The 72089-nt window shown below is 38.6% G+C and overlaps 5 protein-coding genes and 1 non-coding gene across 6 annotated transcripts in view; 1 reads left to right on the forward strand and 5 right to left on the reverse strand.

Moving 5' to 3' along the window:
* Positions 1 to 15515: 15515 nt before the first annotated feature.
* On the reverse strand, positions 15516 to 15622 carry LOC141694637 (small nucleolar RNA R71). The gene has a single exon (XR_012563925.1). It is a non-coding gene; the product is annotated as a small nucleolar RNA R71 (small nucleolar RNA).
* A 9622-nt stretch (positions 15623 to 25244) lies between these two features.
* LOC141690429 (uncharacterized) lies at positions 25245 to 25895 on the reverse strand. The gene is made up of 2 exons (XM_074495233.1): positions 25721 to 25895; positions 25245 to 25618 (listed from the first exon to the last, which is right to left on the reverse strand). The coding sequence occupies exons 1-2, from the start codon at positions 25893 to 25895 to the stop codon at positions 25245 to 25247; spliced, it is 549 nt and encodes a 182-aa protein (XP_074351334.1).
* A 9-nt stretch (positions 25896 to 25904) lies between these two features.
* LOC141690430 (uncharacterized) lies at positions 25905 to 45229 on the reverse strand. Its single transcript, XM_074495234.1, has 10 exons — positions 45090 to 45229; positions 29249 to 29364; positions 29059 to 29151; positions 28463 to 28839; positions 28175 to 28355; positions 27841 to 28060; positions 27269 to 27445; positions 26977 to 27109; positions 26258 to 26827; positions 25905 to 25934 (listed from the first exon to the last, which is right to left on the reverse strand). Exons 1-10 carry the CDS (start codon positions 45227 to 45229, stop codon positions 25905 to 25907), a joined length of 2037 nt encoding a protein of 678 aa, XP_074351335.1.
* A 4484-nt stretch (positions 45230 to 49713) lies between these two features.
* LOC141690431 (uncharacterized) lies at positions 49714 to 51452 on the forward strand. Its single transcript, XM_074495236.1, has 4 exons — positions 49714 to 49976; positions 50076 to 50364; positions 50559 to 50723; positions 50811 to 51452. Exons 1-4 carry the CDS (start codon positions 49714 to 49716, stop codon positions 51450 to 51452), a joined length of 1359 nt encoding a protein of 452 aa, XP_074351337.1.
* A 13154-nt stretch (positions 51453 to 64606) lies between these two features.
* Positions 64607 to 67198, reverse strand: LOC141693636 (uncharacterized). The gene is made up of 3 exons (XM_074498791.1): positions 67070 to 67198; positions 65400 to 65929; positions 64607 to 65270 (listed from the first exon to the last, which is right to left on the reverse strand). The coding sequence occupies exons 2-3, from the start codon at positions 65877 to 65879 to the stop codon at positions 64746 to 64748; spliced, it is 1005 nt and encodes a 334-aa protein (XP_074354892.1). The 5' UTR covers positions 65880 to 65929; positions 67070 to 67198; the 3' UTR covers positions 64607 to 64745.
* Positions 67199 to 68587: 1389 nt separating this feature from the next.
* The window catches only part of LOC141689893 (delta-1-pyrroline-5-carboxylate dehydrogenase 12A1, mitochondrial), a 6634-nt gene continuing 3132 nt past the window's right edge, over positions 68588 to 72089 (reverse strand). The window contains exons 10-16 of the mRNA XM_074494399.1: positions 71238 to 71369; positions 71059 to 71148; positions 70834 to 70923; positions 70370 to 70579; positions 70135 to 70245; positions 69072 to 69151; positions 68588 to 68980 (exon numbers count right to left, since the gene is read on the reverse strand). Of these exons, the coding sequence (XP_074350500.1) occupies positions 68842 to 68980; positions 69072 to 69151; positions 70135 to 70245; positions 70370 to 70579; positions 70834 to 70923; positions 71059 to 71148; positions 71238 to 71369 (852 nt within the window). The 3' untranslated portion in view covers positions 68588 to 68841. The remainder of the gene's footprint in view (positions 68981 to 69071; positions 69152 to 70134; positions 70246 to 70369; positions 70580 to 70833; positions 70924 to 71058; positions 71149 to 71237; positions 71370 to 72089) is intronic.

Genomic DNA, 72089 nt, shown 5'->3' on the forward strand with positions numbered 1-72089 from the left:
GCTTGAATTACAACATGAACAAGAGGCAGTATAGTCTCGCGGAACTGCTGACAGAACTTCAGGCAGCTGAAGGATTATTTCGGCAGAGTGTTCAAGTGAATGTGGCTGGGAAAGGTTCTTCCTCTAAGCCGAAAGGTATTAAGAAGAAGAAAAAGGCTCAGACACAGAAAGCTGTGAAGGCAGTGGGAGTTCAGGGTGGTGTGAAAAAGCCTAAGGGAAAGTGCTTCAGATGCAAACAGTCAGGTCACTGGAAACAGGATTGTCCTCTTCCTAAGAAGACAAATAATACTGGTATGTCTCTTTCTCTAGTTACAGAAACATTTATAGCGGCTATATCTACGAGCACTTAGTGTGTAGATACAGGAGCCACTGATCATGTTTATAATTCTATGCAGGGGTTCCAACTATCCAGAATGCTTAGAGATGGTGAGATATACGTGTTCATGGGAGATGCTACGAAAGTAGCAGTAGTTGCAGTAGGAGTTATTCATTTATCTTTTGGTTCTGATAGGATTTTGGTCTTGAACAATTGTCTTTATGTACCTTCTTTTAGAAGGAATTTAATTTCGGTTTCAAAACTTGCTTTGGATGGTTATAATGTTTGTTTGGATCGTAATGTTTCTATTATGATGAATAAATGAATTATATGTTCTGGTACATTGCAAGACAATTTGTATATAATTAATCCTAGTCAACCTGCACTGCAACTGCAATTTAGGGAATTGAACAACACATCTTCTAACTCTACTAAAAGAAAGGAACCTTCTAGTTTGAACCAAACATATCTTTGGCACTTGAGATTAGGTCATATTAACTTGAGGAGGATTCAAAGACTGGTAGTAGACAGGCCTTTAAGCTCATTGGCAGTGGAGCCATTTTCAGTTTGTGAATCCTGCTTGGAAGGTAAAATGACTAATAGGCCTTTCAAGGCAAAAGGGAATAGAGCCAAACAAGTATTATAATTGGTTCACTCTGATTTATGTGGACCCATGAATATCCAAGCAAGAGGTGGTTATGAATATTTCGTCACTTTCATTGATGATTATTCTAGATATGGGTACGTTTATTTGTTGCGCCGTAAGTCTAAGTGCTTTGATAAGTTCAAAGAGTACAAAGCTAAAATGGAGAAGCGACTTAATAAAAGTATCAAGTCACTACGATCAGATCGTGGTGGCGAATACTTGCTTGGAGAATTTAGGGAATATTTATCATAAAATGGGATAGAATCCCAGTTAACTGCACCAGGCACACCCCAGCAGAACGGTGTAGCAGAGAGAAGGAACCGGACCATTTTAGAGACTGTTAGATCGATGATGAGTTATTCGGATTTACCCAAGTCGTTTTGGGGACATGCCTTAGAGACAGCAGCTTATCTTCTGAACTTAGTACCTTCTAAGTCGGTTCCTAAAACCCCCTTAGAATTGTGGATTGGGGATAAACCGAATCTAAGACATATTCGAATATGGGGTTGTCCAGCACATGTGCTGAACAAGAACGCGACTAAGTTAGAATCTCGTACAGAAGTAAAGTTGTTTGTAGGCTACCCCATGGGAATGAAAGGATATTGATTTTATAGTCCGAAGAATCGGGATGTCATTGTTAGCACCAATGCAAGATTCTTGGAGGAGGACTATATAATGAATCACAAACCCATGAGTAGTGTCATTTTAGAGGAACTAGTGGGAGGGACAAATAATACCCATGAAGCTGTAGTACAAGTAGAACAACCACAACATAATGTACAACCTGTCATTAATACCGCACCACTGCCTCGTCGTAGTGGGAGGGTTGTTCAACAGCCGGAAAGATTCATGTTTTTGGGAGAGTCTTTAGACTTGGTCCCTGGTGAACATGATGATGATCCCCGTACATACGAAGAGGCAGTATAAGACAAAGATGCAGATCTTTGGCAAAAGGCGATGGAATCTGAGATAGAATCAATGTATTCTAATCAGGTCCGGGAGCTCGTGGAACCACCCAAAGGTATAAAACCTATTGGATGTAAGTGGATCTACAAGAAAAAGAGGGGATTAGATAAAAAGATGAAAGCCTGGAAAGCAAGACTTGTTACGAAAGGGTATACTCAGAAAGAAGGTATCGATTATGAGGAAACCTTTTCACCGGTAGTCATGCTTAAGTCAATCTGTATTCTTTTATCTATAGCAGCTCATCTCGATTATGAGATTTGGCAAATGGATGTCAAGACAGCTTTTCTTAATGGAAGTCTTGAAGAAACCATCTATATGCAGCAACCAAAAGGATTCATTAAGGAAGGCCAAGAGCATCTGGTATGTAAGCTTAAGAGTTCTATTTATGGACTTAAACAAGCTTCTAGAGACTAGAATATTCGTTTTGATCAGGCAGTCCAGTCATATGGATTTGATCAAAGTCCAAGCGAATCGTGCGTGTATAAGAAAAGTGAAGGTAATGCAGTGGTTTTTCTAGTACTATATGTAGATGATATTTTACTCATTGGAAACAATGTTGAGATGTTGTCATCAGTAAAGGCATGGTTGTTCAAACAATTTGACATGAAGGACTTAGGTGAAGCGGCATACATCCTTGGGATCAAAGTTATAAGGGATCGCAAGAAAAGGATGTTGGCTTTATTTCAAGAGCCCTACATTGATGAAGTATTAGCTCGTTTTAACATGCAGAACTCCAAGAAAGGTTTTTTACCTTTTAAGCATGGAGTTGCTCTATCTAAGAAGCAGTGTCCTTCGACACCTAAGGATATAGAGAGCATGAAAGCAGTTCCTTATGCTTCAGCATGTGGAAGCTTAATGTATGCTATATTATGTACGAGGCCTGACATCTGCTTTGCTGTAGGCATGGTTAGTAGATATCAGTCGAACCCAGGTCAGGAACATTGGAGTGCAGTAAAAACTATACTCAAGTACGTGAGAAGGACTAAGGAGTATATGTTAATTTACAAGGCCTCAGATCTATTTCCTTTGGGATATACTGATTCAGATTTCCAATCAGATAGGGATAAGAGGAAATCAACCTCGGGATATGTTTTTACTTTGGGAGGTGGAGCCGTTATATGGAGGAGTGTAAAGCAGAAATGCATTACAGACTCCACCATGAAGGCCGAGTACGTGGCGGCCTCTGAGGCTGCCAAGGAGGCTGTATGGTTCAGGATCTTCCTTTTGGACTTAGATGTGGTACCTAATTTGCCTAGGAGCTTGACGGTGTATTGTGATAACACTGGTGCTGTGGCAAATTCAAAGGAACCGCGAGACCACAAAGCAGCTAAATATATTGAACGTAAGTATCATCTCATACGAGGAATCGTAAAGCGAGGGGATATAGTTGTGGCTCACATATCATCAGAAGACAACCGAGCAGATCCTTTCACAAAGAGCTTGCCAACCAAGGTTTTTGACAAGCATGTGGAAGCGATAGAAGTCAGATGGATGGACACATAGATATTTATGTAATAGTGGATTAAATAAACACTGATGTACACATAGAATATTTTGAGTATAAGTGGGAGATTGTTAGTGTATACTGAAAATATTTATTTGAAGTATGTACATTTATTTCTGGCCAGTTTATTTGAGAATCATTTGAATGTTTACATGTTGTCTAATATTATATATTGTGAATAATCTAGTATCAAATGGGATACAGAATATTAGATTGTTAAATACGGTTATATAATATAATAAGGTTCACAGCAAAGGTGGTGTTGGACAATCCACTGGTATGGCTGTAGTATTATTTAGATTAGTTTATATTGACTAATAAATAATGCTAGTATACTTTGTGTATATTGAACAGGATCAAATTTAGAATTGTTCCCTTAATACTGATTAAGAAGGAGAACTAAGATTCTATGTTATTATTAATGCTTAGGTTCTTAATCCGGAAATAGTAATTGACACGTGTATATTATTTACATGCTTTGATTTATATATGAAATAATTCTTTTGAATTATATCATTATATTTTGGGTGATGGAATTATATACATGGTGGATATTATTTATTGAAGGAATCCATGTCCTGATAATATTCGGGTTAATTATGTCCCCTTGAAAGCTCAAAAAGATTTAATTATGTGAAACCCTGCAGGTGGAATTTATTCTGGCATAATTAAATAAAGGTTGAGTGGATGATCAAGGATAAAAGATATTAATTAAATAAATTATCAGTAATTTATTTAATTAATGGACATATGATATTTTAAATATGGGGAATTTAATAAGCAAATAATATTGGAACCGAATTAATTAAATTACGGTATTAGGAAAGGTAGTGCAAATATTAATTCTTTAGTGGATTGAATTAATATTTAATTACATTGGGCTAGGCTCAAGATGTAATTAGAAGGCCCAACCTAATTATCCATGGTCCCTATTGTAGCCTATATATATTCTTATTCTCTTCTTGTTTGGCAATTGTGTGAAAACATATTGTAGCCACCAAGGAGCAAGAAAACAGGATAACTTGAGAAGACGGAGGCCACACTTCGCTCAAGGGAATTTGGGAATACAATAGAAGAGCGTGGAATCAACCATTAACAAGGTAATCCTCTTTTCGTAATCTTTATCGTAAAACGTAGTAACACCTTAAGTCCGTGGTTCCCAACAATTGGTATCAGAGCCTGGTAATGGGTTCTACGTTTTATGATATAATGTCCATGTCGTAATTATATATGCGTGTATATAGTGTTTTTCTTGTATTGTTTTTGATCCAGGTTGTTAATCCACTATTATGGCCATGTATATTTTAATTATGTGTTTGGATCCCGCGTGGTTTAATCGTGGTTAATTTTTGTTTTGGTTTCCACGTGGTTTAATCGTGGTTGTAATTTACACGAGGGTTGATCGTGTTAGAATAGATTTTACAAAATTAGTTTTGTATTAGATCTATTTTTTTGTAATTGTTCCGGGTATTTTGTAATAGTTATGTGCGATCGGAAATATTTTCCGGTAGTTTTTTGTTCCGCTGTGCGATTACAAGGGGCTGCTGTTGATGTTTGGATCGAACAAAATCAAAACAAAACTCACAGAAAAGCAACAGGCGGCGGCGCGGTGAAAAACAGCAGAAACAAGGGAAGGGGGGACTCCCCTTCTACTGGGCGCGCGCGCTGCGGCCGTGGCGGCAGCTGGGGCTGCTGGAGCCGCTGCGGCAGCTGGGGCTGCTGGGGCTGCTGGGGCTGTTAGGGGCGTCGGGGCGCGCTTGGGGCAGATTTTTTTTGAGAGCGGAATTTTTTTTTCAAGGGCCATAATAGTGGAAAATTTATTTTAATTTTTTCCATTAAATTTTAATTATTGCTTTAATTTATTAATTATGTGTGTCATTAATTATGTGTGTAATTCTTTTAAAATTACATGTTTAACTAAATTAGGACGACATGGACATAAATTTTATTTATTTCTTTAATTAAATGTTATATGTTGCTAAAATTATGTGTGTATTTTGAATGCATGATTAGACATAATTATAACAACATAGGGCCCCATTTAATTTTAAAATTCCTCAATTTTAATAAAAAAATTCTAAGTGGGAGAGGGAATTAATATGAAATTAAATCCCATGGTCTCCATTATTGGTTGTAGGTAATTTAACATAAAGACGAATATAAATTATATATACGTCACCCATCGTGGCATGTAATTTATGGTTTCTAGAATGTTATAGAAATTACTAGAACAAACTTCATAAATTAATAAATTTTGAAAGGAATAAATACGGATTTTCTTTATTTCTGATTTGGGGCGATTTTGTCAAAAACGGGTTCATCGAACTTGTAAGGCTGTGGGTTTTAAGCGAGACCGATGTGACTCCTCCACTACCTGGAAATCAAACCATTGATGAATATTGAATTGAAGTATTCTATTCAAGGCAAAATTACGAATATTGGAAGGTATACACGCCACCCATCGTGGCGTACCAAGTTCCATAGATTTCGAATAATTTAAGATTTGATGATGGTATACACTTAGCTATGAAAAATAATATAGTCCACCCCAACGTGGCATATTGTTTAGTAATAGGACCGAAGTAACATTTAAACAAAATTAGGTGGTATACATGTCACACATCGTGGCGTACTAGAAGCTTATGGTGTTTAGATGTTAGTGCATTAAATTTTAATAATTTAGATCTTAATAATTAATGCACCCTTATTTATGTGATGTGTTTATGCATGATTCTCAGGATAAAATGGGCTTTAATCCACTATTCACCATACTTAAGGATAACAAACTTACCGGACCTAACTATATTGAATGGAAACGAAATTTGGACATTGTGTTGACTGCTGAGGAGTACAAGTTTTGCACTTATGAACCCAAGCCTGAACAGCCTGCTGCTGATGCTCCTGAAGATGAGAAAGAGTATTATAAACGGTGGATTAAGGCTTATGAGATGTCGCGATGTTATATTGTGGCAGCAATGTCGGGTGTTTTGCAGCATCAGCATCAGTCTATGGCCACTGCTTCGGATATGCTCTTTAATCTCAAGGAACTTTTTGGAGATCAGAATAGGGCTGCTAGGCAAGTAGCCATGAAGGCTTTAATGAACACTCAGATGGCTGAAGGCACACTTGTAAGGGATCATGTTCTCAAGATAATGTCGCATCTGAATGAGATAGAGATCCTTGGTGCTGAACTTGACGGGGAAACCCAGATTGACATTATCCTTATGAGCTTGTCCAAGAGTTTTGAGCAGTTCCGCTTAAATTACAACATGAACAAGTGGCAGTATAGTCTCGCGGAACTGCTGACAGAACTTCAGGCAGCTGAAGGATTATTTCGGCAGAGTGTTCAAGTGAATGTGGCTGGGAAATGTTCTTCCTCTAAGCCGAAAGGTATTAAGAAGAAGAAAAAGGCTCAGACACAGAAAGCTGTGAAGGCAGTGGGAGTTCAGGGTGGTGTGAAAAAGGCTAAGGGAAAGTGCTTCAGATGCAAAGAGTCAGGTCACTAGAAACAGGATTGTCCTCTTCCTAAGAAGACAAACAATACTGGTATGTCTCTTTCTCTAGTTACAGAAACATTTATAGCGGCTATATCTACGAGCACTTAGTGTGTAGATACAGGAGCCACTGATCATGTTTGTAATTCTATGCAGGGGTTCCAACTATCCAGAATGCTTAGAGATGGTGAGATATACGTGTTCATGGGAGATGCTACGAAAGTAGCAGTAGTTGCAGTAGGAGTTATTCATTTATCTTTTGGTTCTGATAGGATTTTGGTCTTGAACAATTGTCTTTATGTACCTTCTTTTAGAAGGAATTTAATTTCGGTTTCTAAACTTGCTTTGGATGGTTATAATGTTTGTTTGGATCATAATGTTTCTATTATAATGAATAAACGAATTATATGTTCTGGTACATTGCAAGACAATTTGTATATAATTAATTCTAGTCAACCTACACTGCAACTGCAATTTAGGGAATTGAACAACACATCTTCTAACTCTACTAAAAGAAAGGAACCTTCTAGTTTGAACCAAACATATCTTTGGCACTTGAGATTAGGTCATATTAACTTGAGGAGGATTCAAAGACTGGTAGTAGACGGGCCTTTAAACTCATTGGCAGTGGAGCCATTTCCAGTTTGTGAATCCTGCTTGGAAGGTAAAATGACTAATAGGCCTTTCAAGGCAAAAGGGAATAGAGCCAAACAAGTAGTAGAATTGGTTCACTCTGATTTATGTGGACCCATGAATATCCAAGCAAGAGGTGGTTATGAATATTTCGTCACTTTCATTGATGATTATTCTAGATATGGGTACGTTTATTTGTTGCGCTGTAAGTCTAAGTGCTTTGATAAGTTCAAAGAGGACAAAGCTAAAACGGAGAAGCGACTTAATAAAAGTATCAAGTCACTACGATCAGATCGTGGTGGCGAATACTTGCTTGGAGAATTTAGGGAATATTTATCTGGAAATGGGATAGAATCCCAGTTAACTGCACCAGGCACACCCCAGCAGAACGGTGTAGCAGAGAGAAGGAACCGGACTCTTTTAGAGAGTGTTAGATCGATGATGAGTTATTCGGATTTACCCAAGTCGTTTTGGGGACATGCCTTAGAGACAACAGCTTATCTTCTGAACTTAGTACCTTCTAAGTCGGTTCCTAAAACCCCCTTAGAATTATGGACCGGGGATAAACCGAGTCTAAGACATATTCGAATATGGGGTTGTCCAGCACATGTGCTGAACAAGAACGCGACTAAGTTAGAATCTCGTACAGAAGTAAAGTTGTTTGTAGGCTACCCCATGGGAATGAAAGGATATTTATTTTATAGTCCGAAGAATCGGGATGTCATTGTTAGCACCAATGCAAGATTCTTGGAGGAGGACTATATAATGAATCACAAACCCATGAGTAATGTCGTTTTAGAGGAACTAGTGGGAGGGACAAATAATACCCATGAAGCTGTAATACAAGTAGAACAACCATAACATAATGTACAACCTGTCACTAATACCGCACCAGTGCCTCGTCGTAGTGGGAGGGTTGTTCAACAGCCTGATAGATTCATGTTTTTGGGAGAGTCTTCAGACTTGGTCCCTGGTGAACATGCTGATGATCCCCGTACATACAAAGAGGCAGTACAAGACAAAGATGCAGATCTTTGGCAAAAGGCGATGGAATCTGAGATAGAATCAATGTATTCTAATCAGGTCCGGGAGCTCGTGGAACCACCCAAAGGTATAAAACCTATTGGATGTAAGTGGATCTACAAGAAAAAGAGGGGATTAGATAAAAAGGTGAAAGCCTGGAAAGCAACACTTGTTGCGAAAGGGTATACTCAGAAAGAAGATATCGATTATGAGGAAACCTTTTCACTGGTAGTCATGCTTAAGTCAATCCGTATTCTTTTATCTATAGCAGCTCATCTCGATTATGAGATTTGGCAAATGGATGTCAAGACAGCTTTTCTTAATGGAAGTCTTGAAGAAACCATATATATGCAGCAACCAAAAGGATTCATTAAGGAAGGCCAAGAACATCTGGTATGTAAGCTTAAGAGTTCTATTTATGGACTTAAACAAGCTTCTAGAGACTGGAATATTCATTTTGATCAGGCAGTCCAGTCATATGGATTTGATCAAAGTCCAAGCGAATCGTGCGTGTATAAGAGAAGTGAAGGTAATGCAGTGGTTTTTCTAGTACTATATGTAGATGATATTTTACTCATTGGAAACAATGTTGAGATGTTGTCATCAGTAAAGGCATGGTTGTTCAAAAAATTTGACATGAAGGACTTAGGTGAAGCGGCATACATCCTTGGGATCAAAGTTATAAGGGATCACAAGAAAAGGATGTTGGCTTTATTTCAAGAGCCCTGCATTGATGAAGTATTAGCTCGTTTTAACATGCAGAACTCCAAGAAAGGGTTTTTACCTTTTAAGCATGGAGTTGCTCTATCTAAGAAGCAGTGTCCTTCGACACCTAAGGATATATAGAGCATGAAAGCAGTTCCTTATGCTTCAGCATGTGGAAGCTTAATGTATGCTATATTATGTACGAGGCCTGACATCTGCTTTGCTGTAGGCATCGTTAGTAGATATCAGTCGAACCCAGGTCAGGAACATTGAGGTGCAGTAAAAACTACACTCAAGTACCTGAGAAGGACTATATGTTAATTTACAAGGCCTCAGATCTATTTCCTTTGGGATATACTGATTCAGATTTCCAATCAGATAGGGATAAGAGGAAATCAACCTCGGGATATGTTTTTACTTTGGGAGGTAGAGCCGTTATATGGAGGAGTGTAAAGCAGAAATGCATTACAGACTCCACCATGAAGGCCGAGTACGTGGCGGCCTCTGAGGCTGCCAAGGAGGCTGTATGGTTCAGGATCTTCCTTTTGGACTTAGATGTGGTACCTAATTTGCCTAGGAGCTTGACGGTGTATTGTGATAACACTGGTGCTGTGGCAAATTCAAAGGAACCGCGAGACCACAAAGCAGCTAAACATATTGAACGTAAGTATCATCTCATACGAGGAATCGTAAAGCGAGGGGATATAGTTGTGGCTCACATATCATCAGAAGACAACCGAGCAGATCCTTTCACAAAGAGCTTGCCAACCAAGGTTTTTGACAAGCATGTGGAAGCGATAGGAGTCAGATGGATGGACACATAGATATTTATGTAATAGTGGATTAAATAAACACTGATGTACACATAGAATATTTTGAGTATAAGTGGGAGATTGTTAGTGTATACTGAAAATATTTATTTGAAGTATGTACATTTATTTCTGGCCAGTTTATTTGAGAATCATTTGAATGTTTACATGTTGTCTAATATTATATATTGTGAACAATCTAGTATCAAATGGGATACAGAATATTAGATTGTTAAATACGGTTATATAATATAATAAGGTTCACAGCAAAGGTGGTGTTGGACAATCCACTGGTATGGCTGTAGTATTATTTAGATTAGTTTATATTGACTAATAAATAATGCTAGTATACTTTGTGTATATTGAACAGGATCAAATTTAGAATTGTTCCCATAATACTGATTAAGAAGGAGAACTAAGATTCTATGTTATTATTAATGCTTAGGTTCTTAATCCGGAAATAGTAATTGACACGTGTATATTATTTACATGCTTTGATTTATATATGAAATAATTCTTTTGAATTATATCATTATATTTTGGGTGATGGAATTATATACATGGTGGATATTATTTATTGAAGGAATCCATGTCCTGATAATATTCGGGATAATTATTACCCCTTGAAAGCTCAAAAAGATTTAATTATGTGAAACCCTGCTGGTGGAATTTATTCTGGCATAATTAAATAAAGGTTGAGTGGATGATCAAGGATAAAAGATATTAATTAAATAAATTATCAGTAATTTATTTAATTAATGGACATATGATATTTTAAACATGGGGAATTTAATAAGCAAATAATATTGGAACCGAATTAGTTAAATTAAGGTATTAGGAAAGGTAGTGCAAATATTAATTCTTTAGTGGATTGAATTAATATTTAATTACATTGGGCTAGTCTCAAGATGTAATTAGAAGGCCCAACCTAATTATCCATGGTCCCTATTGTAGCCTATATATATTCTTATTCTCTTCTTGCTTGGCAATTGTGTGAAAACATATTGTAGCCACCAAGGAGCAAGAAGAGAGGATAACTTGAGAAGACGGAGGCCACACTTCGCTCAAGGGAATTTGGGAATATAATAGAAGAGCGTGGAATCAACCATTAACAAGGTAATCCTCTTTTCGTAATCTTTATCGTAAAACGTAGTAACACCCTAAGTCCGTGGTTCCCAACAGTTACAACCAAACGGGGCAATATAACGGGGTTATATAACTTTATTATTTTATTGTTAGGACAAACTTATTGTATAGTTATTCTAAAAAAACATATTGTATAGTTCAATAAGATGATATTTTAACTGAATATATATTACTATAGTATAAAGCAGTACTCTCAAAATAAATTTCAATGTTAGATCAATTATTCATTTATGATTAAATATAAATGTGTAGTTTTAATTAATATTTGAAAGTAAATTCTTTTTTTTTCAGTTTATTTATTCACGTACTTTATTTTGTATCATTATTAGCAAATTACGGTCACACGTACATTTGTTGGAAATATAAAGTATCTTAGTGAAAAAAAATCACATTGACATATACATTGATATGTGATAACCAAGTATAACAACCAAATTCGTTACAATTTGCTCAAAACGTATATAAAAATAACAAAATCTATAAATTCAAAGGTATGTGATAATATAATTAACGAAATAATGTAATTTTATCATTAACAAAGTGGAACTTTACACTTAGAAAAGATATATCTTAAATTTTTAATATTTTATACAAAAAATAACAAAAGGGACAAATATTAAATAAATTTCCGAAAAAATATAGCATTCATATATAAACATTTTTAAAATTCTGAACTATAATAACAATTTATAATTATATCTATAAACAGGCATCACCGGATTAGTCATGTTATACATAGTTAAATTATTTTCCACTTGAATATATGGAAAAGTATTGAAGACCATAAACTAAATTTAAAATATATGTCGTATCATTACAAATAATGAGATATTACAATCAGTAACTAAAACAATGGTTATAAAGTACGTATTGAATAAAATAATATAAAGGCAAGTACAATTATATAAATACAGATATTGTAATTATATAAGGTAATACAATATTACATTGATAATATATTGACATTAGAGATACTCAATAATTCAAATATGGTTTTCTAATATTTTTTTAATTTTTAATTAGAAAGTTAAATAAAAATTAAAATATTTATTGTATCATTACAGATAATCAGTTCGGTTTCAGATCGGATCAATTTTGGATCGGGTCTACATTCGGATTATGATATATTTGAAGACCATTCGGATCGAATCGGATGTGATTTGGAACGGGTCTAATTCAGATTAAAATCGGGAAAAAATTGTATTAAGATCGGACACAATTCTGTTGGGATTAAATTCGATTCGGATATTTTCGGATGCTAACTTATTTATTTTTCAATTTTTCAGATTTTAAAAATATTTTTTTTAATTTAGTATTTTTAATATAATTTAATGTACTTTTACAAAAAAATATGATTAAATAAGTATGTTATCATACACATAAAATTGTTTAAAGTATAAATTTTGCTTATTTCTGGTCATATTCGGTTCGGGTATTTTTCGGATCAGTTTAAATTGGTTCTTAGATAATTATCGGATTATATGATTCAAATCTCGAATCGGATCTCGGTTTCATGAATTTCGGCTTGGTTGTTCAGATCCAGAAAAATTTTGTCAGGTCTATTTACATATAGTAATATAATTCGGTCCTTCTCAAAATAACCATAACACGGTATCTAAAGTATATTGTCAATACAATTATATCAAACTAGTAAAACTATAGTATTCTAGATGGTGTCATATTTAAGCTCTATAACAGATACTCGCCCCGTCCTTTGCGATTGTTTGTATTTTTCAGAGCACGCCCGACACACTTTTTAAGGTGTATATAAATTAGAGTTCTTTTTTTACAATTTTGATTATTTTAATAAAAATTGAAACTTTCAACTTTTTCACGAAAAAGAAAAATTGTAAAAAGTATAATTTTTATATAAGTGAATTTTTATGTATATTAAAATACGTGCTGGACAGTTAATCGGAACCGTAACAAATTGGAATAGACCAGGGGAGTAGAAAAAACTCATGTATAACAATATATTTCTCCTTTTTATGTAAATATAAAAATATTTAAGTAAATAATTTTAAAAAAATTGTCGTTGAAAAAAAGCTGATCCTTGTGAATTTTATTCTTGAATTGCATATATTACGTAGTTAAATAGTTATGTTTTAAATATATTTTTAAAATAACATCTGTTATTAATTATCATACAAAACTAATTCGCGACTTGAATATAAAACAGTTTTATTATTTAACAACGAATCATGAATTATATAATTGATAAGTGGATTTTATATCCACTTGGAACGCTTATTTACAAGCTTAAATTGGTGTTTTGGACTCAAGCTGTTGGTATTTTGATATGTTTTTGTGTTATTGCATTTCAGGTATCAGTTAAATGAAGAAAGGAGCTTTTAAAGGAAATATGATAAAAAAAAGACCAGAATTGTAAGCCTAGGCCATTTTCAAGTTGTAGAGAATCTCTTTAGCTTCGCGTGGGTACTTGAATCGCCTAATTCTGACGAATAGAACTCAAGTTATGGCCAAAATAAGATTCATCAGAATTTTCCAGAAAGGCTACAGGCGCCCGCCTGCTGGTGTCAGGAGACCGCGTGCTAGCAGGCGCCCGCCTGCTGGTGTCAGGAGACCGCGTGCTAGCAGGCGCCCGCCTGCTGGTGCTAGGCGCCCGCCTGCTGATGCGCGGCTGATTTCGCTGATTTCGCTGAAAAAGCTTTTTTTGAGTGGAATTTGACGATTTTAAGGGTCTAGGTCCAATATGGGCTTATATATACTTAAAAAAAGGGTTTTCATCATCCGGGAAGATTGGGATACCAAGGAGAAGACCTAGAAGCACAAAACAACTCCGAAAAAAAAGATCTTGTTTTCAACTTGTGATTCTTTCAATTAGTTGTATCTTTGGATGCTCGTTTTCGTTCTTGTTGAACCTAGATCTCATTTATTCGTACTTTAATTATTATTCAGTTTATTAAGACTTTGTTTATACCATACTTTCATTGGAACCCATGGTGACGATGAGTTCGATTATGAACTAATCGTTGTCATGGGATTCTAGCGGATTTACTTATGGATTTCAATAATTAATTTGTTTCGATATCTTGGTGTATGGTGATTGATTGATATCCTAGTATTGGTTGTGCTTATTCGTCTTATGTGCGTAGCTAACATATAAGATAGCGTGTTAATCTCTATTGAAGCGACAGTGAATATAGAGGTTTAGAACTTGCCATGCTAGCATAGGTTCATGTATTTGTTATGCATGCTTCGTAGGTAATTTTAACTATCTCACTAGCCCTATGTAATCAAGATAGATAACTTGTGCTTAAACCGTTATGTTGTCAATTTCTATAGACATATAGGGTCTCAATATAATTGGTGCATATTCAGCTTCTATCTCTTTTGTGGACGTCTGGTAGAATGGTACTCGTGCAACGAATGTTGGCGTTTATCTGTTTCGTGTTATCTGATTAGTGTCATCACCATCACATGCTAAGGTTAAGAACGAAAAGGCTATTGAATGAAGTAGTAATGAAGTTAGAATCCCATGTATGTCATATATAGAAATTCAACTTCAATTTTCTTAGTTAATGTTATTTAGTATAATCTCTTAGTTTAATCAAAACCCAATTTGTTATTTGTCTTAGCATTGAGCGATAACCATACATTGTTGCATAGGTGCATAAATTGAACTTAACTGAAACCAGTCTTTGTGGGAATGAATCTGATTTATATTTATACTACTTGCGAACGCGTATACTTGCGTGAATTTTAGCGCGTATTTTCGCCCTAACAAGTTTTTGGCGCCGTTGCCGGGGACTCGGTGTTAATTTTTAGTTTATGTGCTTGTCATCAGTGGTCATTAAAGTTCAGTGACTCGGACTCGTTTACTCTCACGGTTTATTAGTTTGTGTTTCAGGTACTCATTACAATGGGAGATCCAGCAGTACGAACAAAAGCCTTGATGGATTTTTCTCAACCCAACATCAATGACATTCAATCTAGCATTGTCCAGCCAGCTATCACAGTTAATACCTTTGAGATCAAGCCTGGCATAATTCAATGGGTGCAGAATTCAATCCAGTTTGGGGGTTCTCCAACTGAAGATCCCAATATGCACATTAGGTATTTCATTGAAATCTGCGACACCTTCAAGTTCAATGGTGTTTGTGAAGATGCTGTGAAGCTGAGACTGTTCCCATTCTCTCTGAGGGACAAGGCTAAGAGCTAGTTACACTCTCTACCAGCTGGTTCGATTACTACTTGGGAATATCTTGCTCAAAAGTTTCTCACTAAATTCTTCCCTATGTCAAAGACAACTGCACTCAGGAATACTATTACTCAATTTGCGCAACAAACGGGAGAATCGCTATGTGAAGCTTGGGAGCGCTACAAGGAGATGCTTAGGAAGTATTCTCATCATGGAATGCCTGATTGGATGATCATTACTTGTTTTTACAATGGGTTGGGAGCACAGTCCAGACCCATGCTCGATGCAGCATCAGGCGGAGCATTATGGACGAAGAGCTATGAGGAAGCTTATGATCTAATTGAACTGATGGCTGCTAATGAATATCATTATCCAACCCAGAGATGCCCACAGGGCAAGATAGCAGGAGTTCTTGAAGTGGATACAGCTACAGCTATCACTGCTCAACTAAAGGCGTTGTCTATGAAGATCGATTATCTGGCTAACTATGGTGTTAAGCAGATAACCAGTGTTTGTGAGTTGTGTGCAGGTCCGCATGCGACTGAGCAATGCGCTATATCTAGTGACTCAGCTCAGTTTCTGAGCAACTTTCAGAGATCGCAGCAGCCAGTTCCTGCCACTTATCAGCCTAACAACTGGAATCATCCTAACTTCAGCTGGAGCAACAATCAGAATGTGATGCAAAAGCCGTTCCAGCAGTTTGGAAATAAGCTGTTCAACCCTCCTGGTTTTCAACAACAAATTGCACCAAGACACCAACTCCAAATTCAACAACAAACTCATGGTGCGTGTCTATATTCGAATAAAAAATCTGAATTGGAGGAGTTGCGGCTTATATGCCAAAGCCAGGCTGTTTCTATCAATACTCTGGAGAACCAAATAGGGCAAATTGCTAATGCCTTATTGAATCGACCACCAGGAACGCTTTCTAGTGCTATAGACGCCAATGCAGGCAAGAGGGAAGTCGAAGAACAGATGAACGCCATCAACTTGAAATCTGAAAAGGTCGCAAGCCCCCAAATTCAGCAAGACGAAGAGCCCGAAAAATCTCAAGTTCCAGAATCTGAAGTTTTGGCTGAAGAAGAAGTGCAGAAGGAAGCAAAAGTGGAACCAAGGAAGATTACTGTGGAACACACTCCTCCTGAGGGTAATACAGGGAAGAAACAGATCTATCCTCCACCTCCTTTTCCTAAGAGGCTGCAGAAGAAAAAACTGGATAAGCAGTTTGAGAAGTTTTTGGAGGTGTTCAAGAAACTTCATATCAACATACCTTTCGTTGAAGCTCTTGAATAGATGCCTAGCTATGCGAGGTTTATGAAAGGTATCCTCTCTCGAAAAGTGAAGCTCGATGACTTAGAGATCGTTGCTCTAACGGAGGAATGCAGCGCTGTGCTATAATAGAAGTTGCCTCTGAAGCTTAAAGATCCTGGAAGCTTCACTATTCCTTGCACCATCGGGAACTTGTCGTTCGACAAGTGTTTATGTGATTTAGGAGCTAGCATCAATCTGACGCCCTTATCTATCTTCAAGAAGCTTGGTCTGCCTGATCCGAAACCAACATACATGTCATTGCAACTAGCTGACCGTTCCATCGCTTATCCACGAGGTATAGTGGAGGATATCTTGGTCAAGGTGGATAAACTTATCTTCCCTGCAGACTTTATAATTCTTGACTTTGAGGAGGATAAGAAGATTCCCATTATCTTGGCGAGACCATTCTTAGCTACTGGTCGAACTATGATCGATATGCAAAAAGGAGAGCTTACGATGAAGGTTTTCGATCAGAAGGTCACTTTTAATGTGTTCAAGGCAACAAAGTTACCCACAGCTAAAGAGGAGTGCTTTAAAGTAGAGTGGGTAGACTCTGTAGTAAATTCGGAACTTGAGCAATTGCCAAAGTCAAAGACCTTAGAGAGATCCTTAATGGGGAAATCAGTTATTGATGATATGGAAGGAGCAGAGCAACTGCAGGTTTTGAATGCACCTCCGTGGAAGAGGAAGTTGGATATGCCATTTGATTCTCTTGGGTTAGCAGAGCTAAAAATTTCTCAGGAGTGTCTCGAGCCGTCTATTGAAGATGTTTCCACACATGAGCTTCACCCACTACCAGATCACTTGAGTTATGCATTCTTAGGTGCACCACATGATAAGGGCTTGGGAAATATTTTTGATGCTATAGAGGGTAGTCGAACGAATCCTCCAGTGCCTACAGAGGGTTCTTCTCATGTGTAACATATAGTTGATAGGACTGGTGTTGGTGATGCACAGTATAGAAGATTGACTAGGCGTATGGATGCCATGCATGACATCCACCGATATTTTGCTGAAGCTTGGACACACACTTTCGGTACTGTTGTCGGAGACACTGGTGACGAGGTTGATTGGCCACCTGATCCTCCACCCGACGAGGGTGATTCTTCCGCTAACTAGGTATGCCTGAATTCCTTATTATTACCTTCAATGAGGACATTAAAAATTTTAAGTTTGGGGGTGATCATGTAAGGATTAGTAGTGTGTGTCCATATAGATTCATATTGCATGTTTAGTTGTAGTTCATTCATATTTTTGCATGATTGTTCATTTAGGACATATTTGTTTATTTTCATGTGATTTCATATAGTTGCATTTGCATGCATATTTAGCATGATCCCTTAAGATGAACTATGATATTTGATAAGTTGATGTGGATTTGAGTGTGGTGATGATGAATAGAGGGATGTTTAAGTCCTAATGAATTGATTTGCATGTCAGAAACAAATATTTTCACAGAGTCTTATAGGGTTGCTATTGATCTAGATCATGATCATACTTGTTTTTTGTTGAGATTTAATCACTTGGTTATATTTAGAATTTGTGATATTCTCGTAATGACGCAAAAACACTGATTTTTTTATCAGGAGAAAAACTTGGATTTCATTGCTAGTTGTTGTAAGGATAGGCATCAAATGGCTAGTAGCCGGCTCATATTTTTATAAGTAGTCTAGGGTTGAATGAGATGGAGTGAAACGCACTCATTCAGAAATTATTGAAAAAAAAAAGAAAAAAGAAAAAAGTATGTGTTTATGCATAATTGATCAAGAGTGAGCTCTTTAATACTCGAGTTATTAAGTTCTAGGGGACTTTATGCCTAGTGACCTAAGGCTTTTATAGTTTGGGATCCGCTAACCTAACGCTCGCTACATGGGTATTATTGCATAAGTCTTTTGCGACCTCATTCATTGCACGGTCAAATAAGCATCTTTGTTATGTGTTCAATAATAGTGTGAATCCTTGTATAACTCTATTAAAAAGGAGGTGTTGTGAGTCAGAATGCATTTATTGTCTATTTTGTTTATAAACTTTTGATTGTTTCGATGATAGATAAGTTATGGTTATTGATCTAGTATCGAGAGATATCTGTTAAGCATTCAACACACGCAAGTTTTTGGTTTGTGAGTTGGTTTGTGGGATTTATTCGAACTCTGTTTTAAGTCATTGCATTCTTAGAGGCATTGGCTTATTCATTTGGTTATGGTTATTCTGAGGCGATCGATTGCATTATCATTTAGTTGCATTCACGTAGTTGCATTCATGCATTAGGTTTGTTTTGTAGTTTTGAGTCTGTTTATGCTTGAGGACAAGCATCGATTCAAGTTTGGGGGTGTGATAAGTGGATTTTATATCCACTTGGAATGCTTATTTACAAGCTTAAATTGGTGATTTGGACTCAAGCTGTTGGTATTTTGATGCATTTTTGTGTATTGCATTTCAGGTATCAGTTAAATGAAGAAAGGAGCTTTTAAAGGAAATCTGATAAAAAGTGATCCGAATTGGAAGCCTAGGCCATTCTCAAGTTGTAGAAAATCTCTTTAGCTTCGCGTGGGCAGTTGAATCGCCTAATTCTGACGAGTAGAACTCAAGTTATGGCCAAAATAAGATTCATTAAAATTTTCCAGAAAGGCTGCAGGCGACCGCGTGCTAGCAGGCGCCCGCCTGCTGGTGCCAGGCGCCCACCTGCTGATGCGCGGATGATTTCGCTGAAAAAGCCTTTTTTGAGTGGAATTTGATGATTTTAAGGGTCTAGGTCCAATATGGGCTTATATATACTTAAAAAAAAGGGTTTTCATCATCCGGGAAGATTGGGATACCAAGGAGAAGACCTAGAAGCACAAAACAACTCCGAAAAAGAAGATCTTGTTTACAACTTGTGATTCTTTGAATTAGTTTTAACTTTGGATGCTCGTTTTCATTCCTGTTGAACCTAGATCTGATTTATTCGTACTTTAATTATTATTCAGTTTATTAAGACCTTGTTTATACCATGCTTTCATTGGAACCCATGGTGACGATGAGTTCGATTATGAACTAATCGTTGTCATGGGATTCTAGCGGATTTACCTATGGATTTCAATAATTAATTTGTTTCGATATCTTGGTGTGTGGTTATTGATTGATATCCTAGTATTGGTTATGCTTATTCGTCTTATGTGCGTAGCTAACATATAAGATAGCGTGTTAATCTCTATTGAAGCGATTGTGAATATAGAGGTTTAGAACTTGTCATGCTAGCATAGGTTCATGTATTTGTTATGCATGATTCGTAGGTAATTTTAACCATCTTACTTGCCCTATGTAATCAAGATAGATAACTTGTGCTTAAACCGTTATGCTATCAAATTCTATAGACATATAGGGTCTCAATATAATTGGTGCCTATTCAGCTTCTATCTCTTTCGTGGATGTATGGTAGAATGGTACTCGTGCAATGAAAGTTGGCATTTATCAGTTTCGTGTTATATGATTAGTGTCATCACCATCACATGCTAAAGTTAAGAACGAAAAGGCTATTGAATGAAGTAGTAATGAAGTTAAAATCCCATGTTTGTCATATATAGTAATTCAACCTCAATTTTCTTAGTTAATGTTATTTAGTATAATCTCTTAATTTAATCAAAACCAAATTTGTTATTTATCTTAGCATTGAGCGATAACCATACATTGTTGCATAGGTGCATAAATTGAACTTAACTGAAACCAGTCTTTGTGGGAACAAATCTGATTTATATCCTATACTACTTGCGAATGCGTATACTTGCGTGAATTTTAGCGTGTGTTTTCGCCCTAACAATAATCACCTAAAACCAAAATAAGTAAAAACCAATTATTAATTACAAAAAAATATATAGTGGATACTTAGCTAAAAAGGGGAAAAATACAAATTGTTAGAGAGCAGAAACAGTAGAGTGAATTGCTGAGGAGAAGTGAGATTCTGAATCAAGAAGAACAATCACAAACCAACATCATATATAAACAGGTATGCAATTTCGTTTCTTCTTATCTATATACATTGATTTACAGACTATATTGAATGAAGTGTTTGTAAAAGTTATGTTTTGACTGACATGAACTCTTCATCATGTTATTCTTCATTGAAGTATTAGATCCAATATGAACTTGTAATTAGTAGCCTAATCGATTGTTGAATGTCATAAACTACAGATAACAGACAATGTCGAGTTTAATTCCAATGTACTCAAATACAGGTGCACAGATCTCCATAAATTAGCATGATATTCTATTTATATGTAATGTTTTTCATTACATATGTTATATATTTATTTCAGTACTTCAATTAAATGATTATCATTGATAGGTGAACAATCAGACAGCAGATTTCAGTTTACTTATCAATGTAAAGGAGGTATCTTGATAACTGGTGCTCCTGTAAGTAAATCACAATTTGGTTAAGGGTTTACATCTTAGAGTGAATTATAAATTGATATACCTTCTTCACTTGCACAAAGGTTTGGCACTAATATCCCAAGAACAGTAACCTTTGGTTTGAAAAATGGCGAGATTTACACAGGAACTTACACCAGAAGTGATGAGAGAATTGGCGGACTAATGCCTTTAATAAGGAAAAACTATATACAACCTTATGATAAGGTCACTTTCTATCATACAGGAGCAGGACATTTTACACTTGAATTTGTTGATAGCAACGGCATTGAGAGATTTATGACTAATGGCAAGAACCGCCTAAAACCATGTCTTATTTGTTATATTTTTATAAACATGTTTATAATATGTTTTTATGGTTATATGATGAAATCACAAATTCCATGATCAAATAAGAAATTGCTTGGTGGATATGGAAGCTGAAATTGAAAAAGGTGCTCATGTTCAATTCATATCAATTATGAAGCCATCTAATATGGATAATAGCTCACACGGAGTGGTACAATCTCAAATTACTTACAAAACTAATAATTTGTGACATGCTAATAAACACTCTTTCCGCATTAATTTAGAAACTACTCATAAGTTTAATCCAATATTACATTTATTTCATCTGTAGCACATTCCTAAAGAAATCCATCCATTCCATCATGCATTCAAAGCTGGTGATGAGGTAACATTGGTAAGATATACAAAAAGTTAGAAAGTTGGCATTGTCCTTTCTAATGGGGTGCCGAGATTTTTAGCAGGATGGAACAAATTCAACAGCGATAACAAACTAAAGGTTGCGGACAGATTGATTTTTAATTTCTCAGACAATGTTGACGGTGTTGTATTCAATGTTAAAGTTTAGAACTACAGACATTACAATCATGTCATTAAACCACCTGGAATTTTTGTTTGAAGGAATATTCATGGCTTGATGCCTTAAACTTTGATGTTGTTTTGTGAATTAATATGCTATATTTAATTTAATGTTAATGATTTGTAGACTCAAAGGTACTGATCAATATGAACCTAATGACTGGTTGGGGTTATGTGCGACGATAAGGCCTGAATATGCAGACTACATGTATCATGAGGCTACCGTCATATTTAAATAGTTCTTTTATTAGTCTTCTTAAACTGTTATATATCTGTGAAACTGTAAGCATACTACTTGTTTACGATAATAAAAATTACATTAAAACTCGACATAATAAACTTAGAATAATAAATACAAGTTCAATAGATTCCATGATTACAATAATAAATTATTTATTATTGTGAATAAATACCTACATATATTATAATCACGCATCCTTCTACTGATCTTTAACAAAAGGTTGAAATCATTCATTCAACATTGTAAATACCTACATATAACATAATACAATAATAGGGAAAATTAAATAATTAAGTAAACAAAAGAGAAATTAGCATAAATAAACATAGTAGTATGTATACCGATTCCTCACTTTTTCCACCTCTGGAATGTCAGGATTTACATAAATTGCAGAAAATGGCAGGTTTGTGATGAAAGCACGTCCTGTATAAATAAAGTATGTATTAATTATAATTATTTTCTTATAACCTGAATGACAACAAATAAGTGTATATACCAATAGAAGCATCAAAATAAATACCAGAAATTATTTCTTGTCTAAAGAGTGATAGTATAATAACTATCGGTTGTTGAATATCATGATAAAACAATTAATTCGCCTCTTTGGCTAAATCTCCCAAAAATTTTACTTCAACTTTGGACATGCCATCACTAACATAGAAATTCAGGTATTTGGTTTCGCCATAAACCGTCCGTACAGTCATGGAGTGGATCTCTTGGTACACAACTCCGATTATATCTAAAATACAAAAAAGTATACCAAGTTTTTTACTAATAACAAATGTATTTCGTTGTCCGTAAAAAATATGTGTAAGAAAATATCAATTTACTTTAATCAAATAATATTTTGAAAATAAAATTGGTGACATACCTGATGCGGCAAGAGGAGGGTCATCAAGACCATCATGAGAATAATTATTTCCAACATTATTAGTAAAGTTTTGCAAGCTCACAAAATGATACTTCTGTAATGGAACACTCCAATCATCACTAATGACATGTTTTACTATAGTTGACTGTGAAAAGTATATTTTAGTCGGTGAGGAATTTTCACTTGCTATTTTTAGACCTCGTACGCATCGAAAGTGTACTATTTCGTATATATTCCCTTCGGCAAGGGTTTGTGAAAATACACTTAGTAACTCCAAAGGGATAAAAGCATACAATCGTACATTCTGAAATAGTAAGATTGTCACAACTAAGACTAAAATGTGTAAATAATCGGCTTTTCAATAAATATATTTTCATAAATTTAGATCTTACATTTCTGTCAAGAAGAATCAAATTTAATTCTTCTATACTATTTTCCATGTTGCCAAAGGTACGCCAAACTCTAATCACACGTACTTTAACCTGCCAGTCACTTGTTGTATGATCAAGAGATGATAGACAACTGAAAGTAACTCTTATAAAACAAACACATCAGAGATGATATGTTAGTCATCTTCGTATTTCTTATCAATGGTGACATGTAATTGGTACTACTCAAACATATAGCATTAACATTGATGTAATAAATTCAAACATGATTGTCATACTCACCCTCGGACATGGTTTGTGATAGTGGAATATCGAAGGATTCAGTGTTCAATACATTATGGTTTTATATATGTTGATTATGAGTAATGGAGGTAATATGAACGTGTATGAACACAAAGATTTTAAAGTGTAATAAGAGAAATGATTGATTTTTGTTTCAATTATAATGATTGCCAACTACTATAAATTAAATAGGTATTATATCTCTTAAAATTTATAAAAAAAAATCAAATAATTATGTTATATGAATACACAAATGATATTGTTGATCACGATGAACAATGAAATTTCGTTAAAAATGGAAAAAAGGATATATACAAATCTTCTTGATGAAACAGGAGACATATGTATAATACATATCTGATTGACATTATTCCATATATGGATAAGTTCAAAATGGCAACATCAAGATGTAAGTTATTACATCTGCTTAGGTAACTTCATACAAATAAAAGTTGTTATTAGTAACAGATATGGACATGGAATATATCAGTTAAAATCAAACGTTAAATTTGTGTACAAATAATCTGTATAGAGGAGGAAAAGCCAAAGTTGAATTTAAATAAGATCAAATATCGTCAAGCTTTGGTAAATTATAGAATACTTCCTCATATACAACATTAGACGTAACGTTTGAATAACATTCAGTATCATCTAATATCAGAATATGAAGTCCTTTTGGAGAAGTTACTCTTGAAACAGCTACATACAGTTGACCATGAGAGAACACTGATCTCCGTAAATACAATCCAAAAGTATCGAGGGACTATCCTTGGCTTTTGTTAATGGTCATGGAAAAACAGAGTTGCAAGGGAAATTGAGTTCTTTTGAATTCAAATGGCCATTTGGTGTCAGTTGGAACCATGTCAATTCTTAGTATAAGGTGTTTTGATCCAACATTGGAACCGCAAAGAATCTCACATTCTACATAATTGTTTTGCATGCAGTGACTATCATTCGTGTACTGTTACATAAACCAAGAATCTGATTCAAATTCTGCATTAACATCACGGTACAACCAACCTTGATCTGTAACTCATGCTTTGGCAAGCACGGCATGTTAATTGAATTCAGGTATTCTACTGGAAAGGCAATATCAAAATCATTATCCTCCCCTCCATTATCATCTATGGAATCCTGACTGAAATAGGTATGAGTTTTACCTGGAATTTTCTCAATCACAAAATCATTTATATCATCCACTAGACTGTTTGTAGGAGTAAGTATTGCTCTGGATCTAAGATAATCGTAAAAAGACATGTTCGATAGAAAATATGGATAGGTTATGTCAAATAAAGACTGAATTGGATTATATGTTCCGCGAACAATAAACTGTTCTGGAATTTCAAAATCTACCAAACCATCATCTCCAGGATTCTCAGTATTGCTATGGACCTTGCCATCTACAATGGCAAGTTGCCATTTAGCAAATTCAGCAATTATCTTGTTGCGATCATCTAAAAGTCCCGAATGAAGTCTCATGTTCTTAGTAAGGTAAAGACTTTACAGAATTCCCACAACTTTGATCGATTCAGTGTTGATCCAACAGTCTCTCCTCCGGAAGCTTTTGGGATAACCAGTAGTGTTTGGCGATAATCTCCATCAAATATAACAGTTATTCCACCAAATGGCCTTGATGATCTACTGGGATCAACACTCTCAATACCATGCCGATGCTGCATGGATGCTTCATCCCAAATGATTAAACTTGTGTTCTGTAATAATTCAGCAACATCTGTATCGTGCTTTATTCCTGCTACAGAGCATTGGTCTACGATGATAGGTATATGAAAGCGTGAGTGAGTCGTCCTACCATCATCTAGCAAAATAGCTACAATTCCTGATGAGGCTACTGGCAAAACAATTTTACGCTCAAAACGAAGGCGACATAGAAGTGTCTACCAAACAAATATTTTCCCACATCCGCCACTTCCATAGACAAAGAACTGTTTACCTTTGTTAGAATTTACACTTTCGACAACAGCCTCATACACTTCCTTTTCCTCTCTATTCAACTTGATATAATTCTCATCATGTTCCCTTTTCATTTGCTCTGTATCGTAACCTGTTTCTTCAGCGATTAAACCATTGCCACTGTTGTAAAGAAAGACTTCTGGAGGATAGGGCATGGAAATCTTTTAAGCTCTTTCCCAGAAGTTTTTCAATTTCTGCAAGAATAATTATAAAATAGTTTAACGTTTTTAGTCAAATTATGTATTTAAAATCTGTAATTATAGAAAATACAGATTGTTTTATACTGCGTTCATCGCAAAAAAAAACTGGAAAAGAGTAGAAAAAGATATAAGTATTGAGAATGAATGCCAAATTTAAAGATAGTCATACCCGCAAGAGCAAAATTTTGAATGTCACAATCTGGGAGTTGTAAATTCCCATTACAACATTCTTTATGTTTTAGGAGGATGATATCGTCAGACATTGATTTCCACTGACCATTCCATAAAAACAGTGGATCAGAGATTGAGCAATATACCAAAATGTTAACAAACATTTCACGGAGCTGTTTCGCAAGAGATGAGTGCGAATTCTCAACCATTGCTTCATGCCATTGACTGTCATTTTGAAGAAGCCCCATAGCAGCACATGCTTTCTTGAAAATTTCAAAAACATGACCTTCAACCGTCCTTAGCTCGTCAAATGAAGTACAACCTTTTCTCCGTATAAGTAACATGCGGAGATATAACAAATCACCGCCAGTAGCATGTACTTCTGTTAATCTGCCAACTACATCACCTCTTTGACGAGGTCTCCATTTACACTCTCGGGGTAGCCACGTAAAATGCATAGGAAATTCAGCATAGGTAAAATCTCGAGTGGCTGAAAATTCTTTATTAGCTTCAAACCAAGCCTCAAGTTTTGTCCTTTTATTATCAGCTTGCTGAACAACTTTAGATAGTGTTGTACCTGTTCTAAAAATGACGTACTTGTTTCCAAGTAAATGAATAGGTAATCTATCAACAGATGGCCACCGAGAATGTACATCAAAACCAAATATTCTCCATGCTGCTTCAGAGGCACAAACATAACGACCATCAAGATATTGCTATACTTCATTTTAAATAGGATTGCTTCTTCGATACACTACTATCAGACGTTTGTTTTTTAGGACCATAGTAGCAGTATCATGGCCTTTAAGATAATACTTGAATAGATACTTAAGGGATCGAGATTTATATGGCATTGAAAAAGAACCAATAAGTCTCTATTAAATGGAACAACAAACCTATTGTCCAAAAAAACACCTTTCTTTTTTATACTTCTGCCAGTGTTACGTCTACGATAAATGGGAAAACCACAATCATCAATATACGTGTTACCATTGAACCTGCAATGAATGTACCGATATTTCCTGTTAAAAAATAATCCAATTATGTATATATTTACATGGCAACGATCCTAAATATATTAATATAATGTTGGTTTAAATTGATTAATTTAAACCATGTAAATATAAAAAATCTATGTTTATAACATTGTATGATACCTCTTAGGAAAGTGTCTCATACATCTTCCTTTAACCATGCAAGGTGAATAGGTATTGTCAACTCCACAGGGCCCATGAATCATGTAATTGCTGACAGCGGCATAACCAATAGGATATGTATCTTTATCAGGTATTTTAGCACTGACCAAAGCATCTATTTGAGCAACTATTTTGGGCCTAGAATCCAGGTGTAGCCAAATCAACATATGCATGTGTAGAAGACCTCATTTCTGAAATTCTATTACATGCATAACTGCATAATGCGTTAGAATTAAATGCTCGAAGTAAAGAGTTTCTAAACTGTCATAAGAGGAAAGGTTAATAAAAAAATACCTCCTATGCATTTTCCAAAGTAGTTTTTCTTCTTTATCAAATGCATTAGCTGATCCAACTTGAGTTTAAAAACTCTGGACACTATGTCAGGTGCATCGCACACATCAACACCCGGTAATGATTTCATCATCTCGGTTATTTCAGGCCACTTTGTATTACATGTCATTGTCAGGAAAAGAGAAGGGTGTCCAATAGCCCTACATAACACAAGTGCATCCTTAAAATGTTGTGACATATACCTTTGCGAACCTGTGAAGGATGCAGCTAATACAACAGCTTTCCCAACATAATTGGGATCGTGATCACCTTTACGCAAAGCATCTCGGATAGAAGTATACAGATCTGACCTTATAGTTGTTTGGTGAGTAGTAACCCAATCCAACCGATATTGTTCAATTGCATAAAAGGCATCAACGACATACTGTTGCCACAAACGACCTGATAAATGCAGAGTCACCCCTAACACACACAAAATGATTTAGGTAATATGGTATATAACAAATTCTGATCAATTTGATGAAGCTAGTAAACATATCCTGGAAAAAACTTTTCATATGAGAGGTTATAGTATACCTTCAGAAAGGCGAATCATCAACTTATAGAAATAATATTCTTTCATGGAAACATATTTTCGATATTTCTTTTCAAAATCATTATCATCGGGATTTATATTGGCTGATTTTGACATTATTGTTTTATTCAATGGAATCTTTGTATGAAAACCTTTATCTAAATGGGGGAACAAAAGTGGATACTGGAGTTGCATAAAAAAATGTCAGTTTCCCAAACCCTCTGAAGCGATTTTGTACGCGTCTCCACAATTGTATCCCGAAAACCTAATGAATCTCCATTAGTACTTACTATCAAACCTCCAACCTCATATGTTGGTCCAATTATATTAGGATGACAACTCGTTGATTTAGAAGATAAGAGAACCAATCTAAACTCATCATGTTCATTATCTTTGAAGCGCTCACGTGCAGTATGAAATTGCCTAACCAATTTATTATGCTGATTTAACATGTCCATCAAAGCTCCAACAATGCTCTCGTCAATTTCATCTCTGCATCCACCAATTAGATTCATTTTATTCTCCAGTTCATTTTCAGTATCATAGATGTATACTTGATGAAATTTGGGAGATTCACCATCTGCTGGAAGCATACTACCAAGAAGGTGAAGATTTTGACCTTTGACCTTAAAGCAATAGGGTGCTCCTCCATTGTTAATTTTGTGATCTATTTTACCACCACCAGAACAAATCGCAAATAATGAATTGTAAAGATGATGGTTTAACTTGAAGTGGATTGTCTCGTCGCTTCCATATAGTAATGATCTTAGTGGCTCAGGCGGTTATTTCTCAGGTGGGAGCTGAACCTATCCATTCTTGCAGCATAGTGAAAAGGTAGGAGAACTATTTTTGTTGGATTTGTTGTTCCGTTCCATGTTCCACATACGGGGACCACACTTAACACATGTTGAGGTTGGTGGACCAATATTAACATAACCATCCCAAAGATCAATCTCAGGCAAATCCACGGGTTCAGCTTCTGCAGTAATACCAAAATAAAAAGTACATTAATTATATGTATTTAATTACATGCTACAGACCTGCCTAGTTCTGAACAAAGTACGCTCAAAAAATACCTTCGTCAAAAAGTTTTTCTTCCACATGTGTTCCATCATATGCATCGTCAAAATTATTAATCAGGTTGGCAGCCACGTGAGAAGGTAATCGGCTGTCGATCGTATCGAAGTTCTGCCTAAGTGAAATATTTGCGATTAAATTGGAAAATCAGAATATGGATTCTCATGACCATTCTTAGAAATAAGATTAATCTAACAAAATTCAACTTCTCATACTCTGTGAAGCAGGATCAATATTCTCCTTAGTTTTTTCTTTGTTACATAGAATTGTAGATATTCTAGGGCCTCTGTAGCGTCTCTTCAATTCTATTGAAAAGGCTTAAACATAATATATAAATATATTCCAAAATATGTAAATTCGTCAAAAATCCTTACCTCATATATCGGGTTTAAAAATGGAAGAACACCATTACCTGAAATGTCAGATTCAGCATGAGCCTTTGACGTTCATTTTTGTGGAATATATGATTTGAGACTTAAAGGTGGAGTGGTACCTAGAAAAATCAATTCATTATGCAAATATGTATAGCATAATAATGGACTACTACTGATCAAGGAATAAGAACTGATAACTTATGATTAGATAAACATGATATGTTTGGGTTGTTATCGGAAAACGGTGTGTGATTCATTATCGCTTGACCAAAGCCTAAGAAAAACAAAATCAATTAAAACATCTAATAAATTAGAAAACCAAACTCATGGTTAAATCATGATCTGTATCTTTAGTTGCATACAGCCACATAAGGTGTCATGTAAACATGGTTAAATCAATTATCCTAAATCGGGGGTAAAAGTATGAATAAAGTTTGAAACCACATACGGGTGCTGGAATTGTGAGATCTCGATGACATAATTGGTGTATTATTGCTTGACGCGGGATATGCTGAGATATTTTTGGTCGGAGTTGATCCTACAAATATCAATTCGTAAACCATAACAACAACTTAAGCATAATATAGATATATATATATGATTTGGATAGAGAAAGGATTAACAACTGAACACTCATGATTAGTTATACAGGATAGTATTGGGCTGTTATTGCAATGCAGACTATAATTCAGTTGAACTTTACTAGAGCCTGAAACAAAGAAACAAAGTAGAAACAAATATTATAAATCAATGTAATTCTCTAAATGTTGACTACATGTTTGTCTACATAACTTACGGCTATTGGCAAGGTGAGATCTCGATGACATTATAGTAGAGGTTCTGCTAGATGTTAAATTTCTTCTTATATCACTTTGCTGAGAACCTGATAATTGATGAATGATATAAGATCAAAGATTAGTTACATCAAATATTTACAGAATATATATGACAGGACAATGTCATCAAGAAATGTACCAATGCTATTTGAAGAAAAATTCTCTTTATCTATAACTGCTGATTGAACTGCATAACAATAAATGGATATGGAAAATCAAACAAAAGTGTGGCGCCCTCCAAACCCGGGTCAGAAGTTTGAGGTCCACATCACATACACAAAATATAAACCTGTATATAAAATATTATTTGCAAGGACCCTGCTTTACTTAACCACGAATCGCAACATGTTAAAGTATGAAAACAAGCCACAACCTTAACTTTTATTACAACGTACCAAATCCCACTAATTTAATTTACAACTGATATGAAATTATTCTTACAACCTTACTATCTCACTACTGCATTAAGCTTCTGCTAGCTCGATCAATCATAATCTGGAATCCTAGCTCGAACATTGAACAGGGAAACCTCGCTATCAACCGTATCCTTCTTAACTGTAGAATACATAAAAAGATTCGTAAGAGTGAGCTAACTAGCTCAGCAAGTCATATTATCAATAATTGAGGTTAAACAATAATAAACGAGGTGATTCAAAAGAATCAAGTTTCCTGTTAAACAGTCAATAGAAATGGATATTCATTTTAAGTTTTTAAAACCAAGGTTAGGCTGCTGATCAGTCACGCACTAACCCCGAGCAAAGCACACAGCACTACTCTAACTACTGGATCCAAGGCACACGTTGGCCTAACTAGACCATCGATATGGTCTGACCACGAATCTGGTCCACACAAAGAAAATTATCCAACTCTAAAGCATTTCAATATGATAAACAATAGAGTTCAATAAAACCAGATCATAATCAATAACCATAAAACATTTGTAAAAGAGCATGGTAAAAATTCATAGTTACCAAAAAGGGTATATCAAAATACATAAAAGAAGTGGCCTCCAGCCGGTAGAATAATCGGATATTAGATGAATAGTGTTTTTACAAGGTTTTAGTACTTTGATATCACAAGGTATGGTTGAGTATAAAAGTTTCTGTATGTGTAAATAATTCTGTTCCAGTGTTTGGTATATATGATGGATATATATTTATGGAGTAGTATCTTATTGGTGTGGTTTAGTATCTGGTAAATCAACAAGAAATGGTTTACAAAGAATAAGGCTTACGGCTCAAAGATCAAATGATGTAGCTCAAGTTCAAGGCTGAAGGATTCAAAATGTGTACAGTATAAAACAGAACTATTTTGGGTATTAACAATATGTCACAAGAGAATTTAGAAAATATTTGCATTGTATCTTGAGAAAGATTTAGAAATACTTGCCTTATCATAATCGATTTCAACTTCACTTGTACTTGTCTAATGACCCCATTCAACAATCACTCGTCTGCTTCTCATATGCCTCGCTTCTATCCTCTGATCACTTGCTTCTCTTTCTTACGCCTTTCTTACTCTGCTAGGCATCATAAGTATCAATTAATATTTAACTCATACCATTCTATTCGACATACACTTCTATCTACCCTTCGTTTTACCCAAATCCGATTAACGGATTAAAAGTTACGCTATAAACAAGTAATCACCGAACATATAGACCGGCAGTCAACCAACAAGTCACATATAACACATAACACGTCAAATAATCAATGACATCTCATTTATAAAGAAGTCTCGGATCATAAACAGGCTTTCGGGTATTTAAAATGATTTTTAAAACATTTTTCGGAATTAAAACGGGTCGTTGGATCAATTTCAGATTAATAAACAAGGTTCGGTTGGCCAATTCTGGCTTCGAAACAATTTTATAATAATTATCGAGCCTTGAAACTAATTTAAAATAATATTTTAAAGCTCGAAACTATTTTTCAGAATTTTTAAATCATTTTTAAATAATTAACTCTAATTAAATAATTAATTAAAATCAATTAATAATTAATTAAATCAATTAATCAATTAATTTTCGAATTAATTGACTAATTAATCAATTAAAAATTAACTGAAATTAATTAAATAATTAATTCAGATTTATTTTTGGATTAAAAATAATTTTTTTGGAATTAAAATAATGATTTTTGAAATTAAAATAATCATTTTCGGATTTTTCTGAAATTAAAAACAATTTTAAAAATAATTTATAAAAAGAAATCCGAAATTTGAAAGAATTCAAAACAGAAATCCAGAATTTTTAAAGTTCTGGAAACTTCAGGTACTAACTTGCAAAAATGCCAAAACACTTCTGATTTAGGGAACTTTTGGATCAAAACCGGGTCAAACCGGGTCGGAATTCCGGGTCACCAAGAACAGAAACGGGTCGCGAAGAACCCAGTTTCCGGTGACCGGAAAATAACCCCGGCGAGCCCCGATTCGATCAAAAACGGCATGGTTTTACATGATTCAGGTGGGGTTTTCGTTCCAAATCACGACAGGAGTTCAAATCAAACCACAAACAAACCAAATGATATCTGGAAACAAAAATCCGGCCAAAAACTTCAAGAACACCGGCGAGAACTTCAAATCACAACTCACTCCTCTACAGGCCTCGTCGATTTGCACAACTTATACGAATCGATTACAAATTTCAAGGGGAACAAAACCCACCCCTCTAGAACGTCTATCAATTCCGAAATAAGAAACTCCCAAATCGAATTGAAAACATTCAAAGTAATATAAACCCTAATTTCTAAATTCCGAGAATCAAACCCAAAATTAAACATGTTATTGAACTCCAAATTTGAAGTATAATATATCAAAATGATCAGGAAAACAAGCTCTACAACATACCATCATCAAATCATTCAAACCATCATCCGTACAAAAATTCATAATTTAAATACCAAGAAATTCGAATATAAATAATTAAATAGGAAATCACCTGATGTTTCTGGGTTGAAATTGATGGAAGATTTGGATTCTAGATTTCAGTAGCTTCGTTTTGAATATATGTACGCCAAAATCGGACATCGATAACGCCTTCGAATTTGTGTTTGATTATGAAGAACAAAATATAATTATAGTATTTTCTCTGTAAAAACTCTGTAAATACTGTTTGCAATTGATTTCCGGTACAAAATAAAATACGATAGAGGCTATTTATAATTACGAAAAATTAGTATCCTGTTGGATCATTTCAGATATAAAACGGTACGTTTATTTATAAAAACTGATCCAAACGGTATCGGTTTTCGTGATAATTATCCAAATCAGTACAATTTGTACTGCGGTCTTGGTCTCAGCACCTGGTTACACGTATTACGAAGTGATAATTGTAATAGTTTAATAAAAAGCTCCCGTTTATCGAAAATACGAGTTTTATTGATTTACTGAAACGAATATTGTATCGAAAATGTTGCGCCGGGACCCGCGCAGGACAAACCGTACGCCGGATCGAAAAAGTCAAAACACGGAATATGCTCGGAATATTACAATTAGGTTAGGAAGGAGTTCTCGAAAGAGTTTCGGGTTCTAAAAACGTAACAACGGATGACGTCGGTTGGTTCCCGTTTTTATAAAATAGATTTTAAATACCCGGAAAAAGATTTTATAAAATTCATATGATTCCTATATATTCATAAATCAATATAAAAATAATTAGGAAGATATGACAATTATCTATATTTTATTTGGAACATATAAAAATTGAAATACTTAATTAATAACATTTTTAAACATTCAAACACATTTAACACTTAAATAATTCACAGAATAGATACTGAATACAAATAATAATTATCTATTAGCAAAAATAATTGCACGATATATCCCAGATATTACATCCTTCCCCCCTTAAAAGGATTCTGTCCTCAGAATCTCCTAAGAAGACAAATGAGGACACTTTGCTCTCATATCACTTTCTAATTCTCAGGTTGACTCTTCAACCTTTGGGTTTCTCCATAATACTCTTACTAACTTTACCACTTTATTTCTTAATACTTTCTCTCTTTCCTCTAGAATCTCTATCGGATTCTCTACATATGACAAATCTGCCTGAAGCTCTATCGGCTCATATTCTATTACAAACCTGAATTCTGGATTATACTTCTTAAGCATCGATACATGAAAAATATTATGAATGTGCTCCATGTGCGGAGGTAACGTTAACTCGAAAGCTATTTTGCCAACGTGCTTTAAAATTTTAAAAGGTCCGACATATCTTAGGCTCGGTTTTTCTTTCTTTCCAACCTCGTTAATCCCTTCCACGGCGATACTTTCAGTAGTACTAAGCTTCCTTCTTCGAATTCCATGTCTTTCCTTGATTGATCTGTTTATTTCCTTTGGCGGTCTGGTACAGCTATCAATCTCTCCTGGATAACTTCGACAACTTTCTTTGTCTGCTGTACTAATTCAGGTCCAAGTATTTTGCGCTCTACTACTCCATCTTAATACACTGGAGATCTATATTGGCGATCATAAAGGGCTTCTTAGGGTGACATCCCGAAACTAGCATGATAACTGTTGTTGCAAGCAAATTCTATCAGAGCAAAATGCTCACCCCAATTTTCTTTGAAATCAATAGCACAAACACGTAATAAGTCTTATATTGTCTGGATTATTTTTTTCACTTTGGCCATCCGTCTGTGGGTGATAATCTGTACTCATATTCAATCTTGTTCCTAAACATTCTTGAAAACTCTTCCAAAATCTCGAATTAAATCTTGGATCTCGATCATATATGATAGACAAAGGGATTTCATGACGAACTACACTTTCCTTCAGGCATCTATGGATCAACTTATCGAGCAAAAATATTTCGTTTATAGGCAGAAAATGAGCTGACTTAGTAAATCTATCCACTATAAGCCAAATGGCATCATGATTAGTTTTTGTGCTTGGTAACCCTACCTATGAAATCCATGGTGATATGCTCCCACTTCCACTCTAGAACTTTCAATGACTGTAGCAATCAACTTGATCTCTGATGCTCTACTTTAACTCTGTTGACATATATAACATCTGCTAATTCATTCTGCAATTCCCCGCTTCATATCTAACCACCTATAATTTCCTTTAAATCTCTATACATCTTGGTACTCCCTGAATGGATTGAATACTTCGAATTATGAGCTGCCTGTAAAATTTCATCCTTCAGTTCCATCACTGGTGGAATCCAAGTTCTAGAAGAAAACCTAAGAATACCTTGATCGTCCTTTTTGCGTGCACTATTCTTCTCATACTAAATGATTTATATCCTGATCTACTACCTCTTCCTGACACTTCTTTATCTTCTCTAACAATCCCGACTGAAAAGTTATACTTATACATTCTTACTCTTTTTTGGATCATGCACTCTGACTTCCAATTCCAACTTCTAGAATTCCATAGATAATTCTTCTGGTACAGTCTTTATGTTCATTCTCTCTCCTTCTTGCTCATCTCTTGCCACTACATTTGCTTTTCCTCAAGAGTTCATACTTCAACTCTTATGGTCCGTATATATTTCACATCTTTCTCTATACTTATAATATTTCCCAATCTTTTAAATGAATATTATTGTTGCTTTTAATTCCCAGTTATGAGTAGGGTACTTCTGTTTATAAGGTTTCGGTTGTCTGGATGCATATGCAATAACTTTATTATTTTGCGTCAACACACATCCTATTCCCTTACGAGAAGTATCACTATAAGCTACCAAATCTCCCTAATACTTTCAAAGTGATAAAATAGGTGTTATAATCATTCTTTCATTTAACTTCGCAAAACTTTCCCCACACTTCTCTATTTCACATAACCTTCTTGCTTTTCCTGGTTAGCTTCATCCAAAATATTGCAATTTTTAAGAAATCTTACACAAATTTCCAATAATAACTAGCCCATGATAAAACTTCTTACTTTTGTTGGTGCTTCTGGTCTTTCTTCATTCATATTATCTTTAAATTTTCTGCTGAATCCCCTTTTTGTCTCCTCCTTACTGACTGTCTATACTAAGAATTATACTTCCTGCCATTAAAGTTTTCACCTGGTAAACTCTTTTATACCGCTTCTTTCTTCTTTAACTCCTCAGCTATCATTGTATAGGTTGCATGGTTCTTCTTAAGTAACACCATCCAACTAACATTTCTAGAATTTTATAACCACAGTACTGAGTTCTGGAAATTATCTTTGATATGTCCATAAGTTCAATCTTCACTTGTTGATATACCTAGTCTTAAATCAATCTTATAATAATACCTTCCTTCGTTCATATAATTAAACAAATCATTGGTTCGAGGTAACCGATATTTGCTCTTGAGGGTAAACTCGTTGAGCTTTCGCTAACACATAATCTCATACTTTCATTTTTCTTATTAACACATAATGTCGGTGCACTTTAGGGGGTACGCTAGGTCCAGTTGCTTTTTCTTCTAATTATCTCCTGCATTTGCTCTGGTAACTCCTTTATTTTTATCTGGTGTCATTCTGTGTGGGGCTTCGGACACTGGCTTCATTTCAGGTGCTAAATCAATCATAAACGCATTTTCTTTATCTAAAGGAAATATTGGTAACTCATCTGGAAACATATCTTGAGACTGTAAAATCTTCAAGTTCGGTTTGCTCCTGACTCTTATTTATAATCACCATAGCACGTATATTTCGGTTACCGTAATCCTAAATCATTCTTAACGAGTTCTTTACTTTCCTTTATCCTTTAAACTTCTTCATGTTCTCATTTGGCATCTTTAAAACTATCTTCCATCACGACAGTCTACCTGGGCATCACAGTTGAATAGTTAATCCACTCCTTAGAATAATGTCAAATCCTCTTATCTCAAATGATATTAATTCTTTGCAACTAATTATCAGAAATATCGATTCCGCCATTGGTACTTACTTATTCAATAACTGCACGTTCTTAACTTGCTAGTCCTTTGGTCATAAACTTATTGATTCAACAAGATAATTCATCTGATTAATAAAACCTTGAGAGATATACAATCAAGTTGCTACCACATCTTTCAATACTTTAACGCATAAGGTATTCGCATTAATCTTCCACGTCATCACATCCATATTCTAAATATCGTATCGCAAATTCTCGTTCTCGAAGACGTATCTCTTATTAAAGTAGATTCCTTTGACTGTTAATGCATCCCTGGCTAGGGCCAGTGATTTACAATTCTCACCATATGCCCTTGTTTCCTTTCCATGCATGAGAGATAAATGAGACTTTGCCCGCTGGGTGTATAATACGTTGACTTTTGTTTAAAATGCTCTCCCAAAGAGCAACGGTACAACGAAACTACTAGAAGGATTCACAATTTTAATAAACTTAGAATTAAAAAGAAAGAAGAAGTAATGATTTGAATATGAATGAGACAACCATATAGTACTTAAGATGGCCAGTCTTTCATACCGTATGGCATACAGCACATGATTAGGTGGCGTCCCACCCGACTCTTTATCATTCAGACAAGTGTCTCATCATAACACTGTTTGTCTCAATCAGAAAACAAAACTCAAGGGGAACAATTAAGTTTGAAAGGAATGCAAAATCCTCCGTTTTGATATCATCATAAAGAATTTATTAAGAAAAGGAATTCATACATTTTTAGGAATTAAAAAGGCATATACGCTATAATGTTGAGGACAAGAATGATACCATTGGTCACCATCCACATTCCACTTGTATTCATCTTTTGAGTTTGATCGATCATATCCTAATTGCATCGTATAACAACTTTAGAAGTATGCTAAAATGCCTTCGCAACCAAGCATTATGGTAGATTCTTACTTGTAACGTCGCAACTACACATGTAATACTTTAACAATTCGATCGAAATGGCGTTCTTATCAAATAACCTTGAGTTTCCTCTTTTTAATTTGGAATAACCATGAATCATTCAACATAGCGATCATTTTATTAACAATATTCTTCCTTTAGAAAAGTCTGGAAATTTTCCCAATCTTTTTCGGTCATGCTCGGGCTTTCGTTTAATTAATGAATTCTTTGAACTCTAATAATCCCAGTAATTGGATGAATAGTTACTCCGTACACTGGTTTCGTTGTTAATCCTATCAGACAATACTTGCACCCACTTCTTCATAATCACAGGTTACCTCGTTCTCCAAATTAACAATACTGAGTCTGAAACAACATCCTTCCAGATAATTTGGGTCTTTTAACAAACAAGAAACTCAAGTAATAATTTGACAACCAAGGTTTAAAACTTATTTTATTCAAAAAGGCTTTTAGAAATTTTGTGAGGAAATTTTTTTTTTTTTTTTTCGAAAACTTGTTAAAAATTTTGAAAATTTTGAAAATCACACCTCTGGTTGTTCTCACTATATGAGTTGGTTGTTGTCCTTCTTATGACCAAATACCAAGTTAAAGAACGATCCCTCAAAGGTCCATTCACTTCCATTTATCTCCTCTCCTTCATTGGGGTCTATTACTTTCCTTAATCAATAAAAACTTCTGTTGCCATTGCACGTTATCTTATTCGTAGCTTCACATTAAGGCTCACATACTGGTAGTACTCCCGCTAACCATTCTGCAATCATTAGGTGGAACAGACTATCCAATAGTCAACAAGTCAGCTAATGTCACATCATCTTGTTTAAATATATATCACATCATTACAACATCATTAATTTCAAGAAATCTTCAGATCCCTAATCTCCTCTAACTTTCTCTCTTTAACACTTATCTACTCCACTTCACAAGCTAGTCATGAGTGGCCTAATTACTAACAACTTCTTGTAACCTGATAACAGCTATCCTCTGAAACACTTAAATCTTCTTTCTAAACTCCTTCTCACCTCAATTTGTATCTCAATACTCACCATTTACTGCAGCTATCGTGTCCCTTCTCGCAAATGTTGTTGTTTCATTGGAAAGGTTTTTTTTTTTAACTGAGGATATAAAATATGGTGTTTAGTAAACAGAAAAGATACATCCATAGTTGAATGTTCAAAAGAACAAGAAGAAGCAAATGAAGATTCTTGAATAGGTAGTCTCATATCAAAAGATGATAGAATAGCGTTGAATAACTTGGAGAGGCACAACTGTCATAACAGAAGGTAGTACCACTAATACTGATGGAAGAACAAGGCGGAAATCGAATCGGGAAGAAGATGGCGATCCTTAAACGGAAAGCTCCAAACGATCAGTTAATGTAGGGAAATCAGGATCTATCATTGCCGTTGCCTGGATATCACGTCGCGAGTTAAGAATCCCGAATCGCAACACGAATCGTGTTGGGGACCTACTATACAGTCGCACTCAACCTCACGACGGCTTATCTTTCTATTTCCTATTCCTAGTCCTAACCCTCTACCCAATGCCGACTATCTAGGCTTGTTTCAGTGACTTATAACCTGTAGCTCTGATACCAACCTGTGGCGCCCTCCAAACCCGGGTCAGAAGTTTGGGGTCCACATCACATACACAAAATATAAACCTGTATATAAAATATTATTTGCAAGGACCCTGCTTTACTTAACCACGGATCGCAACAGATTAAAGTATGAAAACAAGCCACAACCTTAACTTTTATTACAACGTACCAAATCCCACTAATTTAATTTACAACTGATATGAAATTATTCTTACAACCTTACTATCTCACTACTGCATTAAGCTTCTGCTAGCTCGATCAATCATAATCTGGAATCCTAGCTCGAACATTGAACTGGGAAACCTCGCTATCAACCGTATCCTTCTTAACTGTAGAATACATAAAAAGATTCGCAAGAGTGAGCTAACTAGCTCAGCAAGTCATATTATCAATAATTGAGGTTAAACAATAATAAATGAGGTGATTCAAAAGAATCAAGTTTCCTGTTAAACAGTCAATAGAAATGGATATTCATTTTAAGTTTTTAAAACCAAGGTTAGGCTGCTGATCAGTCATGCACTAACCCCGAGCAAAGCACACAGCACTGCTCTAACTACTGGATCCAAGGCACACGTTGGCCTAACTAGACCATCGATATGGTCTGACCATGAATCTGGTCCACACAAAGAAAACTATCCAACTCTAAAGCATTTTAATATGATAAACAATAGAGTTCAATAAAACCAGATCATAATCAATAACCATAAAACATTTGTAAAAGAGCATGGTAAAAATTCATAGTTACCAAAAAGGGTATGTCAAAATACATAAAAGAAGTGGCCTCCAGCCGGTAGGATAATCGGATATTAGATGAATAGTGTTTTTACAAGGTTTTAGTACTTTGATATCACAAGGTATGGTTGAGTATAAAAGTTTCTGTATGTGTAAACAATTCTGTTCCAGTGTTTGGTATATATGATGGATATATATTTATGGAGTAGTATCTTATTGGTGTGGTTTAGTATCTGGTAAATCAACAAGAAATGGTTTACAAAGAATAAGGCTTACGGCTCAAAGATCAAATGATGTAGCTCAGGTTCAAGGCTGAAGGATTCAAAATGTGTACAGTATAAAACAGAACTATTTTGGGTATTAACAATATGTCACAAGAGAATTTAGAAAATATTTGCATTGTATCTTGAGAAAAATTTAGAAATACTTGCCTTATCATAATCGATTTCAACTTCACTTGTACTTGTCTAATAACCCCATTCAACAATCACTCGTCTGCTTCTCCTATGCCTCGCTTCTATCCTCTGATCACTTGCTTCTCTTTCTTACGCCTTTCTTACTCTGCTAGGCATCATAAGTATCTATTAATATTTAACTCATACCATTCTATTCGACATACACTTCTATCTACCCTTCGTTTTACCCAAATCCGATTAACGGATTAAAAGTTACGCTATAAATAAGTAATCACCGAACATATAGACCGGCAGTCAACCAACAAGTCACATATAACACATAACACGTCAAATAATCAATGACATCTCATTTATAAAGAAGTCTCGGATCATAAACAGGCTTTCGGGTATTTAAAATGATTTTTAAAACATTTTTCGAAATTAAAACGGGTTGTTGGATCAATTTCAGAGTAATAAACAAGGTTCGGTTGGCCAATTCTGGCTTCGAAACAATTTTATAATAATTATCGAGCCTTGGAACTAATTTAAAATAATATTTTAAAGCTCGAAACTATTTTTCAGAATTTTTAAATCATTTTTAAATAATTAACTCTAATGAAATAATTAATTAAAATCAATTAATAATTAATTAAATCAATTAATCAATTAATTTTCGAATTAATTGACTAATTAATCAATTAAAAATTAACTGAAATTAATTAAATAACTAATTCAGATTTATTTTTGGATTAAAAATAATTTTTTTGGAATTAAAATAATGATTTTTGAAATTAAAATAATCATTTTCGGATTTTTCTGAAATTAAAAACAATTTTAAAAATAATTTATAAAAAGAAATCCGAAATTTGAAAGAATTCAAAACAGAAATCCAGAATTTTTAAAGTTCTGGAAACTTCAAGTACTAACTTGCAAAAATGCCAAAACACTTCTGATTTAGGGAACTTTTGGATCAAAACCGGGTCGGAATTCCGGGTCACCAAGAACAGAAACGGGTCGCGAAGAACCCAGTTTCCGGTGACCGGAAAATAACCCCGGCGAGCCCCGATTCGATCAAAAACGGCATGGTTTTACATGATTCAGGTGGGGTTTTCGTTCCAAATCACGACAGGAGTTCAAATCAAACCACAAACAAACCAAATGATATCTGGAAACAAAAATCCGGCCAAAAACTTCAAGAACACCGGCGAGAACTTCAAATCACAACTCACTCCTCTACAGGCCTCGTCGATTTGCACAACTTATACGAATCGATTACAAATTTCAAGGGGAACAAAACCCACCCCTCTAGAACGTCTATCAATTCTGAAATAAGAAACCCCCAAATCGAATTGAAAACATTCAAAGTAATATAAACCCTAATTTCTAAATTCCGAGAATCAAACCCAAAATTAAACATGTTACTGAACTCCAAATTTGAAGTATAATATATCAAAATGATCAGGAAAAGAAGCTCTACAACATACCATCATCAAATCATTCAAACCATCATCCGTACAAAAATTCATAATTTAAATACCAAGAAATTCGAATATAAATAATTAAATAGGAAATCACCTGATGTTTCTGGGTTGAAAGTGATGGAAGATTTGGATTCTAGATTTCAGTAGCTTCGTTTTGAATATATGTACGCCAAAATCGGACATCGATAACGCCTTCGAATTTGTGTTTGATTATGAAGAACAAAATATAATTATAGTATTTTCTCTGTAAAAACTCTGTAAATACTGTTTGTAATTGATTTCTGGTACAAAATAAAATACGATAGAGGCTATTTATAATTACGGAAAATTAGTATCCCGTTGGATCATTTCAGATATAAAACGGTACGTTTATTTATAAAAACTGATCCAAACGGTATCGGTTTTCGTGATAATTATCCAAATCAGTACAATTTGTACTGCGGTCTTGGTCTCAGCGCCTGGTTACACGTATTACGAAGTGATAATTGTAATAGTTTAATAAAAAGCTCCCGTTTATCGAAAATACGAGTTTTATTGATTTACCGAAACGAATATTGTATCGAAAATGTTGCGCCGGGACCCGCGCAGGACAAACCGTACGCCGGATCGAAAAAGTCAAAACACGGAATATGCTCAGAATATTACAATTAGGTTAGGAAGGAGTTCTCGGAAGAGTTTCGGGTTCTAAAAACGTAACAACGGATGACGTCGGTTGGTTCCTGTTTTTATAAAATAGATTTTAAATACCCGGAAAAAGATTTTATAAAATTCATATGATTCCTATATATTCATAAATCAATATAAAAATAATTAGGAAGATATGACAATTATCTATATTTTATTTGGAACATATAAAAATTGAAATACTTAATTAATAACATTTTTAAACATTCAAACACATTTAACACTTAAATAATTCACAGAATAGATACTGAATACATATAATAATTATCTATTAGCAAAAATAATTGCACGATATATCCCAAATATTACAAAAAGACGATGAACTGTGACGTAATATGTTAAGATATGCTGCAAATACAGAATACCTGGATTTTCCAGACCATTATGATTCATGTTGAGCAACCTATTACGTAGAAACCTGTCCAAAGCTGACTCACGACCTCGACAAACTGGGCTCAAAAATTAAATTTATACATTATTAAACACAATCATTCTAAGATACATCACATATCTTTAAATTATTTAAAAAATATACATACTGTAGTCACTAGACATGACAGATGCTTCGGTAGTCGTCACAGTCTGAGATATATTTCGTCAGATATCTGATCTGTTCTCATCCAGAGGTTGGAGAATTGGATCGCATATCTGTCCACGACCTCGTCACTTAAGAGCTAAAACAAATACTAAATATGACAATGATGACTACAAAATATCAATAACAATGTTTAAAGAAAACAAAGAGATAGAATGATTATGCAGACTCGTACCAGGACCGTAATCATCAAAGGTAGTAAAACGTTTGCTCCTGTTCATAGCTTCTTTGATATGTAATTAGTCCTATCAATACAAACGTATAAATAACAGAGAACAAAACCCTTGATTATGCATATTCATAGCATGTCCGAGGTTATAGAAGATAGTAGATTGTTTCCTCACGTTCAAAGCTTTAACCTACGCTCATGTCATGATGCGAGATGCCCAGGTTCTGTCATTACTACACAACAAACATAATAGCTTTGGTTAAACATTATCGGACAAAATCTTGATCAGAAGATAACAGAAAGCGTGAAATAAAAAATCGATAGCAGATGATGAATGATGATGTATACAATATTCACGTATATTTCCTGTAAAAAATAAAGAAGAAGAAGATAATGATTATCAAGAAAAGTAGTAATGAATTTTGAATTTGAATTACTTAAGACATGTGTTATGCCCATTTTCGGTCATGGGCCTTAAACCGGTCCGCATGGGTTCATTGAATAGCTGGACTCTCATGTGTGGGCTAGAACCATGGATTAATGTGACTTGATCCAGCACATGCGGACTGGGCTCATGACATGCGAGTTGGGCTCATGACATGCGAGCTGGGCTCACATATGTAAGGTGGGCTCATACTTGCATCTGGGCTTTCATACGCGAGCTGGGCTCACTTGCCTACAGGAGGGCTGGGCTCAGATGCCCACACGCGGGCTGGGCTCAGATGCCTACACGCGGGCGGGGTCCATGAGCCCACATCTTATGAAAACAGAGGTAACATTGTATTTATTAATTGAAAAGGAAGGCAATGCGGGCCGAGGTGACCAGGCCGGCCCGCATCAAAGGACTTTGTGTGCAATATGGAAAGTGACTCATAGATGATTGAGTTGATCGTAGATTTTGGGGCCGACACGGGTTATTCCTACAATTATGGGAAGGAATGCGGAGATACCGCGAGATTGTAGGAAGCGTGTGGAGCCAGTCGAGATTTACGTGACTAATTGGCTGAAGGCCTGACTTTATCATGGGCTTGGGCTGCACGGGTTGGAGAACCTTAACCCTAGCCTACGTGACTTGTTCCCCAAGAACTACGTGAGGCTTGATCCCTATAAATAGGGTACGTAGGCACTTGTAGGAGACATGAGTCGACACTTGATAGAGAATAGTAAACCCTATTCTTTCTTAAGGAGTCAACATACAAACTCAGCCTCCACCATACATAACCTTCTTCCACCTTCAAACACCGTCCTTGATCCTTGTTCCATCCATCAACCTTCACAACACTGTTATACGAAATTCTCCCTATAACAATTGGCACTAGAAGGAGGGGGGTTTTCATCTTAGGGAGAAGAGATTACCAAAGAAGGCAAACAAGCGGCGACACTAGGAAGCGGGGGCAAGAAGAAGGACCAGAACGAGGTCAAGCACACGCCCCCGGATAATCAGATGCCACCTCCACCAATCGTAACCGTCAACGGGAAGGCGGTCATGACATACCTCGAAGGACTAGCCGATCAGATGAACGAGATTAACGCTCGGATGTCAAGGGTAGAGAGGAGCTTGGGACGGAACGCCAAGCATAAGGCACGCCGCCTCAAGGTCTCTCAGCATAGCTGGAAGGGCAAAGGTCCTCAAAAGAGGCTGATCCATGATTTTGAAGACGCAGCAACTGAGACCAAGCTGAAGAAAGAGGCATTACATAAAGAGGAAGACATACCCCAAGGTCATGATGAGCGAGGCAGCTAGATCTCTAAGAGATCAGGGCAGAAGCCAGCTTCGTCTGAGGCAAGGTCAACTAGCATGCTAGACCGTGTGGGTAAAAAGCTAAGTGAACATGAGCTCAGGCTTAAGTTAGAGAATTGCAATAAAGAGAGAGAAGAAAAAGAGCCCGTGGATCAAAGAGGCCTCAAAAAGAGAGCGTGCAGTGACCCCTCCAGAAAGACATCAGCGCACCTCGCCCAGGAGAGAGGAGCGACTTAGACGCAGAGACAATCATGAAGAGGAGTCGCAAGTGCGAGCCGGAGGAGAGGGACGCCGCGAGCGACCTCAAGGCTCACACTATTCGAGTAACGCAGATGGTGATAGAGAAGGAGAAGTTGTTAGAGTAAGAGACCTGAGAAGGATCTTAGATGAGATGAACGAGAGAAAAGGGGGTCCCCAACCTCAGCTGCCCCTTCTCCGTTCACGGATGCTATCCGATCATCCCCCTACCTCGGGTATTTAGGCACAACCCCGATCTTCTATTCAACGGTGAAGCCGACGTGGCGGAATACCTTATACAATTTAACACTGAGATGGAAGTCTATCAGGTGTCGGAGATGACCCGCTGCAGACTCTCTGTGGCATCACTCAGAGGTGGTGCCCAACAATGGTTCTCCAAGTTGGGACCTGCTAGCATAAGGACATGGTGGCAATTGGAGGACCTGTTCGTCAGACAATTTCAGTCCACCTTCCACTACTCACCTCATGTGGCTACGTTAGCCAACATCAAGCAAAGGAAGGGGGAGCCCCTGGCAGAATACTTTCATCGGTTCAACGCCGAAGTTCCCAAGGTGAGGGGGCCAGCGAGGAGACCATCAAGAATTTCTTGATTGCAGGGTTGAAAGAAGGGTCAAAATTTTGGAAGAGCCTCTAGGCAAGTAAGCCGAGAACCTTGGCCAAATTCTATGAGCAAGACGAACCTTTTAAGAGAGTGGAGAAGTCGATGAGGGAGCTGAAAAATCAGCGAGAACTACAATGACAAGAGGCATCAATCCTCGAGCCCTGACGAGAGGAGAAAAACATATCGCCGTAGTTCGAGCCAGAAAAAGTCCACCCAGGGCAAAGAGACCGCAAAAGATTCGGGAAGACCTTATACAAGAAAATGGCAGACACATACCCCTCTGGTAGTCTCTGTTGACCATATATATGTTATCTATGCTGGAAAGGGGGTATTCAGGAAGGCAACTCCTCTCACAGACTACAACAAAAGGGATGCCTCAAAGTATTGTGCATACCATGAGGCCACGGGGAATGATACGGCTGATTACAGGTAATTGAAAGATGAAATTGAGACACTGATAAGGCAAGGGAAGCTTACTGAGTTGGTTTTCAAGGAGGTTCGGAAGCATAGGGCTGATTATCATACGGTCCCTCCACCCCCAAAGGACAAAGAACGGATACCTCGAGCTGGAAGCATTCATATTATTCTAGGCGGGTCTCACATTGGCGGAGACAACTGGAAGGCGATGGACAGGTATGCCTGAGAAGCAAAGGACAAGCCCCTCACCAACGTCAACCATCTGAGCCAAAGGCCCCCGGAGCTCTTTGAAAAGGAGGCTGATGACATCGTGTTTAGGGAGAACAATACCAAATGGATGCATTACCCTCATACTGATGCCCTGGTCATAAAAATGAAAATTGGAACGGTGAATGTTCACCGAGCAATGGTGGATACCAGGAGCTCGGGTGACGTTTTGACTTATGATGCCTATAAAAAGCTAAGATTGCTGGATAGAGAATTAACCTCGACAGGTGGACACCTATACGGGTTCACGGGAAACTCAATCGGAGTAAAAGGGATAATTCGGCTCCCGGTAACCTTAGGAGAAGAGCCTTATATGGCCACCCAGATCGCTATATTTACAGTTGTAGATCAGCCTTGTGCCTACAATGTTATAGTGGGCAGGCCCTATATGAGGGTAATGAGGATGGTGACCTCGATCCATCACATGACAGTAAAATTCCCAACCTCCATGGGGGTAGGCTTCTTGAAGAGCTGTCAATATGAATCGAGGGTCTGCTACAACCAGGCACTCAGGACGACCGAGTCAGGAAATGCATCAAAGGAGATGGTCGAACTAGGTGAAGGCGATGCCCTCATGGAAGAGGCAGAGGGCAGGAATAGAGTACGGCCTGAAGAACACGAGACTTGTAACCTGATTTCAATCAAGGAATTTCCCGAGAACTATTTCGAGCATATGGGGATTCAGGTGGAACCGCGCCCAGGGGCCTTGCTAATGGAAGCCTCTCAGACCAACATGTTGGTACAGGAGGAAATTGTGGAGGAGGCAAGTGATGAAGAAGAGAGCCCAGAACAAATTGCTACAAGACTCGAAAAAGGGAAGTGGGCATGCGAAGAAACAACAACTATGGATCTGCCCAACAGAATCACTCGCACGGTCACTATGACCTCTGAACGCTTGGTAAATTCGGTTCAAGCTCACCGGCCTGAGCTCGAGGACATGGAAGATTTGACAATCACATAAATGGGAGAAACCAGCGAGGCTCAGGCAGAATTAGACCCGAGAATGCCCCCAATGGTCGAAAGGGTTGGGCCGAAGAGGTCGCAATTCCAATCTTGGTAGACCCGAATGATCCTTCCAAAGTACTCAGAATGGGCTCTAACTTAAATCCTGACTTGAGGGAGGATCTGGCCCAATTCTTGAGGAGAAATTTGGATGACTTTGCATGGTCACACTCTGATATGATAGGGATTGACCCGAATGTCATGTGCTACTGGCTCAACTTGGACCCGAAAAAGAAGGGGGTCAGACAGAAGAGGTGGCTGATTAGTGGAGAGAGGGAAGAGGCCCTCAAAGAAGAGGTGGATAGACTGATGGAGTCAGGGCTTGTAAGGGAAGCTTTCTACCCCATGTGGTTGGCCAACCTAGTGCTTGTCAAGAAACCAAATGGCAAATGGAGGACATGTGTGGATTTCACCGAACTAAACAAAGCGTTCTCGAAGTATAGTTTTCCTCTACCACGAATCAACCAGCTGGTTGATTCCACAGCTGGGCACGCACTACTTAGCTTTATGGATGCTTATTCTGGATATAACCAAATCCCAATGTATGGGCCAGATCAGAAGCAAACCTCCTTCATTACTAATCGGGGCCTCTATTGTTATATCGGGATGCCCTTCAAGCTCCTTAATGTTGGGGCAACCTATCAAAGGTTGGTAAACAAGATGTTCAAAAATCAACTGGGGAAGACTATGGAGGCCTATGTAGATGATATGCTTGTGAAGTCAAAAGAAGCAAAGGATCATGTCCGCCATCTATCAAAAATGTTCCAAATCCTAAGGGAGTATAGGATGAAGCTCAATCCCCAGAAATGTGTGTTCGGGGTCGAGTCAGGGAAGTTTTTGGGATTTATTGCCAACCATAGGGGCATTGAGGCCAACCCCGCCAAGATACTAGCCTTACTCGAGATGAGATCCCCCCGAAGGGTGAAGGACGTCCAAAGTTTAACGGGGCGAGTGGCTGCCTTAAACCGCTTCATCTCAAAGTCCTCCGACAAATGTCAAGAGTTCTTCAAAGCAATTAAAGGAGTGGGGAGGAATTTTGGGTGAACAGAAAAGTGTGAGGAAGCCTTTCAGAACATAAAGAAGCATCTCTGCAGCCCTCCAATGTTGTCCAACCCAAAGGAAGGTGAGACTCTGGTCCTATACTTGGCCGTCTCTGAATTTGCAGTAAGTGCGGTATTGGTTCGAGAGGAGGATGGTATCCAGCTCCCAGTATATTATGTAAGTAAAAGGCTAGCCGACGCGGAGACTTGGTACACGAGCCTCAAGAAATTAGCATATGCTCTGATCCTGGCCTCCCGAAAGATCGGACCCTATTTTCAGGCACACAGGGTAGAAGTACGAACCTCCTACCCCCTCAGGCAAGTAATGCACAAACCGGAATATCGGCGGTTGAGCTCGGCCAGTTCGAGGTGGATTATAAGCCAAGGACCGCAATCAAAGGCCAAGCCCTGGCCGATTTTTGTGCTAGAATTTCCTCCACATCAAGAAGTGGTGCATGGAGCCCTTGTTGTTATACCTAGTGCAGAAGAGGTCGGATGGAAAGCCAAAATAGTGCCCCATGGTGGAGCCTATTTGTGGATGGAGCCTCTAATGGGGATGGTGCAGGAGCTGGAATTGAGTTAATCAGCCCAGAGGCGCACAAGATCAGACGCGTGACCCATCTGGCCTTTCATGCAACCAACAATGATGCTGAGTATGAGGCCCTGATCAACGGTCTCAAGCTAGCTTTGAAAATGAAGATGGAGAATTTGAATGTGTTTAGTGATTCCATGAGTGTGGTATATCAGATAAACGGGGGGTATCAAGCTAAGGGGCCGAGAACGGAGCTTTACCTGAAGTGTGCGTAGAGGATAATCGCAAGGTTCAACGAGGTGAGGCTGGAACTAATCCCGTACAGGCAGAATAAAGGCGCGGATGAGCTAGCTAAACTCGGCTCGCTCCGTGAGGCCACTCTGCTAGGGGTCTTGCCCCTTGACATACAGAGGCAGCCTAGTATGCCCGAGCACGAGGTGGGCAGCCTCAGTGATAACCTCTGCCCCACGTGGATGATACCTATCTTAGCCTACATAAAAGAAGGTTCACTCCCGGATGAAAAGAATGAGGCAAGAAGGATAAAATATAACAGCCCGTTATGTGATATACGATGGGGTCCTATACAGAAGAGGGTCCAGCGTGCCCCTCCTCAAGTGCATAGATGGGGATGAATGCAATTATATCCTAAGGGAAGTACACGAGGGCATTTGTGGCAATCACTCGGGGGGTAGCTCTCTAGCTCAGAAAATCCTCCGTCAAGGTTACTATTGGCCAACAATGAAAAAAATTCCTTTGAATTCTCCCGAGCCTGTGATAAGTGCCAGCGATATGCCAATTATTATAACAGCCCCGTGGCTCCCCTCACATTCCTCATGAGTCCTTGGCCTTCTCTATGTGGGGAATTGATCTGATTGGAGTACTCCTGAAGGCCAAGGGAGGTGTCAAGTATGTGGTTGTTGCGGTAGATTACTTCACTAAGTGGGCAGAGGCCAAGCCTCTAGCCACTATCACGGCAAAAAAGCTCAAGAAATTTATGCACAGGACTATTGTGTGCCGCTATGGCATCCCTTAAAAGTTGATATCTGATAACGGGAAACAGTTCGATAGCAAGGAAATGCTGGAATTTTGTGAGCAGCTGGGGATTCAGAAGAGTTTTAGTGCAGTTTGCCACCCCCAAAGTAACGGGCAGACGGAGGCTGTTAATAAAATCATTAAGCACACCTTGAAGGCAAAGCTTGAAGAGATTAAAGGGACATGGCCGAAGGAGCTCGCCCAAGTCCTGTGGTCTTACAACACGACTCCCCGAACTACAACTGGAGAGACCCCTTTCTTTTTGGTGTATAGGTGTGAAGCTATGGTGCCCGTTGAGGTAGGGGCATATTCTTTTCGGAGGGACAACTATGACTCAGAGGCAAATGAGGTCAACTATCGGCTCTATCTGGACATGATCGAAGAAACTCGGGAAGATGCTCAGATCAGGATAGCAGCATATCAGCAGAGGACAGCAAGGCACTACAACAGTAAGGTTCGAGCCCGGACTTTTACGGTGGGAGATTTGGTTCTGCGCCGAGTTATGTCAAACACCAAGGTGGTGAGTCATGGAGTCTTTGGGGCAAATTGGGAAGGCCCCTATAAGATAAAATCAGTGCTCTGGGAGGGAACCTACCACCTCAATGATATACAAGAAAAAATGATCCCGAGAGCCTGGAATACGGAACACCTCCGCAAATATTATCATTAATATTGTTCTTCTCAGACTTAGTATTATCTTAAAATATTCCTAAGTCTCGGGGTAGTGCCATATAGGTGCCTCCCTGAGACCACAAGCATGTACTCCTTTCACTTTCCGTTATCTATGAATGAACGATTGATATTTATTTATGCCCTTGATATTTTAACTCCTGTTAATAGATTAAGATATCCAGCAGAGGAGCCCATCCTTGGGAGCCCATGCGAGGACAGAACAGTTGTCTTATTAAAATGTTAAAAGCATTAGTCAAGCTGGGCCTCGACCCGCTTGGAAAAGTAATGAGCACAAAGAGGATTAAAGATGAAGATAAAAATAGTGAGAGGTGCCCACAAACCCCCTTAACTAACTTAAAAGTTAGGGATAGTCACGATGCGAGCCCATATCCCTGGCTCGCAGGACGATAGATGCGGGACGGGGAGCCCAGCCCTCTATCAAGTATGACCAGGGTCGCATTAAGCGAGGTGAAGACACAAGAACAAGATGCGAGCCCCTGGGCCCGGCCCGCTAATGCAAGTACACATGCAACACTTGTGTGTTAGTAATAGTGCGAGCATGTTCTACTTAAAATATCATTCATTTTATTTGATTGAGCAATGATGCGAGCCGATGAGCTCGGCTCGCTGTGAAGGTGTAACATCCGCCATACGCGGCCAGGGTTATGATAACCTTTGGTCAGTAGGGGCATGGTAAGTTTACACAAAATTAAGAGAACCGGCTAGCATAATAAATATAAATGCGGGCACAAAAGACTGGGCATTTTATACAAAATAAGTTATGCCCTAAGGAAGAATATTTCAAATACAAACGCGAGGCGAGAAGGGTGCCCGCTTACCCATCCAAAAGTCTATTTTTCAAAATAAAATTAAACTAAGGCTTATCAGTCTCCGCCTCCGTACGAGCATCATCAGCCGCGACCCGGGCCTGCTCAGCTGCGAGCCTGGCCTCCTCAGCAATCTGAGCGTCCCTTTCCATCTCCAGCTTCAGTTTTTCAGCGTGCCTAGCTGTGCCCACGCCCAAAGCCGCCCCATCAAAGTCAGAAACCTTATTGATGAAGATTTTCATGAAGTTCCTGGCCCCCAGGTTCCTGGCATTAGCGAGGGCGGCCTCGCGGCCCGCGGTCAAGGTAGAAACCGACCTCTCCAGCTCGAGCACCCTCTCCTCGAGGCTATCCTTCTCCTTCTTCCACGCTTTCGCGGCCTGATCATCAGCCTCCTTCTGTTCTCTTAATGCCTTCTCATGAGCAACATTCAGGTTAAGCATCTTCCGATTATAGTTATTCACCAGCGTAACTTTCTTCTGCCCGTGTTCGGCGACCTTGCTCTGAAGAGACTTGACCTTAGAGTCGAGCTTTGTGTTGGTCTGGATGAGGGCTCACATTTCTCGAGCCTTAGACAGCTGACGGTAATACACCTCAGCCGCGGCCCGGGTCAGCGCGTCGTTGTTGGCCTCAAGAGAAGAAGAGGACCAATTCTTCACATCCTGGTCGCTGATGTGAGCTTGAGCGAGCTGGCCAAATGTGGTCGCGACCGTATTGACAGAAGAAGAAGTGGGGAGAGGGGCATCAGATGAAGCAGCCTTTTTCGGGTCTGGCTCGACAATTTTTCCCTCTTTGTGGCCTCGATGCCTTTTCAGCCGTGGAGAAGGCCCTGAGCCCTTGAGATGCTCCGAAAGAGTAGTCATACAAGCTGGAGGGAGGACCTGAGAGCAAGCCCCTGTGGTCGCAGTCGCGGGCTGAACTTGGTCCGATGTCGCAGCCGCGGGATGAACTTGGCCCGAGGTCGCAGCTTGCTCAGCCTCTTCCATGAAGGGAATAGGGAAGATGGCCATTTTTGAAAAGAAGACAATATAGTGATGCATTAGTCACAATGGAGAGAAGAGACGTGAGCAGATAATAAATGCAGGAAATTAAAATGCAATGTAAAGTGAGATGCGTGCAGGAAATGTAAAATATGCGAGCACACGGGCTTGTACGTGCGGGCCCGATGTTCTTACCCTTTCCGGCTCTTTTCTTTGGCTTCTTCTTTTGGGGAGTCAACCTCACTCCTTCTTTCAAAAACCCATATGCGACCAGGTTTGAGGTCGTTATGAGTTTTCTGGTATCCCTGTCCACCTTGGGGAGTCTCAGAAGGCTATCCGCGTTTATTTTTTTCCTGTCCAACAAGGACAGTGCGAGGTGGGGTGGCTGGAGATGAGTAAAAAATATTTTTTGTTAAAGAAAGAACTATTATGAAGGAAAGGAATGCGGCTAGGGAGGACTTACATGAATTATAATAGAAGTGGGTCTGGACTCGAGGCACCTCGTGGATATAGATATAAGGGCTCTTCCACTTCTCTGAGTTGTTTGGCCCGTTGTGGATGAGGTTCTTTTTGTTGAAGCACGGCCAGACGGAGAGGTAGAAATACCCAAAGTCGTTGGGAGAATGCTTTAAATTAAGGAAATAGCCCAACTGCCTCGCAGTTAGATGAGGAAACCCGCATTTATGGTACATGATGTATAGTGCGAGGGCGGCCCGATACCCATTTGGATTGATCTGAAGGGGTACGAGCTGGTAGTACTCGCAAACATACTTGATGAAAGGATGAAGGGGAGAGGAGATTCCTAGCCTTAGTAGGAAGGTGGACAAGACCATGCGAGGCACCCTGCCTCTATTTTCCGGATGGTTGAATCTATAACATCTCATGTGAGGCAGGGGTAAAACAACATGACCCTCGAGCAGGAACTGCTCGATGTGCTCGGCCAAGTGTTTCTAAGTAAGCGAGGTAGGCAGATCGTGACAAGCGAGCACCTTTATCTCCTCGGCCGCAGTAGAACTCTCATCCCCATCTAGGATGATCTGTTTTCTGAAAATGACCTCACCCTCAAGCTCGGGCTGGGCAAGAGGCACATAGGGCTCAGGAAAGGTCGCGGGAACATAGTTATAATTGCAGATCTTATACTGACTAGTAACATCTGCCACCTCCTCGCTTTGAGGGGAGTCATAAGACCGATGCGAGCCGTCTTCTTCACCCTCGAGCCCCAAGATGGGATATTTTGAGGCTACAGGCTCCTTCCCTTTCTTGGTGTCATAATAGGCACTCCCTAGATCGTTGTCAATGGACTCCGAGTCAACATGAATGGGGTCGAGGTCATTGGTTGCAGCTTGCCTAAGGCGGGCCGCCCTCTCTTCAACCATTTCTCTTAAAATCTCCTCAGCTCGTTCTTTGTCCAAAGGAGCGGGCTCGCGTCTTAGGAGTTCCTCCACCCCAAGGGAAGCTGGTATATTGGAGAGGTCCACGGGCCTGTTTCTCCAATCATAAATATTCTTCTCCCTGGTGTAGTCTTCAGGGTTAGGGTCAAGGTGAATATCTAGCGAGCCGAAGCCACCTGCTCGCATCGAGTTCTCAACTCTAGCAATGTTCAGGGCCTCTTGAGGGGTGATAGCAGAGCCAGGGGAAATAGGTTGGCTGAGACGGCCGTAGAGGGAAGTCAGCTCGTGTTGAAAGTCCTTCGAGCCTCGCTGCTCGGGTGGATATTGATTTAATGGAGACGGAGTGGCTGAAGAGCGAGCCGGGCTGAAAGCAGAACGAGCTGGGCTCGAGGAAGAGCGAGACGATCCGTAAGAGCGGGCTGAAGACGCACTCGACATCTGTAAAAGATGGTGAATATTAGTGTGTGGCTCTAAAAGAAAGTAAAAACAGGTATGGGGTCGCACCTAAGTGTCCTTACGTCTCACACGGGATCGCACCTAATTATCTAAGCGAGCAGTTAGGCTCGCATCGCATTTCGTGATTGTGTGTGAGCTCGCATCGAACAGGTGGTGTGTACTCGCATGGTGCATATGAACAAACATGAATGGATATGGAAGATTGAAGATCAAAGGAATACTTGTAGGAGAAGTGTAAGATGATCCTGATGAATCTGGTACCGGAGAATATCACTGCCGGTAGACGGTTCTTGTGGTGATGATGGTGTTCGCCGTGGTAGATCCTTGAGCAAATTGGGCAGAGGTTTGTTAAGTGTTCTTGAGGTTGTGAGAAATGAAATGTGATTCTCACATATTAATAGGAGATAGGAAAGAGAAAGGAGGAGTGCCGCGTGTCATCATCTCAGAACACGACACGAATCCCTACGCCAGTTGTCCAACAGTTTTCATGTGTTCAAACACATGATCGTTGAAAGGCATGCGAAGCGAGGCACGCGAGGCGGTTTGGTGTGACCTCGTGGGTTCGCGCTTTCGGGGCCATAAAAAGCTAATTTTGGAAAAATTACTAGCCTCAAGATGCGACCAGGAATTTTGGGGAGTAGTTGTAATGCCCACTTTCGGTCATGGGCCCTAAACAGGTCCTCATGGGTGCATTGACTAGCTGGACTCTCATGTGTGGGCTAGAACCATGGATTAATGTGACTTGAGCCAGCACATGCGGGCTGGGCTCATAATATGCCAGTTGGGCTTATGACATGCGAGCTGGGCTCACATATGTAAGGTGGGCTCACACTTGTCATATGGGCTCTCATACGCGAGCTGGGCTCAGTTGCCTACACGTGGGCTGGGCTCAGATGCCCACACGTGGGCTGGGCTCAGATGCCCACACGCGGGCTGGGCCCATGAACCCACATCTTATGAAAACATAGGTAACATTGTATTTATTAATTGAAAAGGAAGGCGATGCAGGCCGAGGTGACCAGGCCGGCCCGCATCAAAGGACTTTGTGTGCAACATGGAAAGTGACTCATAGATGATTGAGTTGCTCATAGATTTCGGGGCCGACACGGGTTATTCCTACAATTACGGGAAGAAATGAGGAGATACTGCGAGATTGTAGGAAGCGTGTGGAGCCAGTCGAGATTTACGTGACTAATTGGCTGAAGGCCTGACTTTATCATGGGCTTGGGCTGCACAGGTTGGAGAACCCTAACCCTAACCTACGTGACTTCTTCCCCAAGAACTACGTGAGTCTTGATCCCTATAAATAGGGTACGTAGGCACTTGTATGAGACATGAGTCGACACTTGATAGAGAATATCAAACCCTATCCTTTCTTAAGTAGTCAACATACAAGCTCAGCCACCACCATACATAACCTTCCTCCGCCTTCAAACGCCGTCCTTGATCCTTATTCCATCCATCAACCTCCACAACACTGTTATACGAAATTCTCTCTATAACAACATGATTTGTGGATCTGTAATTGATTGGGTATAAAAACAAATCAATTTTTAAAATATGTTTGATCTTTTTAAATTCAAAAGTGATTTTTTAATAATTATAAATACCATTTAAGATATGGATACTCCATGGATCTTTGCAATTTTGTATAGGAATTAGTTGACTTAGGAATATGGGTCGACCCACTGGTCAAATTTTGAAAATATGGGTCAAAATAATGACCAAAATGTCATTCCTAGTACAAATTTCAGGGTCTCTTCACTAGTGCTTATTAAGATATAATAGATATACAATAAATTATTTATACAATATTATAAAAATGTTAATAAATAACTTTTTCATTAATATATACTTAAAATAATTTTTAACTAAACTAACACATTTATTTCAAATAAATTAAATATTAACCAGACGTCGGCTCATGGACTAATTTAGTTAGGCCTTAAATTAGCAGACATAGCAACACTGGGAGATAAATAAACAAACAGAACAATGGAAAACAACTGGCCTGGCCATAGGTTGAGGGGAAACAAAATTTCGAGAAGCTGACCGTTTGGCTCGTGCATAAAATGTATGAGAAGCTGCCGCTTGGATAGCGTTGTACAGATATACTCTACTTTAGTATAGTACAGATATAGATAGATTAAATCAACCTATTTAATGACTAATGCCTGACCATTATTTCCAGAGTGGACATATTTTTATGCAACTGTGGGTTTTTTTTAACATGAATTTTGTTACGCTTTATATTAATTTAAGCAGGATATTTATATAGTTGATTAGATGGATAGACAATTATTATTATAGTTACACGGGTTCATTTGAAGAATTAGCAATATTGTATCGGGGATTGCAATAATTAAATCTTTAGTAATTATAGGTTTGTGTAGAGTTCCAAGATCAGTTTGTTGTATACAATTATTAATTATCCTTGGGTTTTTTTTTCATAATACACAACCTTGGTTATAAATTTTCAAGAGTAAGAGAAGAAAATAAAAGAGAGAGTGCAAAATGAGACGGAGGGGGGGAATGTGAATGTTTAATAGGTTATGCTTCCCAGAGGTGTAATCAAATGTAATGGCCATGGGTTCTACACAAAGCTGACGTTAGCGAATGAAAATCATTATGAGGTTGAGATATTTTTAAGAATAGAGAAGGGAAGATTGTATGGATGATTTTTGGGTCCTTGTGTGTTGAAAACATGATGAAAAAATGAGTACAATGTGTTGTCTTAAGAAATTATAGAGTCATATTATAAGGACTGCACTAATATCATATTGGAAACTGATCATGTGGATGTCTATCGGAACTGGTTCAACTAAACCTTGTTGGGGGGTTTCAGAGCATGAGTTTGTGATGCAGCAAGTTAAACCAGAGGAAGGCGGACAAAAATTTGAAGACTGAGATTGTGTTTGTTGATCTGGAAAATAATGAACTGGAGGCTTATTTTGCAAGTTATGGAGCTGAAAACTGGTAACAAATGGTGTGGTTATAATGAAGATGTTTAATCGGAGTCATGAACTCTGGATACTTGACATGAGGTTAGGAAGGGCTTAAATAATTTTTGACGACTTGGATTGGATCACAGGAGGCTAGAGGAAGAGGTGGTTAATCCTAATGCTTTTTTTTTTTTTACTGCAATCATTCTTTTGAATCTCCAAACAAACTTTGCCACAGATATATAAACATATCAAATCATCGTCACCATTTAAAAATTGGAAGCAAAATTTGGTGACCCAAATGCAACTGCTCTGTTGGACCAGAACAAGACGGCCCAAAGGAATTATAGTTAGAATAATCACAATACATTATGTAAAGCCCAAGAAGGCCCAGATTGTAAGGATTGAGCCCATTTGGGACTTAGTATAAATAAAGGACAACAATCCCATTTGAAGGGGTTGGCTAATTAAGCAAAGAAGATCATCTCCTAAAAATATAGACTAATAATATTATTGGTACATCATTTGGCGCTAGAAGGAGCTTTGCTTTAACAAGATCCAACCAGAAGATGATTGTAGAAGAGCTTGATCCGGGAACCGCCGGACCAACTCAGGTAAAGAAGTTGACGGCAGAAGTTGCCGCCGACCCCTCGATCCACGACGATCGCGAGCTTCCAAAACAACCGGCATTGAAGCCGAAGTGTCTGTTCCCTCCACCTGAGGCTCCTCCAGAAGATCAATTTCTAGGATTGAAGGACTCTCTCCAAAGGGACAGAAAAAGAAAAGCTGTGTCAGACCAGCGTTTTAGAGTTCAAACATCTAAAGGAAAAAAAGTTCTCTCGAGCGACGTTCGGCTACATTTGGAAAAGAAAGAAAGGCTAAAAGCCCAAAACCAAGGAAATCCGAAAGATTCCCTTGATTCAGATGAAGAACTCGAGTTTCTAGAGCGTGAAGCTCAGAGATTGCAGGCTAAACTTGAGCGAAAACGTGAGATTCACCGTCTCCGTCGAGAGCTCCAACAAACTACAATTCAAAATGAAGGACAAGATGATGAATTTTATGATGAGGATGATGCGGAGTACGAATATGAACCCTCGGCGGAGTCAACATATTCGCAACCTCGCGAACGTCGACAGAAGACAGTGTCATCTGCCGATGTCTCACATCAGACAGAATCCACAGAATCTATATCTCACGAGGAGTTCGCTAAAATGCAGGAAGAAATCGCCCAGATGCGTACCTTGATGAGAAATCAGGCAGGGTTTGAAACCGTTTCTGAGAGCCCCCTATCGTTAGTGCTTGAGAAGGCGCGCATCGACAGGACGTTGAAAACGCCTGTTCTCGATCATTTCGACGGATCCTCGGACCCGCTAGCATTTCTAAATACATTTGACGGCCGCATGGCTTTCTTCGGCCACTCGGAGATCGCTAGGTGTCAGTTCTTCTCCACTTGCCTTCAAGGCACGGCTCTCCGATGGTACAGTAACTTGCCACCTCGGTCAATCGACTCGTGGACAACCCTGAAAAGCAAGTTTCAAGCCCGATTTTCCAGCAACTACAAAGGAATCAAAGTTACTGCATCCTTGATGACAATGCATCAACGCTCCGGCGAAAGTCTCAGGAGTTTTCTAACCCGGTTCAGGGAAGAAATAGCGGAAATTCCAGACTTAATAGAACAGATGGCTGTCAATTTCCTGACAGCGGGCATCGATAAGTCTAGGCATGGCCTCCTTTTAGAAGAGATCTTTGAAAAAAGGCCGAAAACACTACAGGCTGCGTTCCAGATTATAGAACACCGCATGATGCTTCAAGAAGCGGTAAGCTGTATACAATCTCCACGGAGGTCGTCAAAGTACGAACGACGCCGAAGCTACAGTCCACGATCCCCTGCGAGGGAAAGGCGCCGAGAGCGACGTAGGTCGCCCCCGCCTCGCACATCGGACCTCCCCCCGAGAGATAGAAGAGAAAGGGATTGGCAACCCCACAATCGATCTGAAAAAGAGTTCACGAAACTCAATACTGAGAAAACGACAATTTTGGCGGTGTTAAAAACGGAACCGGACTTTCGCCCTCCAAGACCCATGAAACCAGGAAGACCCCCAAGCTCCAGATATTGTGAATATCATGAAGACACCGGCCATACAACAGAGCAATGTTTTCAACTAAGCAATCTCATCGAAGGAAAAATTCGTCGAGGGCAACTAGTCCACTATGTGCAACACGATGATGAACCCAGACGTCAGTATCGAGGCGAAAACGACCGTGTAATCGACGTTATTTTTGGCGGCGTAGCCGCCGGGGGTCTCTCCCACAACTCTCGCAAGATTTATGCCCGAGAAGTCTTTAATGTCAATCCCTCGACAGCTAAACGCCCTCGAGTGAATCCCTCCCTGGTCATCTCTTTCTCGGATGACGATTATCGTCCCGGTCTCATCGAAGGTCATCAAGATGCTCTCGTCATCACAACACGTATGGGAAACAATACGGTTAAGAAAATGTTGGTCGATAATGGTAGCTCCGTCGACGTGTTATATCACCATGCTTTTTCCCGAATGGACATAGGAGATCGAAGACTCGAAAACTCCCGAACCCCGCTATACGGGTTCACAGGCAATGAGGTTCACGTTGTAGGAACCATCGATATGCCAGTGCTTTTCGGTTCCCCTCCCTGTCAGATTTGGAAAATGGTCAAATTCCATGTGATTAGCGCTTCCTCAAGCTTCAACGCCATTTTGGGACGAACAACGATCACCGCGCTCCGAGCTATAACATCTATCTCCCACTTGAAAATGAAGTTTCCCACAGATTTCGGCGTGGGAGAAATGATTGGTGATCAAGTAACAGCAAGACAATGCTATCTAACCACCGTTTCTCCAAGAAAAAAGACAGAGGAAGAGCTAGAAGTCAATCAAGTACTAGATATCGACCCAAGAGAATTGGTTGACTCATCCACAAGCAATTCATGCTCCCCTCTTGAAGAAACAGAAGATATAGAAGTATTTGAAGGAAACCCAGATAAAACAACAAGAATTGGCAAAAACCTCTCATCAGATCTCAAAAGAGATATCACAAACCTCATTCGGGAATTCTCCGACATTTTCGCTTGGGTCCCGAGAGACATGCCTGGCATCCCAGAAACCATTGCTCGACACTCGCTGCACATCAGTAAAGACACCAGGCCTGTGCGCCAGAAACAACGTATATTCTCGGCCGAGAAAAGAGCAGCCATCGACCAAGAGGTCGACAGACTCCTCGACGCCGGTTTCATCGAGCCCGTGCAATTCCCCACGTGGATATCAAACGTAGTTCTGGTTAAGAAAAGCAATGGGAAGTGGAGAATGTGCATTGATTATTCAGATGTGAATAGGGCGTGCCCTAAAGATTTTTACCCTTTGCCCAATATCGACCAACTCATCGACGCCACAGCGGGAAACGAACTCCTGTCCTTTATGGACGCCTTTTCGGGGTATAATCAAATTAAGATGGATTCCCATGACTGGCAACAAACTGCTTTCATCACTCATAGAGGGGTCTTTGGATACAAAGTAATGTCCTTCGGATTAATCAACGCGGGTGCTACTTTTCAGCAGACAATGGATAAAATATTCTCTTCGCAGATAGGAAGAAACATGCTAATATACGTCGATGACATGATCACAAAGTCAAAAGCTACCTCCGACCACGTGACAGACCTTCGAGAAACGTTCACCAATGCAAGGGCAAATAACATGCGACTGAACCCGGCAAAGTGTTCATTCGGCCTTACTGCAGGTAAATTTTTGGGATTCCTTGTTACCCAGAAAGGCATCGAGGCCGATCCAGCTCAGACAAAAGCCATCCTAGAAATGAGCAAACCAAGATCCATTAAAGACTTACAAAAACTCACAGGGTGTATAGCCGCACTTCGAAGGTTCATTCCTCAATCTTCAAAGAGATGCCTCCCGTTTTTCTCTGCAATGAAAAAAGCTTCCAGGTCATCGCAGTTTGAATGGAACGAAGACTGTGAAAAGAATTTCACAGAGCTAAAGATGTTTTTGACAAATCCTCCAGTTTTAACACGACCCTTAACAGGTGAGCCGCTACGGGTATATCTCTCAGCTTCCGACGAAACGGTCGCGGCAGTATTGGTCCGTGTCGATGAGGGAAAAGATATTCCTGTATATTACATCAGCCACTCACTACGAGACGCGGAAACAAGGTACCCTCAAGTCGAGAAACTCGTATACGCTCTCGTTGTCGCGAGTCGTAAGCTACGCCATTATTTTCAAGCGAGGGAAATCCATGTCCTGACCAATCTCCCTCTGAAAAGAATCCTGCACAAGCCCGACATAACAGGCAGGCTCGCAGCTTGGACCATCGAGTTAAGCCAGTTCTACATCGAGTATAAACCTCGAACGGCGATCAAGGCCCAAGTTCTCTCAGATTTCGTCGCCGAATGCCAGTTCCAATCCAAGACGCACAAACCTGAAGAGGACCAGTCTCGTCCGTGGCTTCTGTTCGTTGATGGTTCCTCGACGTCCGGCTCTGGAGGAGCAGGGGTCATATTAATCAGCCCAGGGGGATTCAAAATTCAGCAGGCTCTCAAGTTCGGGTTCTCCGCCACAAATAACGTGGCCGAGTACGAGGCACTCATTGCCGGTCTAAAACTCGCATCCGATCTCGAAGCAGAAGTCATTGACATATTTGGGGATTCTCAGTTGGTTTGCAAACAAATAAGTGGCGAATTTAAGACGCATAATGAAAGGATGGCCCGATATTTAACAAGAACACAAGAGCTTCTTAGCAAATTCCCTTCATGGAAAATGTCAAACGTCGACAGGGAGGAAAACCAGTGGGCAGACTCGCTAGCTAAACTAGCCTCTTCCTGTCTCCCCTCTAATCTCAGCCCAACATACGTCGACATTTTGGAAACCCCCTCTATCGACGAAATATCAGTCAATCAAATCCAGGCTAGGTTCGATTGGCGCCAACCCTTCCTTGAGTACATTATTGACAACAAGTTGCCTGAGCATAAGTCCGAAGCCCGCACTCTCATGTTCAAAGCCAGGAACTACTGTGTTGTGGGTTCGGAGTTATACCGACGTGCCCTCTCTGAGCCTCTGCTCCGTTGCTTGTCTCCAGAAGAGGCTCTCCAAGCGATCGTGGAAATACATACGGGAATCTGTGGAGAACACCTAGGAGGAAAAACATTAGCCCTCAAAGTTATCCGACAAGGCCTGTTCTGGCCTACAGTCCGGAAAGATTGTGAAGATTACGTCAAGAAATGTCAAGCATGTCAGCTGCACGGAAATGTAAACCGTCGACCCACAACTGAGCTGAACTCTATTCTCAGCCCATGCCCCTTTTTCCAATGGGGAATAGACATTGTGGGTCCCTTTCCAAAATCCAAGAATCAGTGCCAATACATCGTAGTCGCGGTGGATTACGCAACCAAATGGGTCGAAGCAAAGCCACTTGCTAAAATACGAGAAAAAGAGATGATAGAATTCTTTATGGAATACATCGTCTTTCGCTTTGGGATCCCCAGAATCTTAGTTTCTGATAACGGCACTCAGTTTGTAGGAAAGCAGTTTGAGGAGACTCTGCTCGAATTAAAAGTCCAGCACATCAAAGCATCTGTAGCATACCCCCAAGCAAATGGACTAGCAGAGGTAACAAATAGAACCATCCTACAAGGCCTGAAGAAAAGAATTGAAGAAGTACCCCGATGTTGGGTCGACGAACTACCGAATGTATTGTGGTCGTATAGGACGACTCCCCGAAGTGCGACGGGCGAAACTCCCTTCCGACTTGCATATGGAGTCGACGCTGTCATACCTGTCGAGATAAGTCTCAGCTCACCACGGATCGACGTATTCGATCCCGCTCTATCTCTCATCGGACTCCGCCTTCACAATGATCTGTTAGAAGAAACAAGGGAAGAAGCCCGAATGCGGATGGTTGCCCAACAAGAAAAAACTGCAAGGTACTTCAACAAAAAAGTCAAACCCAAAGACTTCAAGGTTAACGACCTTGTCTTAAGAGATTCCGCAGCGTCACAACCCACTGTCTCAGGAAAATTCAAACCAGCTTGGGAAGGCCCTTATCGGATCTCGAGACTTGTAAGCTCGGGGACCTATGAGCTTGCGCACCTCGACGGGAAACCCATCAAAAATGCTTGGAATGGAATTCACCTCAAAAAGTTCTATCAGTAATTTTAATCTCAGTTGTAACTTGTTATCTTGAGGCAGTAAAATGCCATTTCAAAAACAAACCCTCGATATAATAGGGGTCGCTACGAGGTTACGATGAACCAATTTCTTTAACTTGGAAAAAGCACAGACTTTCACTTCCTTCGCTCCTTAACTAAAAATAATCATTCATTTCTAAACAAGTGTTTATACAACCACTTCACGACGACGGTCCGGGCAATTAAATCTCTCTCATAATGTAAACACTCGACTATGAAGCTAACAAACGACTTAATGTTTCAAACTCGAGACAAATAGATAGCAAAACCAGCCAATACGTAACTGATTACATCGTAGAAATAAGTTTAAACAATATCACATACCTTATACTTCTTACAAATCCAGGACCACAGTGATTACTACACTTCTCAAGTTCTGGGACTTCCATGATGTTGGTATCAATAAAGCTCTTAAACACTTGAAAAATGTTCAAATTCAATTACAAAAATCACAGGGCATACCCTGCCTTCACGCTTTACCACCCTTCGATGCCAGGTCACGAAGATAGTCATCAAAGGCATGACCCTCGATGGCAAAACCAGCCTCTTCCATCCGCCGAAGGCATCGTCCATAACCATCGCCCAGAGCACCAGCGATATCTTCAACGGCTTTCTCTACCTCTGTCTTCAAGTCCGCGTTTTCTTTCACAATCAACTTGTAGGAGCCATCCATTCCTTCGACCTGTCGAAGCAAGCCTTGGCGCTTGCCTTTTTCCTCTTCAAGCTCCCTTTCCACCTCGAGCAGTCGACCCTCGAGCTCCTGTATCCTCCCACTCGACACCTGCTCTGTAGCCTCCATCTCAGCAACCTTTTTCGACAGTGCGGAATTTGCCTTAGTCAAATCAGCCACCCTGTGCTCAAGTTCCGCAAAACCCACCGCAATCTTCTTCTTTTCCCCCTTCAAGGCAGCAACTTCAGCTTCGAGCTTGGAACAAGCCTCACCATCAACATCAGCCTTGTAATCCTCCAGTATATGCATAAAATCGGAAAGAAACTGCAAAACAAAAAAAAAAGGGGGGGGACATGAAAACAGGGTCGGCAACTATGACTATAAACGACCATGACCGAACATGAAAACAAAGAAACATGCACATTAAAAAGAAAGAGAAGGGAATGAACGTACCCTCCCAGCCCGGCTCTTACATCGATCAACAAGGTCCTCACGCTTCCTCCCATCATAAGCAACCAAGTCCTGAGGTAAGTTAAAGAGGTTAAGTGCCCTCAAGGGCACAGTTGATCCCCCCGTCCATCGCTCCGTGGGCTGAATCTCGACCCTCATCACCTCTTTCTTCGACCGAGGGTCGACGGTCTTCCCATAAACCCTTTCCCCGGCAGTGGCCACATCTTTGTTCACACCCTCGAACCCGACCCCCCGGCCTCCAACAACCACTTCATCATCCTCCCTCCGAAACCGCTTTCGAGGGTTGCCCTCCACGCGGACAAGATCTGAAACAACCCTCTCATTGTCTTCAATTACCTTGTTTCCCTGGTCATCAAGCAATTCAATTGAAACTGAATGAGGAACCCCCGACGGTCCAGCCCTGGCCGCATCAGCAGGCTTCCTCGCAGCACGCTGCAATAACAACATCATCGCCTTGTCCATTCCTCCTCGAATCCCGCCGTCTAAAACCTTTTTAAGTGAGGCGCCTTCCACTACAAAGAAACAAACAAAACCATAAGTCAGCTATCCTATATATAAGCACTTACGAAAATTAAAATAAGCAAGAGCCGACAATGACAAGTACAAAAACTAAGTACATAAGCAAAATAAGGGCAATAACAATTAATACATCCCCCTTACAATCGTGCATCCCTAAGAATCCAGAGTCCTTCAAATCTAAGTGCGTATACCATGTCCTCGACCCATGAAACTCATCGAGGTAGGCAGTATCGTGCTTCTCCATGTTATTTAAATAATCAATCGTGCCCTGGCTAACTTTCCCGCAAGGCTTTACAAATTCCAAGTCAGGACCCCCAACGTACAACCATTGCGAGTGATAACCAGAATTCGACGACCTAACACTAACAATCTTCATCCGTCGATGTCGGGAGTCGAAATATACTTGGCCACCATAGTACCGCACACCATAAATAGAGAAAAACAATTTCAAAGTCGGTGATCGACCCTTATCACAGCACAGCGCCACGAAACCACTTAACTGAGCAACAGAATTTAGTGTCAGCTGCCCTAAACCACAACCGATAGCCTCATACATCGTCAGGAAGAACGGATGCATGGGCAAACGAAGACCAAACTGAAACATTATCATCGCAACCCCATGCATCCCGAACTCGGGCATCATCCAAACCCTCTCATCTGCTGTCGGCACTCGGTAACGGTAGCCGTTAGACAGGTCGATGTACTTCTCCAACTTACTCGCAGGGGGGTCGACGGTGATGTAATAACTAAGATAGTTTAAACTAGGTTTGCTCTCAAATTCGATCCTACCTAGTCGAAGACTTTCCTCGACCGTTCTATTCCTAAGTTCCAGGGTACGAGGACTTAAGGGCGGAGAGGGCATAGGACCTGGAGGCACCCCCCTCAAAAACTCATCGCTTTCTAAGAAATCAAAGGATCCACACTGACCTAGGTCCGGGATCTCTAGATTATCCAAGTTCAAAACAGACTCCTCGTCACCCTCCTCTAACGGTCGCTTCCCGGGGTCCCGGTTGGTGGCACTATGCGACGACGACGACGAAGGAAAGTCGGCCATCATAAATCGGTAAACTATAAACACGACCGACCCGCAGATAAAAAGGAAAAGGAATAGAGAGAGAGAGTAGACGACTTACAGTGCGAGCCCAGAACGCGCTGCAATCCCCTTTTAGATACCTGGAGAGGAAGTCGAAGAGGTTAGCCTGGAAACCTGCAAAAACAAAAAAAAAAAACCTGGAAAAATAAATTCAAAAACACACATGAGCGGATATATACCTTCAAAAAAAAAAAAAAAAAAAAAAAAAAAAAGCATTACGTTTAATTCCTTTCCTTTTTCGGACACACACATTTGACTCCTATCTCGAATTAACAGTTATTTCTTATTTTTCTTTTGCTTCGTTCGTTCGTTTTTTCACTAATTTTTCCCTTCATTTCATTATCCTGTCCGGTCACTAACTTTATTCAGGTATCAAGACAAAAACCTCGGAATTCAAAGCGCAAGGGTGGAGAGCACGAAAACGCAAATCTAAAGATATCGCGCAAAGCAAGGAGGGGGACTAATGTTGGACCAGAACAAGACGGCCCAAAGGAATTATAGTTAGAATAATCACAATACATTATGTAAAGCCCAAGAAGGCCCAGATTGTAAGGATTGAGCCCATTTGGGACTTAGTATAAATAAAGGACAACAATCCCATTTGAAGGGGTTGGCTAATTAAGCAAAGAAGATCATCTCCTAAAAATATAGACTAATAATATTATTGGTACATCATGCTCCATGTCTGGTAATAAAAAAAAAACAAGTGAACCAAATCTAAAACATCAGTAATTAAGCATATGAAAAGGCAGTAACAGCGGTGTGAAACCGGTGAGATGCTGATCTTGCCATGAGTGACCTATTTTCCAGCATGAATCGATGGTCATCTCCTCCTCCATTGCTACAAATAATCACATACATTCTCCGGAATTTCTGGAATCGTGGTAAGCGCACCAAACCTCTGGGTAATTAATAACGTAAGATGATCCTCCGTCATAATTGAAAGTGGTCATGTTAATGTTGTTGTTGTTGCAGCCTGATTTTGACTTGAAAAATGATCTGATGAGCTTTTGAAGCGTCCGAGGTACAAGTTTTGAGGTGGAGGACAAAGTTGGTCCGGGTGCAGTCACATGAGCACAGACAGGACAGTGGCGATGGATGAAACAAGGCATTGACAAGCTCCTGCTGGATAAAATGGCCGACTTCAACTGGCGCTCTATAGATTTGAGCTCAACTGCATCGTATAGTGAACTTTCACAATCCCACAGTAAGTAGCTAGCCTTCACTATTTTCTCCATGAGCTTCTGCAATGAATTTGCGCGCGCGCCCACACATATATATATATATATATATATATATTTGAATTACTTATTTACTACTTGCAATACAAGTTGTATATATTGTTTAGCCTGTGTTTTACTATCAGGGCCCGTGTATATATAGTGAGGAAATGGAATTATACTCTGAATTTGAAAAATGTTTCATAAATGTAAAATCATTGGATTCACTCATTAGTATGGGTGGTCCATCTTGATTTATTATGTATATTGCTTAGGGGACAGATAATAAAGTAATGTTGTTCAGTGATCACAAGATATCCGTGTGAGTTGATGAACAATTGGTGAAATGTCAATTTCATTTATTTGATAATAAAGTTAACAAAATTTCACAGCTACTCGACTGCTTTCAGTAATTAGCATGCATTGTTAAGCTCAAAAGTGTACACGTACAAAAGGAAAAACATCAACTCCTGCCACATTAAAATTATTTTGTTTTTTGAGTAGTGCTGATTAAAAATGTGGACTATCCACAATTCCTAACAAGTTAAATAACTCCAGTGAACTTCCTATTTATTTTTGTCGCGAGTGATTCTCAAGTAGAAGCTGGAAGTTGCCAATTTGTAGGCATCGGGCCAATATCATATATCACTTCTCTATGGCAAGACCACACAAGCTTTATTGCCTCAGGAGTCCCGATTCCAGCTCCCCTAGGATCTCCAGCTGGTCCAAACCTTAGGTTCATTGATTTATATGACAAAATTTGCATTAAGAAATCAAATATATATAATACATGATGACAGAGGATTTGGAGTTATAGTCTACCAGTGATTTTGTGGTGCCCCCGTTGTTCTCGCTCTCAGTCCAGCATAAGTAGTTCCATTAACTGTATTCCCGATAACTTTCTGCAGATAATATCAGTTTATTAAACTAGTAAAATAACTAGAACAAACTTGATCAAGTGTAATATTTGTTTCGCATATTTAACATAAATAATAAAGCAGTGTTCTTGCTTTATTATTCATTACTCTCTCTAATTAGTGACCAGGCATTCTCAGCAGTATTTGAAAATTGCTTCCGACTCTACAAAGCACCGACACATGGTCCACTATAAGACTCGTCTACTTATAGACTGTAACATACATATATAGAGCCATCTACAATGAAGGATCCAATCATTGATAGACTAGCAAGCTAAGCAGACTGATTTTAGTGTCCACTTCTCAAATATCTGGGAAGAATCTGTTATGAATCAAACCCCTTTAAAAGCGAAGGTGTATCCACAGTGAGCTTGTCATATTACAAGGAATGTTAATTTTTACAGTGGGAGAAAATAAAAAATGAAGAAAGAAAAACACTCTGCCTACTACAGTTCGTTTTTCTGTCTTCCTCCTAAATTTAGTGAAACAAGTTGTCAACTTTGACATTAAATACTCCACTAAATTTAGCCCACTAATGTTTCCTAAATGACTATAAGATTTGACAAATCCAGTCACACGAGGGAAAAAGCCATAGATAATATAGTCCATGCCTGGTTTAAATACATGTCATATTAGCCTATTAGGTGTCAGAAGCCAATACGTCAGACCTACCAGGCAATCGTACAAGATAACAAGATGTTTTTAAAACTACAAAAAGATGGAAGTTTGGCAAGTTGTTCCTCTGATTGTTATATCAGCAATACGAGGCATGAACTAGGGCGAGTAATGCTTGTTCATAAGGTCTGCTATGACTAGAACAGAATTAATATTAGAAAAAACTTTTTAAAAGAGATTTCAGGGACTGGATTGTTAAGTCATCATTTTCTGCGTGGCTAGGCAGGGAAATACTACCTAAAAATTATACTTTTGTGGTTTGTGTACTTTCAAATATTGTTTGCGAGTCTTGCCTGCATAAAAAGAGAATCATTTGAAACAACAGCTGCTGTGAGATGTGCATGCATCCTTTCAAGGGCATCCAAAACCATTGACATCTGATTATCTTTGTATTCCGTAACAATCTAGAACATCAATTCATCAATAAAATTCAGCAATAAGAAGAATTTAAAGAGACGTAACCAGTATGATATGGACATATAGTGTATAAAAGGCTTATGAAAGTTTGGTTCAGAATCTTATTAGAACCTGAAATGGCCCAAAAATCTCTGTTGTCACTAGTTCATAATTGCCATCCTTCAGTATTTCACTGAGAGGAACAAATACTGCAGTTGGTTTTATTGCACCATATACTGAAGGAATTTTATGATTTGCTAAAGCTTCACCTCCAAAGAGGAGCTTTGAACCTGGTATCTGAAGTAATTTACGCAGGTGTTCCAGCATTGTTTCAGTTGTAACCTGCAAAACCATACAAAAAATGTATAAAATTTAATCAAATGATTAATCAAGTATTTCTGAACTGAATGAAATATGTCATATTCTGGCAGATAATATATATCATTGCAAGACATTCTCCACGGGTCTTAATGTAACAGTCCTACAATCTTGACCAAAGAGATCGACACAACTTAAAAAGCATAAACTGTTTGTTACACATATAAGTGCTTTATTTACAATAAATTTTTTAGGGAAATAGAAACACAAACATATACCGTAAGGACAGGCCCAATAGTCAAATCTTCTAGCTTCCTTCGAGCTGCAAGGGTATCCAACTGCTTGACAAGTGAAGTCCCACTCCAGTTCTACATTAGGAACATAAAACAAATCTTGATTACTTGACTGGATAATGAAAACAATCATGTAAGGTATCACCATCTATTTGGAAGTTTCCGAGACAATAATTAATAGATAATTGTCAAACAGTGAAAGGAGCATACCTCATGCATAAATAGCATTGATTGTGCAGAGCACTTCTGACCACTACATGCATATGCATCTTGATCACAGACCCATGCAACATAATCAACCTGTTTTACCGAGACAATATAAGATTAACTAGTGATTCTCTTCCACTCATCCATGTATAAACCAAGGCTAACGATTGTACGTAAAATACCTCCTGAACATCTGGCCCAAGTATCTTCCAATCAAATCCAGCATCTTCCAGTTTTATTCGTCCTTTTAAATCAACAGCCAAAAATTCTGCAACTCTTGAACTGCCTGTGAAGAGAGTCATACGTGGTTTTCCCTAACAAATCATATTGCAAGATCAAAAGACACAGGACACGTAAGGATAAGCAGGCAAGGGTTGAGCAAAACTGACAACCGAACCGCATAATTTCGGTTGGGTTCGAGTTTTATACTTATGACTTCATTCGATTTTTTTCCATTTAAAATTCTTGGTTTGGTTTTCCAAAAATTGGGTTATATATAACTGAACCAACCAAATATATATATATATATATATCTACACACAGACAAACATTACATATATTATGAGAGTATATGAGTATATTATCTACATTTTCTGTCTCTATTCTGTTTTGTGTTTAGTTTTGTGCGTGTACATTGTCTTTGTAATGTACTGGGGTTTAGTGGAGTTAAAAGTGTTTGCAGGTTCGTACAATATGCTAAAAATGCATTTCTCTGTACTGTGCATATTAAAATTTAAACATCATAATTTTGTTATATTCTGTTTTTTGTTTTAGCGTATATACTTCAAGTAGAAGTCAAGGCCGTTAAGAATCTTTAGATATAGGACTAAAACAGTTTTTTTAAACTTTAGTTCTAGCATAGCAAATCCGTTGAGGTTCTATTTACTTGTGAAATTATAATTTATTGTTGTTAGTGGGAGTGTTCAGGAATAGAAGTATAAATTATACATATATAATTTGATTCGTGAAGCAACTGAAACTTACCCAAATTTAAATGGTTGGATTCGTCTTATAATTAAATGGTTAAATTTGGC

The sequence above is a fragment of the Apium graveolens genome, chromosome 10 (genome assembly GCF_009905375.1).
Source record: "Apium graveolens cultivar Ventura chromosome 10, ASM990537v1, whole genome shotgun sequence".
Classification (NCBI taxonomy): domain Eukaryota; kingdom Viridiplantae; phylum Streptophyta; class Magnoliopsida; order Apiales; family Apiaceae; genus Apium; species Apium graveolens.

Bases quoted from the DNA above. Each gene is read 5' to 3' on its own strand.
- LOC141690430 (XM_074495234.1), bottom strand. From the start codon at position 45,229: ATGAAAACCCCCCTCCTTCTAGTGCCAATTGTTATAGGGAGAATTTCG. The intron at 28,840-29,058 runs GTATGTGGAACA...GTGGTAAAATAG, and splicing joins ATGTGTTAAGTGTGGTCCCC to ATCACAAAATTAACAATGGA. The intron at 26,828-26,976 runs GTTCTTTTTCAA...AATGAAGTATAG, and splicing joins CATTTAATAGAGACTTATTG to CAATATCTTGATGGTCGTTA.
- LOC141690431 (XM_074495236.1), top strand. From the start codon at position 49,714: ATGGAAAGCCAAAATAGTGCCCCATGGTGGAGCCTATTTGTGGATGGA. The intron at 50,365-50,558 runs GTGCATAGATGG...TTATTATAACAG, and splicing joins TCCAGCGTGCCCCTCCTCAA to CCCCGTGGCTCCCCTCACAT. The intron at 50,724-50,810 runs GCAAAAAAGCTC...AACGGGAAACAG, and splicing joins AGCCTCTAGCCACTATCACG to TTCGATAGCAAGGAAATGCT.
- LOC141690429 (XM_074495233.1), bottom strand. From the start codon at position 25,895: ATGCCCTATCCTCCAGAAGTCTTTCTTTACAACAGTGGCAATGGTTTA. The intron at 25,619-25,720 runs GTAAACAGTTCT...TTGTTTTGCCAG, and splicing joins AAGTGTAAATTCTAACAAAG to TAGCCTCATCAGGAATTGTA.
- LOC141693636 (XM_074498791.1), bottom strand. From the start codon at position 65,879: ATGGACAAGGCGATGATGTTGTTATTGCAGCGTGCTGCGAGGAAGCCT. The intron at 65,271-65,399 runs GTACGTTCATTC...TTTGTTTTGCAG, and splicing joins GTAAGAGCCGGGCTGGGAGG to TTTCTTTCCGATTTTATGCA.